At 41.9% G+C, this 72,089-nt stretch overlaps 1 protein-coding gene and 1 long non-coding RNA gene across 2 annotated transcripts; one reads left to right on the forward strand and one right to left on the reverse strand.

Annotated features, from left to right (window-relative positions):
• Positions 1-7,189: 7,189 nt before the first annotated feature.
• Positions 7,190-57,836, forward strand: MRAP2 (melanocortin 2 receptor accessory protein 2). The gene is made up of 4 exons (XM_050788172.1): positions 7,190-7,401; positions 28,524-28,657; positions 35,530-35,629; positions 56,047-57,836. The coding sequence occupies exons 2-4, from the start codon at positions 28,531-28,533 to the stop codon at positions 56,435-56,437; spliced, it is 618 nt and encodes a 205-aa protein (XP_050644129.1). The 5' UTR covers positions 7,190-7,401; positions 28,524-28,530; the 3' UTR covers positions 56,438-57,836.
• On the reverse strand, positions 38,349-52,381 carry LOC126952968 (uncharacterized). Its single transcript, XR_007725084.1, has 3 exons — positions 51,534-52,381; positions 46,725-46,807; positions 38,349-38,531 (listed from the first exon to the last, which is right to left on the reverse strand). It is a non-coding gene; the product is annotated as an uncharacterized LOC126952968 (long non-coding RNA).
• Positions 57,837-72,089: the final 14,253 nt, after the last annotated feature.

Genomic DNA, 72,089 nt, shown 5'->3' on the forward strand with positions numbered 1-72,089 from the left:
GTGTGCAGGCATGTGGGAAAGAGAGGGGGCATGAGTATGTGTGGACTCCACCCACACCGCTGTAACAGTCAATGTATAGGCTCAACGTGTTTCTCTATTTCGGAATAATTCCGTCGTGCCTTATACTGGCTGTGACACAATTGAAGGAATAACAAGGAGCAAGGCACCAGGACAAGCTAGTCTCTCTTTTCCATTTGCTCTGTGAGAGTGGCTGAGCTCCGCGCCAATAAACCAAATCTTCCTCATTATTGTGTGATAGTAAACAAGAAGCCATCAGGCTTTCACTTCAAAATGCACCAATTCAATTTTGAGGGGAAGAAATTTGCTAGTGTTAGAGCCTAGGGTTACACGTGATTGCCATGAGGCTACAGTTTCTCCTCGATGCGCCATCTCTCTCTCTCTCTCTCTCTCTCTCTCTCTCTCTGTGCAAAATGAATTTTAGCTGGCATTTCAGCATGGCTCACAGCTTTGTCTTCTTGATTGAATGCCAAGCATGAACTAAAATATATCAGATGTTTTGTCTGCCTAGTGCCACGTTATGTGGGTGGAAGTCTGTGCAGTTCTACTGGAGGAACAAAACAATAGGATTAGCAGCAAGAGGGAAGCTTTGAGTAAATGATTAAACATTGGAAGGGAAAGAAAAAATGAATATTACCAGGAGGTAGGGGCTGAGGTCCTGTATGTATGTGCCTGCAGGGGTGTGCGGTGCCCTGGCATGTGTTTCCTGGAATAAAAAGGAGTGATTGGCAAGTAAAAGCAGTGCACATATATTCATGAATAATTGTGCTAATTTGAAAAGAACAAGAGTATAAAAGCAAGACAAAGCAAATGAAATCCAATTTATGCCAAAGAGTAAGAAAGTTTATAATATACAATAAACCCTCAAATCACCTAAGAAAGAAATGGGCAGATAATTATTGCCATTAATGAGATGGGAGCAATTAATAATGAGAACATGACCATCTGCAGCATGCCCTCCTCACATCTTGGAAGCCTCTAGGTTTCTGAACACTCACTCTTTTTTATTTTCTGAAACTTAATTGAGGAAAAGGAGGAAACTGTATCCTTGATAGGAGTTGTACTTGCTGCTCCCTGGGATGGCTTTAGCTAGTAGAATTCCTGGGTTCCAGTGTGTGTATGTGGTTTTGCCTTTGATTTGACTGGATGATAGATTATCCTAGTCTCTAAAGGAAACAATCAAGGTAGAGAGGTAACTGTGTCATAGTATGTACTTTAACATCTGAAAACAATGTCAATTTTTCTTTCTCATCAGTTTCTTCAGTTGGTCCTGCCTCGTTGTTGGACTCATTATAAAAAAAAGCCAGGTTTTCCATGCCCAGACACATTAACTATCAGGGATGTGTCCTTCTCTAAGACAAATCCTGATTTTACTGCTTCCTGCTGAGCCTGACTGCTGGCATTGGTCCTAATCAATTGGAAAATACATGAAGTTTCCCAGGTCTTGAGTCAACACTGAGCCCCTGTTTTCCTGATGCTGAGAGCTGCCAGACGGCCAGTTGCCAAGAGACCATGCCAGAGCTCATGTTCCCTTATTTTCTCTCTACTTCCTTTTCCCTATCTCCTCTCCACCTCTGCTGTAATGCCTCCGGGCATTTTCTCAGTTCACTCTGTTTTCAAATCTTTCTTTATTACTCAGACTTCTGGGAATATTCTTGTTGTGTTTCATTGCTGTGTATTTTTTCCATAAAATACTTCTTAACTAGATGGTGTCACCTGGAACAAATGGAAGGGAATATATCTTACGTTTTCTTTTGTATCCACCCTGACCCTCCTACCCTTCAGTACCCCGACCCCAGAAGGGCTCAGGACAATACAAGATACTCATCATTGAGTGACTAAATGATTAAATTTCCTGAAGGATAATTCAGGTTTTTTCCCCCTCCAGAAATTCTCTTGATTTATTCTCTTACTCTTTATTATCTTATTTCATCAATTATTTCCTTTCTCAACTCTTATCTTCAACTTCTCTCTTCCTTTAGGGTCCTTGTTCTCAATCTAGAAACATGTTTATGTCTCTCATCTGAAACAAATGAATAAAGACAAAACAAAGCAAGCACAACCTTTCCCTTGACTCTGCATCCCATTGGTTTATTCAACGTTTGTTTCCTGTGTCTACTATGTGCCACTGTTCTGGGGGCTGCATGGAGGCAGAACAGTTGCTTCTCTCCTGGAGCTAGGGAGATGATTCAGATAAATAAATATATATATATATATATACACACACACACACACATAAGAAAAGCTACAGCTACACCTTTGTTATTCAAGCCTAGGCCATTTGGAGTCTTGGTTAGAAGGCCTTCCACTGGCCCTTCCAGCAGGCTGATTTAGCTTTGGTGACTGGGCATGGGCTGGATATTAGGCCTCCTGACCTCCTGCCTCCCATAAATCTGCACAAGGGCCCTCAGCAGTCCCCTTCTCCTCCTTCCTCCCAAGCCTGCTTAGAAGAGTAGCCTGTAATTGCACTACCTACTCTTTAACCAGCAGCAACCCGGCCCCAATGCCTACCACATGACCTCCATGCTAGGGTCCATGGGGTTTGGTTCTTAATTACAGGTCTTTGGGCCTTAGACATTATTACCCTTTCTCCACTGGGTTCCACCTTCTCTTGTTCACCTCTATGTCCCTAGTTGCTCTTTCTGACATCAGCTATCTTCTCTTCTCACTTTATGTTTCCAAGAAGCAATCTCACCCATCCCCCATCTTTAATCACACCACCTCACTGATGAACCCCAAGTTGTCTTCAGATCTCCATTTCCCAATTCCCAAGGCCTAGCTTCATGGGTATGTGACTGGTGCAGTGGCACAGGACACCATGCTCAGAAGGGCCCCTCCCTGGGGATTTAATGCTCTGTGGTCACCATCTTGGAATTCTTAAAAACGTTATCTTTGAAATTCGAATTGGTATCCTATAAGTCTATCAGTCTGCTCAGGCTGCCATAACCATGTACCACAGACTGGGTGGCTTAACCAATAGAAATTTATTTTCTCACAATTCTGGAAATGAAGGCCAAAAGCAAGGTGCCAGCAGGGTAGGCTTCCTCTGAGGGCCATCAGGAAGGGCTCTGTTCTAGGCCTCTCTCCCTGCCTTGCAGATAGCCACCCCTATGCTGCCTCTTCACATTGGTGTCCTTCTGTCGCCATATGCCCCTTGATGTCTCTCTGTGTGTTCTAGGCCCTTCTTATAACATCAGTCAGATTAGATTAGGGCCCACCCATATGATCTCACTGAACCTAATCACCTTTTTAAAGGCCCGATTGCCAAATACAGTCACATTCTGAAGTACCAAGGCTTAGGATACAGGAATTTTGGGGGACACCATTCAGCCCATCGCAGCAATTGAAGTCAGATGAGGCAATGAAGCATGCATTTAGGGCTTAGAGTCGTGGCTCTCTGTGGTCCTGCTTTCTGCCACCTTCCCAGGACACACTCTTAGGTGCCTCCCTGCCTCTTGGCCTTCTGGCCACCTAGCAATCCCTTCCTTCTACACTTAGAAGGGCACAGGGGTGCAGGTGCTGGGAGGACCAGGGCCCAGCCATCCTTGCCCAGGGATGTCAGTGCCGCTGCATGTTTGGAGGTGATTTGGCAGGGGCAAGTCTTGCACGCACCCCAATCCAGGTATCCAGCATATCCTGGTTGATGTTGCAATTCCCTGGGATTTCCTGTAGTCCATGGACCTATGGAAGGCTGTGGGAAAGGAAAGTGACTTCCCTACTTCCTAGCCCTGGGTCATTCAGCCTCTTTGAGAATCTGACTAAAGTTAGATAACCTCTAGCCTGGAAAGTTGACATACATAGACAGCCATGATTTTTATACATATTAAGGGAGTGATGAACTTCATAAAGCTACTCTGTGTACCTCTTGTGATTTGGCCCTGCTTACCTTTCCAGCCTCATGTCAACTCTGCTCTCACCATGCTGCAGCCCTCTTGAATTGGCATACCCATTCTCAGAATGCATTGTATCCTTCCATGCTTGTGTTTTTGCAGATGCTCTTTCCTCTGTCTACCATATGCTTTTCTTCATTATCATTGTAACAAACTTCAAAATTAAAATTACATTCTATCTTCTTAGAGAATCCTTATTGTCATCTCCTACTTCCCACAACCTAAGTTAAACCAAGTGCTCCCCAAGGACCTCCATCAGTCTAAAAGATTTATAATACTAAGTTTTTATTATTTCCTTACCTTTGTCCTTTCTACACGATTGTGAGCATTTTGAGGACAAGGACTGTGTTTTAATCATTGCTATTTTCCTGGTATCTAGGACAGAGCTGAGCACAGTCAATGTTTGCAAATATCTGTTGAAAGATCAAATGAATGCATTCCTGAATGAACAACTGAAAGAAGAGAAGTATGAGCTTGTGGTGAGCTCATTTTGGAGCCAAACAGTGCTGGGTTTAAATCCTGGCTCTCTTGAAGACTAGTATTGTGACCTAAGGAAAATTACTCTAAAGCCTCAATTTTCTAATCTCAAAATAGGGCAAATGGAATTTATCTCAAGACAAACCATTGTCAACTTATATTGATGAACAACAGCTATAGCTACATATAACTCAGTCCTGTCACTAAATTTCTGTGAGTTATCTTGGAATGAAAAGACAAAAAAGACAATGAAGCTGTATTCTTGCAGATTAATTTATTAACAACAACAGTAAAAATATACTCACTGAATGTCTACTGGGTAGAAGACATTATGCTAGGACCTGTGGAGAAATGAAATGTAAATTAATATTTGGCCTATGGAGAAGTTAAGGAATACAGTATAGGCTAAATTTTAAAATAAAGTAGAAAGTGTCAGGTGCCATAAGAGAGGTATCAGATTTTAGATTAAGAGTTCGTTTGTAGCTGAGACAATGAGGAAGGCTTTCTGGGAGAAATGGTGTTTGAAATGAACCCTGAAGGAAAGGTCAAAAGATTTTTGCTGACAGTGGAGGAAGGAAGATGGGAATGAATGCAACCGTGAGAAGGTGGAAATACCTAGGAGAGAAATGTGGGCTCTGCCATCCTATTATTGTCGTTGTTTCACCAGATGCTGCAGTTTCATCTTCTGAAACTAAGGGTTAGTGACCTGCCTTTTTCACAAAGTACAATGTGCCCTGGTTTTCTGTCTGGAGGCATTGACACTCTGCCCAGAACAAGGCCACCTGATGCCAACAGCTAAGGCAGAAACTGGCCTGTTCACGCCGTAGCCCCTTAGAAGCAGCAGTTCTGTCACTCTGTCTCGCGATGCCCTGAAGACACTTGGCAGAGGCTCTACAGCAGGGGTGAGGAATCACATCCCTGTGAACAGGAATGTGCAACTGAAACTGGTGTGGACACTTGGGGAATGACTAACAAATCTTATCACAGATTGTCAAATTATGTTATTTAGAATCAAACTGCTTGTGAATGAGGCAGAAGATATACACACATGCTGTAAAGATGGTTTCCTCTAATGAGCAGTGGTGATGAGCTTTTTTCCATATGTTTGTTGGCTACATAAATGTCTTCTTTTGAGAAGTATCTGTTCATATCCTCCGCCCACTTTTTGATGGGGTTGTTTCCTTCTTGTAAATTTGTTTAAGTTCCTTATAGATTCTGGATATTAGATCTTTGTCAGATGGATAGATTGCAAACATTTTCTCCCATTCTGCAGGTTGCCTGTTCACTCCAAATGCCCATCAACGATAGACTGGATAAAGAAAATGTGGCACATATACACCATAGAATACTATGCAGCCATAAAAAAGAATGAGTTCATGTCCTTTGCAGGGACATGGATGAAGCTGGAAACCATCATTCTCAGCAAACTAACACAGGAACAGAAAACCAAATGAGCATGTTCTCACTCATAAGTGGGATTTGAACAATGAGAACATGTGGACACAGGGAGGGGAATATCACACACCCAGGCCTGCTGGGGGGTGGGGGTCAAGGGGAGGAAGAGCATTAGGACAAATACCTAATGCAAGTGGGGCTTAAAACCTAGATGACGAGTTGATAACAGCAGCAAACCACCTTGGCACATGTATACCTATGTAACAAATCTGCACGTTCTGCACACGTATCCCAGAGCTTAAAGAAAAAAAAAAAAAAGATGTGTTCAAAATATTTCGTTTTACACGTGGTAATGAAACTGAGCTTAAAAAAAAAAAAAAAAAAAACCAATCAGTGATAGATGTCATTTCCAGGAATCGTTTTCTGGCACCACCAGGTTGAGTTTATCACACTGCCACCAGCCTGCATGGGTGCTGCATTTCCCCTGCTACTGTATAGTGGTGGTTAAACTATGGTTTTGGGGCACCAGGCTTCCTGACCTTGAAGGCAAGCTCCTCTATTGACTAGCATATGACCTTGGGCAGTTCTTTTAGCCTTCCTAAGTTACAGTTTCTCATCAGTAAAATGGAAATGGTGGTAATACCTGCCTAATATGGCCTATGGAGAGTAGTAAAAGAAATGACTAGTGCAGTAAAGAACATCTCAGTGCCTGCCACACAGCAAGTGCTTTCTCTCCAGATACTTCTTTCTGTCTCATTTCTTTTAGATCTTTACTCCGCTGTGAGGCCATCTTTGACCATTCCATTTAAAATGCACCCCCTACCTCCAAACATTATCCCATTTCCTCCCTTCTTTTTTGTCCACCGCACTTCATCACTATCTCACATACTATGTATTTTAGTTATTTGTTATGTTTATGCCTGTCTCTTTAGTAGAACGCAAGCGCCAAGCATCCGTATTCCCAGATCAATGCCTGGCATACAATATGGACTCAAGGGAGAAAAAAAGATGAGCTAGCCCTGCTATGCTGAAACTACTCCCAGCACAGTGCTAGCCCTTTGGGACCCGGTTTGAACGTTTGACTGCCCTTTGACACCTGGACCAGTGGGCAGGAAGAGAAACTAAAATCGAGGTAGTAATTTAAGTAGCACATTATGGGGGACTCTGACCTTATTGAACTTGAACTTAATGCTGCCGATTTTTCATAAATCTCGATTCATGCTACCCCACTCCCTCTCGCTCAGCTAATGAGCTCCTCCTGTTACCCAAAGTTTACCCGAGAGACCCACTGTAGTGCCCGGGATAGCAAAGAATTCTCTGACTCAGGCTCTGATCCGGACTCGGAGAGGCAAAGCGAGCAGGAAAGGGATCTGCAAAGCTCACCTCCTCTTGGCCAAGGCGGCCTCGCGCGGGTGAGGCGGCCCCCGCGCTGCAGACCCGGCTCCAGCGCCCCGCGCCGCCTCCGCGGCGGGTCGGGAGCGCGCGTCTCCGCTGCACCTCGGAGACAGGAGCTACTCGCCCGGTCCTGGGCGTGGGAGACGGCGGCGGCTGCGCTCGCGCACCTCGGAGGAGCCAGGAGCCGGAACCAGGGCCAAGCCTGCGGGCCCGGGCGAGCCAGGCGGTAACCACGGGCGGGACAGGGCGCCCAGGGCCGAGCAAAGCCCGGGCGCTGGGTGCGGGGCGCGTGCAGCCTTGGTCAAGGCAGTAGGGCTTGCTTGGGCTTGGGGGCAGTCTTTAGTTTGGAGGGGCTGGAGAATGGGGTGCGAGGAGGAGAACTGTGATGTGAGGACGCCCAGGGGAAGAGTGTGGAGCCCGCGGAGAGCACCAAGTTTAAAACCTTCCCGGCAGCCCGCTGATGTGCGTGTGGACGCCGCTGGGCGTCCGAAAAGCCTGGAAGCGGCGGCGCTCGGGGCTTGGGTGGGCTTCCTCCTCTCCGCTGGGCCCCAGCGGCAGAGGCACACCCTTTCCCGCCGGTGAGAAAACTTTCCTTGCTGCGGCCCTCCTCCTGCCTTGGTGCCCTGCAACTGAGAGAGCTCCCCTGGACTGGGGAAATGTGCTGGCTCCGGGCCCCGGGCGCGCACCCCATGCATTGGGCAGGGTTCTCAGATGATCCCTGGCTTGACAGTTGTATTCATTTTATTTGAACTGGGGAGCCTGCTCTGCTCGCAGGTCATTTTACTGATTAGAGGGAAATAGGGGTTTCATCCTTTCCCCGCTGCCCCACCCCGCAATCCCCCCACCCTCCCGAGCCCCGTGCCTTCCCATCCTTTGTGTAATTGAGGAAGGCAAAGAGTAGTCTCTGCCGAAACCTGTTTGGAGGCGTTGTGGTTTCCACAGCATGTTAGATGGCACAGAATCTCAGCCACTACTCTGCATTTAGTTTGACAACAATGAAACACTCTGGTGTTTTGAAAGCAAAGGAAGCTTGAATGAATGTGTCCAGGCAGACGAGAGAAGGGAACTCCCATTCATAAATTAATTCTTACGAAAACCCCAAAAGTAAGTAGTGTTTTCAGTTTGCAGGTGGAGAAAATTCGATTGCGATATTAAATACGTTTTCCAAGGTGACTCCCCCAGTTAAGTAATAGTGGGCAGTAGGGGTCTGGAAGCTAGGACTGTGAGTCTAGTGTCCTTTAGGTACATTGCATGGGATACATAGTCAAGAACAGGTGCCAGAGAGTGACATGGGCCTGCAAGGATAAGGTCAGGAAAGCCAGAGGCCACTGTGAGCTGGGGTACCCACAAGGAGTTTTGTTCTTATGAGGAAGACCATCCAGTGATTATGGAAGAATAGATGATATTAACAGGTGATAGGAAAAGGAAGAGTTTCTTCCAGTCTGTATCTTTATTTTCAAAATGGGAAGGCCAGCCTAAACCCTTTAAAGAGGGTCTGGAAGCCCAAAACTGGACTGGATGTTCAAAGCCCGAATGGCAGACGTCCTAGAGTAGTGAAAGCAATTATAGTCATCTTTGTGCAGGTATGAGAGATGAGAACGGACCCAGGAGAATTTTCAAGAGGGAAACATTGAATCCTCAAAAGAGGGAAACATTGAATCCTGGCAAGGTTCTAGAACAAATTCTTTAAGATAGCTCAAAACTACCTAGGGAAGCATTTACAAAGACTTATGCCAAACCAACTCCCTTCCCTTTTCTAGCAATCTCCTGGGCTATAGATCAGGGTATGCTGTATCCATTGTCTTCAAATGGATCAGTTTAGTGAATTGCAAACAGCAGTTTTTAAAACATGAAAACCAAAAGAAAGAAAGATATCAGAGTGCATTGCATGAGCAAGGGCAAGTACTGTTTTTGGAAGCACCGCTGGTGATGCACGTGTCCTGTTCTGCGTTGCTGATCCTGCTGCCTCTGCGTGAGTGTTCATACCCATTGCTGGCTGCCCCCTTTCAGCCTTCTGAGCTAGGCCCACTCTGGTCACAGTGGGGATCATCTTCTTTTACCTTGCAAATTATATGTCATCAACATATTCTGGAAAGGTGTTCGCTTCCTCCTCCCCATTTCTGTCGGTCCCCAGACGCTGAAGTATTTTGTCAGTCAGAATTCATCTCTGAATTATTTATCTGTGAACTTTTTTTGATAGCCACAGTTCATAGATAACTTTTATCAAACATATTAAATTAGTCCAAATTGTATAAAGAGAATATCACATCTGTCCTTTTTAGCTTTCAAGTGAAATGTTTTTGTTATTTGGAGTACAAAAAACCAATATGCTTATGATGTTTGTGTAATATATTTAAGGAACTGTTATTATACCAAGCTATGATATTTGGAAGATTACCAGATAATGCCTCGTTGTGTCATTGATGAGTCAAAAAAAGACTCATCTAGTCTTTTTTTTTTAATTTTTCTTATTTTGGCTTTTTTTCCCCTAAATGAAATATCAAGGTAGATATATGAGAACCTCTCCATAACTCTTGAACCCACTGGTTACTTCAAAAGTATGAGGGTTCATCATGCAAAGGAATATGAAGAAATGTTTAAACAAACAAAACGAAAAATAATATGAGGGCTGAGCAAGGAGGCTTTGTTGAACACATTTACTTCCTTCATCCCAAAGATAGTGATGGGGCCATCTGAGGGTGAGTTGAGCTGTCCATGTGCCTCTTGCATTTGGGGCTCACACAGTGGCCTAGGCGGCTGGATCACTCACTTTCCCAGAGTTTGTTGGGCAAAGGATGTCTGACGATGATCTGGGAGCCAGGTTGGGGCCACATGGGAGGAAGGGCTGGCCTAAGGGCGAGGACATCTGGCAGCAGAAGTAGGAATGAGCAGCCAGCTGAAGGAAGGTGAGTATTACTAACGCACCCATGTGAGGTATGAAGATAGTTAATTCAGTCCTGTCCTCCTGCTTTGATCTTGGAGTGATTTGAAACTGGCCAGCAGTTGAGTGGATGTGAAGAAATAGCAAAGAAGTTTACCTTCCCCCAACCCCAGCAGGAGACCAGCATGCAGCAGGACATTGCTGAAATAGGGCAGATTCATGTTATAATGGGTCAGAGTTTCTTTTGTTTCCAAAGATTAGATATTTTAATTCTTTTAGGTTTTTATATTTCTTATTTATTTATTCATTTGAGACAAAGTCTCATTCTGTCTGTTGCCCAGGCTGGAGTGCAGTGGCATGATCACAGCTCACTGCAGCCTCAACCTCCTGGGCTTAAGTGATCCTCCCATCTCAGTCTCTCAGAGAGCTGGGACTACAGACACACACCACTATGCCCAGCTAATTTAAAAAGGTTTTCTTTTTTTTTTTTTGTAGAGATATGGTTTTGCTATGTTGCCCAGGCTGTTCTTGCATTCCTGGGCTCATATCCTTGCCTCCACATCCCAAAGTGCTGGGATTACAAGTGTGAGCCGCTGTGACTGGCCTCTTTTGGGACTTTGAAGTTGTTGCATGAGCAGAAACATCATGGGATCTACTCAAGTATTTGTTTGAGGGCAGGGAAGATGAATCCTTGAATATATTTTAAGGAGCAATAGAAAACCAAAATACAATTGACATTTGAGCAGGCCCCACAAGTTGTGCTAGCTCAGAGTAGGTAATATATGCTTGGGTTAAAATTAAGTAGAATAGCAATCTGTGTTTATTGTTACATTTACTTTTGACAAAGGAAGACTTAGAGGCAGAAGCAGTTAGAAAAGGAAAGAAAATGTTTACTTCCCCAGAGTGCAAGGGAGTCAGACTTTATAAGACTGGCCCATCAAATAAAATCACAGTAAATACTTGAAAGAAAATATTCCCCCAAATTACCAAAGTTCTCCATGTACATTAGTCTGTTGTTCATGACGGAAAACAATTTTCTCGCACAGTTACCATATTCCTAAAACTTGTGACTTGTTTTCAGACACCAGCATAGCAAAGAATCAAGGGAAAAATGGTTTCTTTAAGGGAGTGAGATGTGTTTGAAATTTTATTTTGGAGACCAACTTTCAGGCAGGGTGATCATATTATTTTTGCTTCATGTCAGGGTACAAAGTGATTTTTTTCTTGACTGCAGTGTGAGAAATACTTAGTACTATTGGAGAAGAGGAAAGTATGCATTTTCCTTGCAAACATGATTCTGCAGTCCCTTATAGTATTGTTGAGATGTGAGGTAAAAAAGCAGAAGTTGAGAATATCTCTATGAGATGCTAAAATTATGTATGTTAAAATCTGAGTTTAATTGTTGCTCATGTTTCTGTTATCAAGACCTGTGTAATTTTTGCCTCACTAGAGAACATTAGTAAAATTTCATAACCCTTCAAGTGAAAATAGTTTGTAAGCTTCAAATAATTCTCCTGCACGGTGCATTTTGTTTTCTTCTTGCATGTCCTTGGTAATAGCAAAAACAACAATCACTGGAAGGCAGAGCAGACTGAGGGAGGCGCTTCTTAAGGATTAGTTTTGAAGTTGCCTGGTTGAACAAGAGAGAAAAATTAGGAGCTGAGTGAGGGAATGTGGTTATAAACGTTTTCTATCTTTCTACAAACCTTTGTATAGATTATTTCAGGAAATATAATTCTATCTTGTGTGGGGAAAAAAAGAAAGAAGAGAGAGAAAGAAACAAAATTAAGATCAACTATATCATATAAAACCTACATCATATTCCTACCAGTGTGATATGGTTTGGCTGTGTCCCCACCTAAATCTCATCTTGAACTGAATTCCCATAATCCCCATGTGTTGTAGGAGGGACCCACTGGGAGGTAGTTGAATCAGGGGGTGGGTTACCTCCATGCTGTTCTGATGGTACTGAGCTTTCAAGAGATCTGATGGTTTCAGAAGAGGCTTTCCCTGTCTCCACTCTGACTTCTCCTTGCTACCGCCATATAAAGAAGGAAGTGTTTGCTTCCCCTTTTGCCATGATTGTAAGTTTCCTGAGGCCTCCCTAGCCCTGCGGAACTGTGAATCAATTAAACCTCTTTCCTTTGTAAATTACTCAGTCTCATGTATGTCTTTATTAGCAGCATGATAATGGACTAACACAGTAAATTGGTACTGAGGTAGTGGGGAACTGCTATTAAAGATACCAGAAAATGTGGAAGCGACTTTGGAACTGGGTAATGGGCAGAGGTTGGAACAGTTTGGAAGGCTCAGAAGACAGGAAAATGTTGGCAAGTTTGGACTTTCCTGGAGATGTAGAGGGCTCAGAAGAAGACAGGAAAATGTGGGAAAGTTTGGAACTTCCTAGAGACTTGCTGAATGGCTTTGACCAAAATACTGATAGTGATATGGACAATGAAGTCCAGGCTGAGGTGGTCTCAGATAGAGATGAGGAATTTGTTGGGAACTGGAGCAAAGGTGACTCTTGCTATGGTTTAGCAAAGAGACTGGTGACATTTTACCCCTGTCCTAGTGATCTGTGGATCATCAGAGAGATGATTTAGGGTATCTGGTAGAAGAAATGCCTAAGCAGCAAAGTGTTCAAGAGGTGACAGAGCATAGAAGTTTTGGAAAATGTGCAACCTGACAATGTGGTAGAAAAGAAAAACCCATTTTCTGGGGAGAAATTCAAGCCAGCGGGTTGCAGAAATCTGCATAAGTAACAAAGAGTCAAATGTTAATTGCCAAGACAATGGGCAAAATGTCTCCAGGGCATGTCAGAGACCTTTGCAAGCAGCTCCTCCTATCACAGACCTGGAGGCCTAGGAAGAAAAAATGGCTTTGTCAGCTGGTTCAGGGCCCCCCTGCTGTTTGCAGTCTAGAGACTTGGTACCCTGCATCCTAGCCATTCCAGCCATGGTTAAAAGGGGCCAAGGTATAGCTCAGGCTGTAGCTTCAAAGGGTTTAAGTCCCAAGCCTTGGCAGCTTCCATTTGGTGTTGAGCCTATGGGTACACAGAGGTCAAGAATTGAATTCTGGGAACCTCCACCTAGATTTCAGAGTATGTATAGAAATGCCTGGATGTCCAGCTAGAAGTATGCTGCAGGGGCAGAGCCCTCATGGAGAACCTCTGTTAGGGCAACATAGAAGGGTAATATGGAGTCAGAGCCCTCACACAAGTCTCCAATGGGGCACTGCCTAGTGGAGGTCTGAGAAGAGGGCCACTGTCCTCCAGTCACCAGAATGGTGGATCCACTGACAGCTTGCCCCATGCACCTGGAAAAGCCACAGACACTCAATGCCAGCTGTGAAGGCAACCAGGAGGGGGGCTGTACCATACAAAGCCACAAGGGTGAAGCTGCCCAAGGCTGTGGGAGCCCACCTCTTGCATCAGCATGACCTGAATGTGAGATATGGAGTCAAAGGAGAATATTTCAGAGCATTAAGATTTAATTACTGCTTTATTGGATTTCAGACTTGCATGGGGCCTGCAGATGTGAGACATAGAGTCAAAGGAGATTATTTCAGAGCTTTAAGATTTAATTACTGCTTTACTGGATTTCAGACTTGCATGGGGCCTGTAGCCCCTTTGTTTTGGCCAATTTCTCCCATTTGGAACAGGTGTGTTTACCCAATGCTTGTACCCCCATGGTATCTAGGAATTAACTAACTTGTTTTGTATTTTATAGGCTGATAGGCAGAGGGACTTGCCTTGTCTCAGGTGAGACTTTGGACTTGAACTTTTGAGTTAATGCTGGAATGAGTTAAGACTTTGGGGAACTGTTGAGAAGGCATGATTGTGTTTTGAAATGTGAGGACATGAGATTTGGGAGGGGCCGAGAGTGTAATGATATGGTTATGCTTTGTGTCTCCACCCATCTCATCTTGAACTGTAGTGCTCATAATCCCCATGTGTCATGGGAGGGACCTGGTGGGAGGTAATTGAATCATGGGGGCAGTTATCCCCATGCTGTTCTCCTGATAGTGAGTTCTCATGAGAGCTGATGGTTTTATAAGGGGCTTTCCCCTTTTTGCTCACACTTCTCCTTGCTGCTGCCATGTGAAGAAGGATGTGTTTGCTTCCCTTTCCACTGTGACTGTAAGTTTCCTGAGGCCTCCTTAGCCATATTGAACTAATGTGAATCAATTTAACCTCTTTTGTTTATAAATTACCCAGTCTCAGGTATGTCTTTATTAGCAGTATGAGAATGGACTAAATCTTCCACTGAATTATCCCAACAGGAGAGGAGAGTTAATCCTTATTTCTAGGATTCTGAAGCAGAGGCCAAAGGTGGCAGGAGCAAACATTTATTTGGTTCTTACAGTTTACTCTGTAACATATCTGCACTTATTTAATATAAAACATAATCCTCCAGGTCCTGTATTATTGATGCTCCAGGAAGATGAACCAGGTATGCCTTGAGACTCTGGGGACTATTTGGGATCCTTAGACCTAGGCAAGCTGAGGGACACTACATTCTTGCCCTCACTTTATAAAGCCCCTCTTTTCTGGCCAGGCCCCTCCCTGAAAGATGAGGAGGCTATGGTGTGCCTTGAGCCTGCACTGCCCTTGCACCCCAAGCTCTGGTTTGCTTATAATTGATTGTACTGAGGTGGCAGTGGGTCCAGTAGGTGGAGAAACTACAAGAGCTACACATCCTAGTTTAAGACCCCAGGCCTCAGAAGATAAGATGTCATTAGAAAGTTCAGCTTTTCTACTGCTCTGCCCTAAGCTCTTAAATAAACCACTGCTCTAGCTTACATTTCCATTTCTGCGGAACAGAGCTGGAAATACCTGGTACCGAAAGGTGACAACACGCTAGCAGCCCTCGCTCTCTGCGCCTCCTCGGCCTTGGAGTCCACTCTGGCGGCGCTTGAGGAGCCCTTCAGCCCCCCCACCCCCACGGCACTGTGGGAACCCCTCTCTGAGCTGGCTAAGGCCAGAGCCGGCTCCCTCTGCTTTTGGGGGGGTGTGGAGGGAGAGGTGTGGGCGGGAACCGGGGCTGCACCCGCAACGCCCGCAACGCTTGCCTGCCAGCGTGAGCTCCGGGTGGGCGTGGGCTCGCAGGCTCAGCACTGGGAGCAGCCGGCCGTCGCCGCCAGCCCCCCGGTAGTGAGGAGCTTGGCACCTGGGCCAGCGGTTGCAGAGGGTGTGCCAGGTCCTGCAGCAGTGCTGGTGTGCCGGCACTGCGCTTGAATTCTCGCTAGGCCTCAGCTGCCTCCCCGCGGGGCAGTGCTTGGAACCTGCAGCCAGCAATGCCCCAGCTTCCTCCCCTCCGACGTGGGCTCCTGCGGCCCCCCGAGCCTCCCTGACAAGCGCAGCCCCCTGCGCCTCGGCACTAGGTCCCATGGACCGCCCAAGGGCTGAGGAGTGTGGGCACACAGCTCGGGACTGGCGGGCAACTCCGCTTGCAGCCCAGGTGCCAGATCCACTAGGTGAAGCCAGCTGGGCTCCTAGGTCTAGTAGGGACTTGGAGAACCTTTATGTCTGGCTAAGGGATTGTAAATACACCAATCAGTACTCTGTATCTAGCTAACCTGGTGGGGACTCGGAGAACTTTTCTAGCGCTGTGTTTAGCTAAAGGATTGTAAACGCACCAATCAGCACTCTGTGTCTAGCTCAGGGATTGTAAACACACCAATCAGCACTCTGTCAAAATGGACCAATCAGTTCTCCATAAAATGGACCAATCAGCAGGATGTGGGTGCGATCAGCTAAGGGAATGAAAGCAGGCTGGAGCCAGCAGTGGCAAATCCCTTGGGTCCCCTTCCACACTTTGGAAGCTTTGTTCTTTTGCTCTTTGCAATATATCTTGCTGCTGCTCACTCTTTGGGTCCACACCGCCTTTATGAGCTGTAACACTCACCACGAAGGTCTGCAGCTTCACTCCTGAAGCCAGCAAGACCATGAACCCACCAGAAGGAAGAAACTCGGAACACCTCTGAACATCAGAAGGAACAAACTCCAGACACACCCTCTTTAAGAACGGTAACACTCACCACGAGGGTCCACGGCTTCATTCTTGAAGTCAGTGAGACCAAGAACCCACCAATTCCGGACACAGTACCTCTCCTTTTCACTCGTTTGCTAAAAGAATGGTTCAGCTCAGAACCGTAACAAATAGTGTGTGATATGGTGTGTGCTGCTTGGAGACAGATACTATGAGCCAAAAATACAAAGTAGTCTTGTTTGGCAAGTCATCCTCACAGTGATTTAAGACACGGCCAGTCTCTCTTATTCTTATTGTGCCAAGTGTTTCAAAAACTCCACTAATTAGAATTTAAAGAGTGGTTGATTCCCTGGTATTCTTAAAATGATCTAATTTGAAAGTTTAAGATCTTTAAAGTTTTAATTCACTTAGCCAGGCTGTTTTAGAATAGCAGCTATGTAAAACACTATGACTCAGTGAGAGGCCAAGTCTAGTCTTTGGGGAGTCTGATGTATACTTTCTTGCTGCTAAAATGAGAGATTCAGATAATCCATGTAATGGGATTTGAGAGAAGAGAGAGATCGTCATGTGGTGAAATAGTTGGAGAGATCTCTTTGGAGGAGGTAATATCTGATCCCTACCCACAAGGGTAGACAGGAATCTGGAGAGAAGGAAGAGGAAGTCCAGCTTGCAGGTGGAACTGAATGGGCAAAAGCTCAGAGGACCATCTTTGAGGGTTTCCCCACCCCAGGTTCCTGTACCATCATGAGCCCTCCCTTTTTTAATGACCCTGTTGTTTCTACTGTCTATGTCTTCAGGCTTTTTTGTTGCCCCTTAACCCGTATGTGTGTGTGTGTGTGTGTGTGTGTGTGTGTGTGTGTGTGTGTGTGTCGGGGTGGGTGTGAGGGGGTGGGTGGGTGTATTTGAAAAAGTGAAGTTCATTGTGTGGGAGAGGATAGTTTGAAATAACAAGCCTGAATGAATTCTTTAAGAGCACAGTCTGCAATCCTTGACTTTTTGACCTCTACTAAATCTTCCATAGTTAAACAACAGTGTTTAGAATATCCTTGTTGATCTGAATGGACTCATAATAATTTTAGCATGTTCAAAACTAGTGCTCTTTCTCCAGGAAGGGCATATTTATGAGAACTTAGTGGACGTGTTTGCTGAAGATGGCATGAACTGGAATAGATTAATGACATTTTGTAAATATTTTCTTTTCAAAAATGTATTTATTTTTTAGTTATAGTAAGAGTGATTGGTATAAAGTAAGTCATTTTTAATGGACTTCCTGGGACAGTTTAATTAGTTCACCAAAGAGAACATTGTTTTCCCCAAATTAGTTTCAGCACTGTTATTAATTTGCTTGGGCTGCCATAACAAAATACTGCAGACTGGGTAGCTTAACCCACAGGAGTTTATTTTCTGTTTTCTTTTTTTGAGACGGAGTTTCGCTCTTGTTGCCCAGGCTGGAGTGCAATGGCAGGATCTCGGCTCACCGCAACCTCCGCCTCCCAGGTTCAAGTGATTCTCCTGCCTCAGCCTCCCAAGTAACTGGGATTAGAGGCATGCGCCACCACGCCCGGCTAATTTTTGTATTTTTAGTAGAGATGGGGTTTCTCCATGTTGGTCAGGGTGGTCTTGAACTCCCGGCCTGAGGTGATCCACCTGCCTCGGCCTCCCAAAGGAATTCATTTTCTCACAGTTCTGGGGACTGGAAGTCCAAGATCAGGGTGCTGGTCACGTAGGTTTACTCCAATGGCCAGAAGGGAAGCTCTGCTCCAGGCCTCCCTCCTTTGGCTTGCAGCCGCTGCCCTCTTGCTGCCTCTTCACATGGTTGTCCCTCTGTGCATGGGCTCCCTTGATGCTTTTCTCTGTGTGTCCTAATCTCCTCTTCTTATGAAGATATTCTTCAGAATGGATGAGGGCCTCATTTTAACTTAATTACCCCTTTAAAGGCCCTATGTCCAAATACAGTCACATTCTGAGATACTGGGTGCTAGGGCTTCAACATATGGATGTTGGGGGTGGGGACACAATTCAGTCCATACAGCACTGTATTCACATTGTAGTACAGTAGGGGCTCCACACCCGTGGGTTCCACATCCGTGGATTTAGCCAATTGTGGATGGAAAATATTTAAACAAGAAAAGGATAGTTAACTAGATTTGAACAAAAAAAAAAAGGATACTGAACATGCACAGACTCTTTTTTTCCTTGTAATTTATTCCCTAAATAATACAGGATAGCAAATATTTACATAGCATTTATATTGTATTAGGTATTATAAGTAATCTAGAGATTATTTAAAGTATACTGGAGGCTGTGCATAGGTTCTATGCAAATACTACACCGTTTTATACTGGGGACTTGAGAATCTCTGGATTTTGGTGTTTGAGAGGTCCTGGAACCAAGCCTGCACAGATGCTAAGGAATGACTGAATATATGTATACACAGTGAATGATGGTAGTGACGCTGGACATGCTGGACATGGGCAGCCAAGATGAACTTGAATAAGGTGTTGGTGGAGCTGTCAGGTGCAGCCGATGAGGCTGCGAGGGCAGAGATCCAGATCTGCATTGAAGCCAGTAAGGCCCTGATGAAGGTCCTGGAGTTGGCAAGCCTGTCCCCGAGACCTATGTGCTCTGTAGCCACCTCCACAAATGACCTGCCCCCACCCCTCACCCTTCCTTAAAGATGAAGAAGCCTGAAAAAAAAAAAAGGTATACACACAGGCTGGGCACAGTGGCTTACACCTGTAATTCTAGCACTTCGGGATGCTGGGGGTGGGCGGATGACTTAAGGCCAGGAGTTTGAGACCAGCCTGGCCAACATGGTGAAACCCTGTCTCTCCTAAAAATACAAAAAGTAGGTGTGGTAGTGCACGTCTGTAATCCCAGCTGCTCAGGAGGCTGAAGCATGAGAATGGCTTGAACACAGGAGGCAGAGGTTGCATTGAGCCGAGATCGTGCCACTGCACTCCAGCCTGTGTGAGGAGCGAAACTCTGTCTCAAAAAAAAAAAAGTATATCTAGACACACACACACAATGTGTATGTTCACATGTGTGTGCTTTCACATGCATGTGAACACATATACACACCCATAATACAAATAGATACAGACCACTGAGTTTGTGATACAAGTGAAAAGCAACTTGATAATTTTGTTAAGTGACAGAATCATAGATCTGGAAGGACTTTCACTACATCCCTTTCAGTTCTTTTCCTTTGTTTATAGGGGGTGAATATTTCAGCCCTAATAGGTAGCTCTCATGTGAATGTAGTAGACAGAGGCAGTGTCATGCGAACCCCCATGGAAGTGTCTGCTTGCTGTGAAAATATTGATGTCAAACTGCTAGTCTTCCTGTCTTGCAGAGGACTGCCTTTATTGTGAAATTACATCTTCTCTACTTGGAGGGTGTTTAAGATAACTGTCTACAAAATGATAATTATTAATGATAGTTGTTTTTAAAATTTTTCCTTACTTTGCAAAATAAAAATGCTGGCAAGTCTGTATTCCAGGTCCATGAAAACTGGCTGGTCTCTAGAAAACATTCCCCAGAGACTGGATGGAACCAGTTTAATGAAATTAAGGTGCTTCCTTTTTGTTGTTGGGAAGCTGCTAATTTTAAATGTAATCCATGAGAAGGGCCTGAAAGCTTTGGAATGATAATCTGTGGTGGACTTCTCCTGAAATGAACTGGGGTAATGACAGGTACAACAGAAGGTAAAGCTTATAATAAGGATAATTTGACCGGGTGCGGTGGCTCATGCCTGTAATCCCAGAACTTTGGGAGGCCAAGGCAGGCAGATCATGAGATCAGGAGATGGAGACAATCCTGGCTAACATGGTGAAACCTCGTCTCTACTAAAAGTAGAAAAAATTAGTCGGGTGTGGTGGCATGCGCCTGTAGTCCCAGCTACTCAGGAGGCTGAGGCAGGAGAGTCACTTGAACCCAGGAGGCGGAGGTTGCAGGGAGCTGAGATCACGCCACTGCATTCCAGCCTGGGCCACAGAGCGAGACTCCATCTCAAAAAAAAAGGAGAATTTGGGAAGTGGCTAGTGTGTTTCCAGGACTGGTCAGGGTGAGAAGACCATGAACTGGCAAAGCACACATATTCTGCCACCTGTCTAAGACTTTCCCAGGGGTTGAAAGGGGTGATTCCTCACAGCTTAGAGGGAGTGTTCCTTTTACTTGAAAGGGAATCCCCACAGGGCTGCTGAAAAGAGCAAAGCTGGATCCTTGAAGGTGGACCAGGGAGGAAGGATCCACACAGGGAGGGGTGCTCAGATGTCTCAGCACCCTCTGTCATCCTCTGGGGTTCTCTTTTGCTTCAGAGAGTTCTCATTACCCTCCCCTCAAGTGCTATGATTGGGAAGCACTGCTTCTTGTTATTTTTTAAAAAATTATTTGTATTATTTAATTAATTTATTTATTTTTGAGACAGCATTTTGCTCTGTCACCCACGCTGGAGTGCAGTGGGGTGATCTCAGCTCACTGCAATCTCTGCCTCTTAGGTTCAAGCAATTCTTGTTCCTCAGCCTCTCAAGTAGCTAGGATTACAGGCATGTACCACTATGCCTGGCTAATTTTTGTATTTTTAGTAGAGATGGAGTTTTGCCATGTTGGCCAGGCTGGTCTTGAACTCCTGGGCTCAAAGCAATCCACCTGCCTTGGCCTCCCAAAGTACTGGGATTACAGGCATGATCCACCAAGCCTGGCCTAAAAAAAAAAAATTATAAACAATATTTAGAACTTTTTTGTATTTTGGTTAAATATGCATAATATAAAATGTACCATTTTTGAATGTACAGTTCAGTGGCATTAAATATATTTACATTGTTGTACAACCATGACAACTATCCATTTTCAGAACTTTTTCATTATCTCAAACTGAAACCCTTTACTGGTAAATAACAATTTCCCATTTCCCCACCCTTAGCTCCTGATAACGACCATTCTGCTAGGTTGGTGCAAAAATAATTGTGAATTTTGCCATTAAAAGTATTTGCAAAAACCACGATTACGTTTGCACCAACCCAATACTTGCTGTCTTTAAGAATCTGGCTATTCTAGGTACCTCATATATGTAGAATCATGCAATATTTGTCCGTTTGTAACTGGCTTATTTCATTTAGCATAATGTTTTCAAGGTTCATCAAAGTTGTGGCATGTTTCAGAACTTCATTGCTTTTTAAGGCTTAATATTGCATTGTACATACAATATTTGGTTTATGATTCATCTGTGATTGGACACTTGGGTTGTTTTGACCTTTTGGCTATTGTAAATAATACTGTTATGAACTTAGGTGTGCATAAATATCTGTTCAAGTCTCTGCTTTCAGTTCTTTTGTGTATATATCCAGAATTAGAATTGCTGTATCATATGGTTATTCCATGTTTAAATTTTTGAGAAACTGCTATACTGTCTTCCACAGTGACTGTACCTTTTTACCTTCCTACCAGCAGTGCACAAGCGTTCCAGTTTCTCTATACCCTCACCAATACTTATTTTCTGATTTTTGATAATTACCATGTTAATAGGGTGTGAAGTGGTATCTCATTATGAAGATTTCTTTTTGATAGTTGGTTCTTTGACTTGACACTAGTAATTTAAAGCGTGCTTTCCCTAACAGTTTAGAGATAGAGCAAAAATAAAGTAGTCATGGGAACTCAGAAAACCTAACTGTAATAAAAGTGACTGACTTGGTATTCTATTGGTCCTCTCAACTAGCCTAGAATTTTTTGAAGGACAGACCAAGAAAAGCAAGGTCTAGAAAAGGCTAGAGTTAAGCCTATGCCTTTCCTGTGATTGGGGAAGCCAGCTCCACCATGATAGCATGTTATGGTGGCAACAGGACGTTGACATTGGAATACAGGACGGCAGTCTAACACGTAGACACACATGTAGTGGGATGGAGCATTACGGTTCTGTTTTGTCATATTATTACAACTCCCTTGTCCTGATTCTACTTTCACCAGCTAATCTTCTGATCTGAAATTTTTATTCAACAAATGGATATGCTCGTTATAAATCATTCTGCTATGCTTGATTAGCATGACTGAGTCCATAAGGGCTTTCTCATCTCTGGAAAACTGAAAATTCAGTTCCCTGAATCTGTAGAGCCAGGGGCAGAGGTGCAGTCGTATCTCAGGGCCATGCCTCTTCTCTTCTCTGGAAATTTTCTCCAGATGGAGACTTTACAGCTTCTTTCCTGGGTGTGTAACATGAAATTCTTCTTGATGTCCAGCTGAAGTCTATTAGAATGGGACTAACCTGTGGAGCACTACAGAGCCAGGAAACACTCACTTTAAAAATTACTTCTGGCCGGGTACAGTGGCTCATGCCTGTAATCCCAGCACTTTGGGAGGCAGAGGCAGGCGGATCACCTCAGGTCAGGCGTTTGAGACCAGCCTGGCCAACATGGTGAACCCTTTCTTTACTAAAAGCACAAAATCTAGCCAGGCATGGTGGTGCATACCTGTAATCCCAGCTACTAGGGAGGCTGAGGCAGGAGAATCGCTCGAACCCAGGAGGCAGAGGTTGCAGTGAGCTGAGATTACACCACTGCACTTAAGCCTGGGCGACAGAGGGAGACTCCATCTCAAAACAAAACAAAACAAAACATAAACTTCCTAGCCTGTTTACTACCATATAGGTGGCCAGGCATAACAGGAAGAGGTAGATTTATGAATACAAACTGCTTGTCCCCTTTGAGACACCAGCTGGTGAAAGAAGGGTGCCCACTTCTTAATTAAGCAATTCTTTATTTCAGGTGGTGACTAAATATCAGTGTAAAATATTAAGTCCCATTTCTGTTTTTGGAAGTTATTCTTCTATTGGCATTGATTTTTCTGTTAAGATGGAAGAAGTCTTCAGGCTTGGGAACACTTTTTGTTCGCTGCCTTGCTGCTGGAAACAAGTTGCTGAGTGCACAGGAGAAGCAGGGATAGGCAGGAAATAGATACATCCTGAATTCTCTGTCAGCTGTCAGTCACCATTTTTTGAGGACTGCTGGGTAATTGAGTACTTTCTAGGAAACACTAGAGAATGGCATAAAACTTAGCAGTGTAGAGAAATTTGGGAAGTATGTCCATTTGAAAAGAAAGAGCCCAGCATGCGTACGTTTGTGTGTGTGTGTGTGTGTGTGTGTGTACGTGCGTGTAACATCTCTAGACTGAATTGAGTGGCCAGAGCATCAGACTTCAAAAGAGTCATACTCGAGTCAAAATAGTAGTAAGGAGGAGAAGACTACAAAGTCCTGGAAGCATGATCTTTTTTATTTAATTGGAGGAAAGAAAAATCCACGCCCCATGAAAGACACCACTGACTTGAAATGGATTCACAGAAAAAGAATCAGCAGACCTGGGAATTAAGTGGGAAGTGCCAGTAGAAGATGGTGGTTTACGCAGACTCTATAAAAAGGAGAAGTAAACTGGAGAATAACACCATGTTACTGTTTTTAAAGCACTGCCCTGGGAGGACACTGTGGCAGCTTTGATTGAGAGGGTCAAGCATGATCCCTTGCTGGGAGGTGCTGCCTTATAGAGATGCTTTAAGAAGATCCAGCTGGCTCGGAGTGTGATTCATAACGTTGAAGTCTCTCATTTTCTATATGACCTTACCCACTTAGACATGGGTAAGCTGGGTGCACCATTGTTCTGTGCAAGGAGGAAATTAAGCTTCTAAAGTTGCAATTCTGAAGTTCCCACTTTGGGCTCATCAGCCGCCAAAGTGCAGCGTGGCTGAGCTTTATCTTTGGTTTCTCAAGTCTCTTTGCTGGAAGAGAGAGAGGGTTATGAGTCACAAGGGTGACTTCTCTATGTTGTGTGGGGGACAGTCATTCCTGGAAGTAAGAGGAAGAAGGATAAGAAGAGGTAACTAACAAGACCTTCCTGGCATGGGCCAGAACAGAGGTTGGTGGTCCTGGGTGGCATGCCTACTTTTGGAGTTTGAGGATTGAAGAGGAAGGTGAGAGAGTCATTGCAGTTGGGAATTTTGATCATCTGACTGGCCATTAGGTCTTCCCCTGTACAAACTGGTCAGCATAGGTCTTTGGATTTGTGGCATTGGCTGGCAGTTTCTTGGAATGCCTTAGTAGCTGCGCTGTCAGTTGTGTGCATGTTTGTGTGGGGGCATGCTCATTTTTCAGGGTTTCTGGCACCTTTTGGATTCTTCTTAATGTGCTAGTCCTGTGCCTGGGTTAGTGGTCACTTGAAAAACTCATCTGCTGATGTTGACCCCTTAACATGGAAAAAAAGTGTCTAACTCCAAAGAAGCAGCCCCCTTGCTGTGCATACCATCGTAATCCACTAAGGATATTGACACAAAGCCATTTATTCATAGAATAATGGCTTTATGATTAGAATAGAATTTATTCATAGAACTACTTTGGGAAGTTCTATGTCTGAGTACATCTCCTCAAATTCAGGGAGGTGGAGAGAATTGCTTGATCCATTTTTAAGAAGGTAGAGAGGGCTGGGCACGGTGACTCACGCCTATAATTCCAGCACTTTGGGAGGCCCAGGCAGGCAGATCACCTGAGGTCAGGAGTTTGTAGACCAGCCTGGCCAACATGGCGAAACCCTGTCTCTACCAAAAACACAAAAATTAGCTGCATCTGGTGATATGTTCCTGTAGTCCCAATTTCTTGGGAGGCTGAGGCAGGAGAATCACTTGAACTCAGGAGGCAGAGGTTGCAGTGAGCCGAGATCTCACCACTGCACTCCAGCCTGGGTGACAGAGGGAGACTCCCCTCAAAATAAAAGAAGGAAAAGAGGCCAGGTGTGGTGGCTCATGCATGTAATCCCAGCACTTTGGGAGGCCAAAGCAGGAGGATCGTTTCAGCCAGGGAGGTCAATGCTGCAGTGAACTATGATTGTACCATTGCACTCCCACCTGGGCAATAGAGTAAGACCTTGTCTCAAAAAAAGAGGGACGGGGAGGAAAAGAGAGTGCCCAGGAGTGGTATAGGAACCTGGGTTGGAGCGGGAAAGATTGGATAGTCCGAAGAAGGGATGAAAGTGATGGGAATGTGGGTTGGAGAAGAGGTGATGGTTTAGTGAGAGGTGTCTGGGCCTGCTCACCACGCTTTCTCTGTTTGGGTTTGTGATCTTCCCTCTTCCCCGACAATGGGCTGGCATGGGCTACACTACCCTGTGCACACCTGGAAAAGGTAAGCTTCCTTTCAGGGCTAGCTTTGGGATGCAGTCCTAATCTTCATTTTTGCTTTGGTTGGCAATGATGCTTTCAGCTGCTCAAAAGAGCAATTTAGTCTCTCTGATGTGGAAGCTTGTTTAGGATATGTTTCTGTCAAAGAAGTTATTTTTCATGACTCTAATATCATAAAGAAATCTGACATTAAGAAAATCTCAGGGTGGGGAGGGTGGTTCTCAGGAGTGGTAGCCACACAGACAGCAGCTGCCCGTGGAGCTGCCGCTTCCTGCTGTTGTGTTCAAGACAGAGCAGCTACCGGCCTGTCAGCACCCCAGGGAGTGAGGCTCAGTGCCAGGCTGCCTCCCTTACTGCGTGGATGGCCCAGATCATGCACACTGTGGTGGAATAGCAGACTCAGGGGGCTGCTGCTTGGACATGCTGGCAGTTCCCAGCTTATGTTTCAGCAAAGCTTGGAGAGTCACTGCGGGCTTGGTAATGGGGATGACGCAGAACACTTCCCTAGCACTGCCTTATGTTTGTTGTTGGTCCTTGTGCATCTGATGGCCTAAGCTGGTTAATTTGAGACTTGCATGAAAAAATAATGCCTCGTCGACTTTTTCAAGGGCACTAGGTGACTGCTTTAAAGAAGAGGTCAGAGGTTCTGTCCTCCAAAGCTATCTTTGGGATTCAAGAAGTGAGAGGAAAGAGCCAGTGGAGACAAATGCCTCTCCTTTTGTTTGAAGGCTACTCAGGCAACTGGTGGCTGCTTGGGGAGAGCTGGTGTCACATTTCATTCTGCAGAATGAGAACCTCCTGTAGGCTGGCTCTGTTATTCAGTCATTCTTGTCTGTCAGTGTTGGTCAGAACTTCACTCCTCTCTTCCCACCTTCAGGACTTTTGCACATATAACTTATATTACCCTTTGGTAATGCCCTTTAGTAATCAATCCCTAAATAGTTCATTTAGATGAAAGGGGATAGTGTAAGGGGGAGAAAAAGAAGGCATGTCTCTATTGTAGGGTGGGTGGTTGATATTCCTTACAGTTCACTCTTACACAGACACATTTTATTGACTAGTTCCTGACCAGCCCTATGAGGGTGATGTTACTGCTGCTTTCTGACTGGTCCTGTGGACCCTGGCAGCCACAGATGAGGGTCCCCACTGTGTGCTGACTTTGAGAACAGCTCTCAGTTCTGTGGTGCTCTGAATACACACCCTCCATCTTTATTTTCTTCATTCCTTTAAGTACTTTTCACTATTTTTCTGTTCCAGATGAAGTTGAGTGCCTCCCTCCGCTCTGCTGTTATAGTAGTTGTAATGTTGATTTCTACTAAAAATGATATGATCAAACCACACTTCATCTTATTTTCCTTAATAAAGAAAAAAAGGAGAGAAATACTATTTTATTTTTGAGTTGGTAGAACAGCATGAATCCCAGGATGTAAATGTTGATCATTTTAACTTTCAAATGATCTAAACACCTGTAAGTAATTTTTGGTCATAGTTTTATTTATTTGTCTGGGCACCGTGGCTCACAGCTGTAATCCCAACACTCTGGAGGGTGAGGCAGGTAGATTGCTTGAATCAATCAGTTAACACTTGGTGCATTTGGTAAGAATTGGCTGGCCAGGGAGTTGGGTGTGTCTGAAGAACAAAGCGAGGCTTTTCTATTCAAGATCAGCATTTCTAATTAATAGTTGTGCGGCCTGCTAATATTTGTCTTAATTTTTCATGCAACATCACATTTAATTTTTATAGCAACTCCATGAAGTGGGTACCATAATCATCTTCATGTTACTAGTGGGAAAACTGAAGCTCAGATTTTTTTTTTCATGGCTCTATAGCAGGGATTGGCAAACTTTTTCTATAATATAAGACCAGAAAGTAAATATTTTAGGCTTTTTGGGCCCATCCTTTGAACAGTATGATGACATGGGGTTAGAGTCCTTTTCTGTGGAGTCATGTCTGGGATGGGAAAGAAGGGGTGAGGGAAAGGGGAGAGTGATGCAGAAGTGTGGCAGAAGGGTGGTGGTGGTGATTTTGCCCCAGCTTCCCTGAGGATTGTGCCCTGGAGGCAGTGGGGAGGGGTGCGGGCTAAAGAAACCTCAGAAAGCTCTTGAAGCGGGCGCAGTGGTAGTGACTGCTCAGTGAATCTTCGTTTCCGCTGGTATTTCATTCAAATTTTCCCTTATGTTACTGCTATCTGTCGCTTTGTCTCCCTTTCTCCATTGTAAGGGAAGGCCTGTGGAGTACTGATCTGTCTCAGGCATCTCTGCCCACCCCACAGTGTGCAGTGTCTTGCACACCGTAGGTGCTCAAGCACAGTTATTGACCACAGGCTGCATTGACTTATCACCTTCAGCATCCATGCTGCGCAGTGCAATCATCTTCTCCCAAAGAAGTCAGGATTTTTTGGTCTAAAATAGTCACAGTTAACAAAGATACTCGGGACATCCTGAAAATATGATAAATTTCAGGAATAAGCAGTTGGACAAGTTGTGGACTTCTGTTGAGGATCTTCTGCAAGATCCACTATGCAACTTTTGTTGCCTGTTTTTCTTTATTCACTCCTTTTTATTAAACTTAGTTTCCTCTAACCCCACTGGAAGCAAGAAAAGCAAACAAACAAACAAAACCTTAGGTTGCTTATCTCCATTGTTGCATAGTAGGTGTTCAATGGATACATACTGAGCTAGTTCATTTCTGATACTAATTTGATTACTTCTCCTAAACATTCTTTCTTCTTACAAAATTCTCTGTCCTCTACCTCCCAAATCCCACAAAACTTCTCACCTCCACACATAGGCTGATTACTCGGGAATGGTACAGGAGGCCCTTGGTGATTCTAATTGATGAAAGACTAAAAAATTCCCTTATAGGAGAACTGAAATCAATGTCAATCTGAGATTGAGTAATACATCAAGTTAGTATCAGAAATGAACTAGCTTCAGCAGACTCTTTGCATACTCTTGCAGGTATAGGTGCTGAGGCTGAAGCTGTAAGCTCAGAGATTTTGACATACTCTTTCCCTCCTTTCCTTCTTTCCTTCATCAATTACTGAACATTGGTTATGTGCCAGGCATTGGGTTAAGTTCACAAAAAAATACAGTGTCTGGTTTCAAATACATTTATTCCAGTCTAGTGGCGAGATAAAAGGAAGTAGTGGCCATATGACATGAGGTGTGGGCAGCTGGTAAGAACCTCTCCTGGCCTAGGGGGTAAGACCTCCTCAAGGGGTTTGCTGCCAAACTCCTGAATGTGATCAAGAGTAATTAAGGTAACTGTGCAGCTCTGGATGAATTAACATGTTCTGCGCTTGACTTTCTCTATTTGTACAGGTTGAAGATGTCTGCCCAGAGGTTAATTTCTAACAGAACTTCCCAGCAATCGGCATCTAATTCTGATTACACCTGGGAATATGAATATTATGAGATTGGACCAGTTTCCTTTGAAGGACTAAAGGCTCATAAATGTAAGTTTTATACAATTCCTCATTGTAAGCACAAATTGTATTTCTCTTAACCTGTGAAATCCCCAAGGATTATTTCTCCTGAACATTCTGTCTTCTTACAGAACTCTCTGTCCTCTGCCTCCCAAATGCCACAAAACATCTCGCCTCCATACATAGGCTGATTGCTCGGAAATGGTACAGGAGGGCCTTGGTGATTCTAACTGATGAAAGACTAAAAAATTCCTGTAGTAGGAGAACATGAATCAATGTCAAGCTGAGATTGAGAATTTTAAAAAAGCATTTGCTATTTTAACTCCTTCAAACTGTGAATGTTTGAACTATCAAAAATATGTATAAAAATAGGATCTGGAACTGTTGTTTGAAGAACTTTCTTTTGTAACACAGCAGCATCTTTTCATCCCAGTTGGTTTTCTAGAGCTGTGGAGAGCAGTGTATCCATGTGTGTTCATAATGATGGGCCAGAATAGCCTGTGATCATTTCTAACTCTGTGTTCTAGGCATGAATTGTGTTTCATGCTATTGGAGTAATTAAGGGTCTAGCACAGAGCAAGGAAATGTAATTCTGTGAGATGTTGCTATTCAACTCGAGTCATAAGTGAATGCTGACTGGCCAGCATGAGACATCCTTGCTTCACTAAGTAGAGTTAACAGTTAACATGGTAGGCAGGAACTGCTGCCCAGTCTCAGGTCCTGTCTTGGTAACCCTGTAAACATCCCTGAAATGTTCGCTTTTGTCAGAGTGAATTATCCACAGCACTGTAAAATTTTTATGTTCTTAACTGGTCCAGGTTAGTGGGACACATTAGGAAATATAAGAGGACCTGGAGACACAAATGTAGCAAAGAAAGCGTTTTCATTCCTTTAATTATTTCCTGGCTGCTTCTATCCTGACCTGTCTTGGCATTCATGATCTCTTGCACCAGCTTGGTGCTCTTTTGCAAGAACGGCTTTCTATTTTTGTTCCTTTAGCAAAAATCATTAACTAAACCATATGTTCTTTACCCCTTAAGTGAGTGGTAATAATTAAATACTTTCACTCATTCCTTTATTGACATCTACTCAGTATTTCTTTGCGGAAAAAAAGCATATGGCATTCATTAAGGTATGCTGTCATTGATTATCTGATAGAAGGCTGTTGGGTGTGAAATCACCCTCCTTAATTTACTTAAATTCTTTAATATGTTGTTTTTCTAGGATAACTTTTATGTAAGGACAATTGCTTGTTCTGAATTATAGTGGAAATCAAAATGACTGGGAAAATTGCCACATATTTTCTTGAAATGTGGGCTTTTACAGCTTGGTGACATCAACTTTATTTTTGTGTCAGCTTGCTCCTGTCTCTTTTCCTTAGTATAAGAGGCACAGAAGACAGGCCTACTGCTATAATTTTGGTTGGTACATTTCCAGAGACAATTGAATAAAATCTTTTGTAAGGATATTTCATTCTAGAAATAATTATAGCTGGAAAACTTCCTGAGAAACATAGGCAGAGGTGTGACTCACTCACTCCTTACTTACACTACCTACTATACCATTAATAACAACTGCTTTTGTTAATTTTAATATTCACATCAAGATAAAACAAAAATACCTGAATACTTACTGTTCTGATATAAGAGAGCTGATAAGTAGAAGCCCTTAGCTTCAGGAACCTGACAATATGTGAGACACATTGATAACAAAAAACAAACAAACACAAAACTCCAGATATACAGGAAAGTGAAAAGATCAAGTCAACTGTTGAAATGTGTGCTTTGGTACAGTCTCTTTCATTTAAAAATGCTGTGATTCTGACCTTCAAGTATGACTTCTTGTTTTGCTGGGGAAAATACAAAGCCAATTAGATGCAGATTCAAAAGAACAGAAGCAGGACATTTCAAGGGGAAGCCCTCATTGAGGACAGGAATGACCATAACAGTTATCTTTATTTGCCTTACCTGTAATGGATCATACTTGGCAACAATAGCTCCATCTTTAGACTAAGTTCCTCTGCTGAAATTAAGATTCCTACCTTCAAAGCGTGTTTCATCTGAGGAACAACCTCAGATGGTCATTGATAATTCTTATGCCATTGGTTTTGAATCCCATATTAAACCTTATCATGTATCAGAAGTGGACATGTATCTTATACAAATTTGGCACCAACAGAGTGGAAATTTATTTATTCATTTATTCAATATCTATTTATTGAGCACCTGTATGTGCAGTACTATTTTAAGCACTGGAGAGACAACAGTGAACTGAAAAGACAAAAATGTTTCCTCCTATAGAGCTTGCATTCTAGTGGGAGAGACAGACAATAAATAGTTAAATAGATAATGTCAGATGGCAATATAAAAGGATAAATAGAGTGGGGGCAAAGAAATGTGGAGTGTAGAGGTGACAGTATAGATAGAGTGGCCATGGAAAGCCTTACTGAGAAGGAGAGATTTGATAAAAGACCTGAAGGAAGTGAGAGATTGAGCTATAATATATCTCAGGGAAAAACATTCCAGCAAAGGATCCTTGGCGGGAGTGAACTGGATCATGCAAGGAACAAGGAGGCCAGCGTGATACCAAGGGAGTGATAAGAGGCAGAACAGCAGGAAATGAAGTCAGAGAGGCTGTGGGGACATGGACATGGTGGGGGCGCTCAGAGGTCATGCTAAGGACTTTGCTTGGCCTTTTACTCTGAGCAGTTACTTGAGGGTCTAGAGCAGAGGAGTGCCATCTGGCTTAGGTTTCAATGCATCACTGCAACTGGGGAGTGAAAGGCATGAAATTAGAAGCAGAGACCATTCACGTGGCCTTTGCCATAGTCCAGGCAGCTGATGATGGTGGCTTGGAGCCAGGTAGGGAGAGTGAAGTGGTGAGAAAGGCATACATTCTGGATGTTTTTAAAAGATGGATCTGGCAAGATTTCTCAATGGATTGGCGGTGTGTGTAAGAGAAAGAAGAGTCAAGAATGATTTGAAGATTTGTGACCTGAGTAACTGGCAGGATGGAATTACCTTTAACAAATGGGGAAGAGTATGGGAGAAGGAGGTTTCAGAGAGGAATGCCAGGAGCTCTGTTTTGGACTTGTTAAATTGAGACACCTATCACATATCCAGGAGGACAAGGGAGGAGAGGGTGAGGGGAAGCTGTAGACTTGAGGGTCATCAGCATGTAAATAGTATGCGTTCAAAGCCAAGAGGCTGGATAAGTGAGTGTAGATAGAAAACTGAAGAGTCCAAAGCTGAGCCCTGGGCACGCTTGTGTTTCGAAGTTGGAGGGTTGCATAGCAGTATAGGTGCCTGAGAGGAATGTACAGAAAGTAGGAAGAAAACTGGGCAATTTTTGTTTTCTGGATGCCAACTGAAAAAAGGGTTGCAAAGACAGTCTGTGTCAAATGCTGCTATTAGGTCAAGTTAATTGAAGACTGAGATTTGACCATTGGATTTATAATGTAGAAGTTACTGGCAATGGTTTGAAAAGCAGTTTTAGTGGGGTGCTGGGGATAAAAGGTTGATGGAATTGGTTCAAGAAAAAATGAGAGAAGAGAAATTGGGGACAGCATGTACAGACAAATCTCTCAAGTGTCTTGCTGTAAAGGGAAGGAGAGGAATGGGTCATCTATGAAGGGCGTGGCTGGGTAAGACAAGGTGTTCTTAAAGCAGCAGAAGCAAAAGCTGATGAGTCAATGAGTGGACAATCACATTTTAGCAGGACCACTCTGACCACTGTGTTGAGAAAAAACTGAAGAAATATCCTCTTAATATGAGGTATCAGTGGTGGCCAAATCCATGCTTTTTTATGTGCTGCCTGGCGGATATCAGACCTATGCATGGATGAGTCAGCAAGAAGCCAGGTCATTAGGATGAGAAACAGAGCTAGAACTTGTAAAGCTTGGAGTAAGACAGTAGAGATAAGTGTGGGAACATCACTGTTGGCTCTTTGCCAGGAATTCATATCACAGAATTGACCCTAGTGCCTTAGGAACCAAAAGTGGTGTGAGGACAGTGTCATGAACCCTCTCTTTCAAGTGAAGTATTAACCCTTGTTTTTCATATAACCACGAAATGGGAAGTTCACCATTTATTCTCAAGAGGTGGAGAGGAGGGCGAGTTGGATGGAGTAGTTAACCTAGTCCTCCCCTAGAATGGGAAGGAAAAAAATCATGTCAGCTTTCAGCTCTCTTGTTCCATTCCGTTCACTAAAGGTTAGGTTAAGGGGAGTTACTTTATTATGACACATTCCATTTGCAATTCCCCTGGGCAATTGTTCTACCCCCTTACAATAGTAGTCTCCAAGTAGCTCAGTGTCTAGACAGGACAGACTGTGGTAGCTTGGCTGTGGTGGAAACTCCTTTGGAAGGCTTCTTTTGACTTTCTTAACCATCTAGCCACATTGGAGCTTTGCTCTGTATAAAACTTTATTCTGACTTCTTCCCAGAAAAGGATGCTTTTGGGAAGACAAGGGGTTCCACTTTTCCCATCTTACTGTAGTGCCTATGCCCATGAAACTTAACATGTGAATAAAACTTCAGGAGAGTTTGGATATTTCTGGGATGAGATGGGGATCTCTGACGTTTCTTGTGAGAGGCTCAGGGTGAGAAAGTCCCCTGGGGATGGGTCATAGGGCAGAAGATGAGATTGGGGGAAATTAGTGGAAATAACTTGAGGAAGCTACATTTTGTTCAAAGTGGAATGTGAATAAGCAGAGCTACTTAAAGCATATTGCCGTGGAAAACATAGATGCCGCATTATTAAAGAAATGTTTGGTAAATGCTGTTGGATCATGAGGATTCTCAGATTCTACCCACAGCCTGCCTCTCCCCAACATTGTCGCCGCCTGACTTCTCTGAAGGCTGTAGCCCTCCCATGCTTCACATTATTGCTGCTTTTTGATTAGCTCCCTGGGGCACTTAGAAGGGCAGAGGGAAGGGGGACTGGGCTGGGTTGAGGGCACACTTTCCTCTGCCTCCAGGAGTCAGTCCACCATTTGCAGTGTGAAAGCTGTCCTTAGGAGAACACCTTCCTAGTACACAGATTTGAAAAACGTCAATCAACATGATTCAATTCTAAACCGAAGATTTAAATATAGCATTGGTGTATAATTTTAGAATTTGCTTTTGCTATGCAGGCAGTTGATAAAGTACAGTGCAGGGAACTGTTATTTAACTGTACAATGTTTCTTCATAGTCCACACCTAGATAGTTGAGATTTTATTGTTTCATGTTAGTTGTACCTCAGTACATGTGGTGTTTGGTATTTGTCCTTGTCTTTTTTTACGCCTCATTTCTACTATATTAAAACGCAAAGTATACAATTTCTATTTCTTTGGCACTTAAGGTTAGACACATTAGTTTTTCAGAGTGCTGAATACACATTGTTAACCTCTAGGCAATAGTACGTGGAGGATGAAAGTATGAATTATGCAGAGTAAATTCTTAATCTGATTTCTTCACTTTGGAAAAAGTGCTACACATACATAATTTAATTAGAATAAAGCTTTGCGTTTAAACACATTTGATATTTAAACTCCAATCACTTATTTTTAGAAAATTGCTAAGCATCCTTAGTGTATTTCCACATAGATAAGCTTCTTAGTATAGGATGGATACACTTTCATTAGCTCCAGGCTGGGAAAAGTTGTTCCAGGCAGGTAGTGGTCAGAGCCCTGGTAAGGTGTGGCTGTGAGGAAGCCATGGCTAAGGTTACGGTAAATACAGGGACACAATGTCCCCTAGTATGATTGGAAACACATGGTTTTTAAAGTGAGGTAAATTGGGAGAAAATGACAATTCTAATGACAGTAGCCAGCACCTGTGGTGTACTGTTTTCTCACCTGTCAGACATTGTATAAAGTGCTTTACATATGGAATCTCTTTTAATCTGGAAAAGTGGGTCAGTTCTGTTTTTGTTGGAGAGCTTTTCACGAAAGAGCAATATCATCAGGGCTGTGATTAAAGCAGATTTGTACAGAAATAAAGCACAGGGAAAGGCAGAAGGCAGAGAGAGCACTCAAGAGGCCATCTGTATGTTCTCTGCAAGAAGTAATGACAGCCTGAATTATTCCATGGTGAACATAAGTGAGAATGCAAAGTTGCTACCTAATTGAGCTGCTAACCAATAGAGTTTCTGAACTAAAATTTGGCCCAAGAAGGCCTCCATATTTGCATACTTGCATTCTTAGGTATGAGCTGTGACCTAGCTTACTAGGTAAGCAAACTGAAAACCCAGCGAATGCTTCCATAACAATAGCTGAGTCTCAGCTAATCACACAGCTACACTTCAGGCACTCACAGGCAGACAGCTGTTCAAATGGTGTTCAAATCCAGCTGTTTCCATACCTCGTTTCTTTTTCCTGTACATCATTTTCCTTTTTCTGTCCCTAAATCTTAACCAACCATGAGGCAGCCCAGAGTCTCTCTGAATCTGTTCTGATTCTGGGAGCTTCCCGGTTCAAGAATTTTGTTTTCCTTGCACAGTTAATATCTGTTAAATTTAATTTGTCCAAAGTTTTTCTTTTAACAGTAGGAATCCAAATACACTTAAAACTTGAGTTGGTAGTCTGCTAAACATTTTATTTTCTAACTCAACACACGAGTGGAATCTTGAGGCCCAAGATAACCTATGCTGTGGCCTAGGTTCCTTCCTTGAGATACGGAAACCATGAGTCAATGAGGCCTAAATCCCTTCGTGCTATCTGAGACAGAAACCTGGAGGCGGAGCAGACTCTTCCCTCCCCGTCATCCTTTCCATCTTATCAATCTCCAGCCAACTGCGGATCAGACTGTTGATTTCCTTTCATGTTTCATGTACCAAAGCCTCTCCAAGAAGCTCTGATTCTTGAATGTTCAAGTTTTAAACTACTGTGAAATACTAATTGCAGTATTAACTGTCTTGCAGATTCCATTGTGATTGGATTTTGGGTTGGTCTTGCAGTCTTCGTGATTTTTATGTTTTTTGTGCTGACCTTGCTGACCAAGACAGGAGCCCCACACCAAGAGTAAGTTTGGGCGGTTCCTAAATGTCTCTTAAGCCTCACAGGAGACTGAGGAAATGGAAACTACTACCCAGGGCTGGAGGTGCTTCCAGTGGATGAAGAGAAGGGGGTGGTTATGGATTTGCTGTCTGAACCCAGATGCCTGTGGATTGGATCCAACTATTCTCCTGGCTTTTTGTTTCTTGCGTCTTGGGCTTATTTTCAAGTGGACTTTTATGAAATTGGGTTTCTTGGTCCTTTCCTACAGTCTTAATGATGATGTGGGGCCTGATTTTTACATTGAAATGTTTATTAATTACAATGTATTTTATCCATATTCCCAAAAGGATTTAGATGATTCACCATATTAAAAACAGTGGAAAAGACAATAGCAAAATAGGATGAAAACTAGTTTTAAAAATTATTTCGAGAAGCAGAGTAATAGTTGTTCCTGGATACTCAATTAACTATTGACAATGATTAATAAATTTAACAGAGTTTTCTTGAAACTAGGATACAAAGGCCAACACTGTGGTTTACATAATTCTCATAACATGGTAGGACTTGTGACGATGCTGCACTTTGGACTGAAGTATTACATGACTGCTTAAAGAACACTGAGAAACATCAAAAAGCATTTGTTCACTAATGGCTTGTAAAAAATTCAGAAATATCTTAAAGGATTTATGTGTTTTATACCAAATTTTTAATAAAAGGGAAAACAGAGAACATTCAATACCTTATTAGTCAGCACCAGGAGGCAATAGTAATTAAAAGAGTTTTTGGCTGGTACGGTGGCTCCAGCCTGTAATCCCAGCACTTTGGGAGACCGAGGCAGGCAGATCAGTTGAGTCCAGGAGTTCAAGACCAGCCTGGCTACGGTGAAACCCCGTCTCTATTAAAAATACAAAAAATTAGCCTGGTTTGGTGGAGGGTACCTGTAATCCTAGCTACCTGGGAGGCTGAGGCACAAGAATCACTTGAACCCGGGAGGCTGCAGTGAGCCAAGGTCGTGCCACCGCACTACAGCCTGGGCAACAGAGCCAGACTCTGTCTAAAAAAAAAAAAAAAAGTTTTTGATAAAGGGGCTGTTCAGAAGTTATGGGCAGGGAAGAGGGCAACTACACAGGTTCATGCAGGACAGCAAGGCTGGCAACACTGAGGAGCAGCCATCCTAGATCCCAGGAAGCAAGGGGTGGGGCCACAACTGGAACCCGCAAGTCTGCTGAGAGTAGCTGTGACTTTGGGCTGAGGGACACAGCTAGTGCAGTGTGACCTCTCAGGGAAGGAGCCTCAAAGTGAAGACCAATACCTCAGTCTTCTCCCTCCTTCCCATTTCTCATCATTGCTCCCCACTGGCTGAACACAGCCAGCAGCCAGAGGCTGCATCAAAGGCCATTTTCCCATGCACAGAGCAGGACAGGGGAGGGTGGGAGAGACCTGGGAGAGTGAATAGAAGAAGTTTCACAGGATTTCAAAGATTTCAAAAAATCCTTGCATTTTTATATTCAGTATCTTATTTTTGCTTCACAGCCTGGGAGCAGCTCTCTTTCATGGTTGTGTCTCATCACAGCCTCCAGCATCTGTTGTTCACTCTTCAGCCTGCACTTCAACTATGACAAATGCCTGTACAAAGGGAACAGTTCTTGCCATCACTCAGCTATTTGTAGATATCAGGGGCTAGAAAGAAAAATGTAAACACAGCCAGGTGTGGTGGCTCATGCCTGTAATCCCAACACTTTGGGAGGTGGAATTGAGAGGATTGCTTGAGCTCAGGAGTTTGAGACCAGCCTGGGCAACATGGCAAAACCCTGTCTCTACAAAAAATAGAAAAATCAGCCGGGCATGGTGGTGCACACCTGTAGTCCCAGCTACTCGGGAGGCTAAGGTGGGAGGATCACTTGAACCCAGGAAGTTAAGGCTGCAGTGAGCTGTGATTGTGCTGCTGCACTACAGCCTGGATGACAGAGTAAGATCCTGTCTCAAAAAAAAAAAAAAAAAAAAACACAAAGATTTTAAATGAAAGGAAAACATTTTTATTGAAGCATTTGGAGACATATGGCTGAGAATCTATTTAACAGCCCCTAAAAAGACACGAGCTTTCCTTTTTCTCTCTTCATGTCATTGTAAATATTCGCACATGCTTCACTTCTATTATATTGGCCTGGGGAATTTGAAAATATGGTGTGGGTTACAAGAGGGGTAAGAAAAGCCTAGAATAAACTCAGATTAAGGCACAACTCATAGAGTGGTCAGGGATTAATAATACCCTGTTATCTTCCTTTTTCTCAGAGGAACCAATGGATTTTTGTGGGTTATTGAGATAGATGTGTGTGATGTAGAAGGCAGGAGATTTTAGGACTAGGAACACTAGCACAAAATAGAATGTGACATTCTGTGATGGTTAATTTTATGTGTTAACAATTCTAGATGTTTCTGTGAAGGTATTTCTTAGTTGAGGATACCATTTATCAGTACTCTTTGGGTTAAGCAGATTACCCTCCATGCTATGAGTGGGGCTTATCCAGTCAGCTGAAGGCCTTAGGAGAACAAAGACTGACTTCCTCAAGCCAAAAGGGATTCTACCAGGACACTGCCTTTGGACTGTCCCCACCCTGCCAGCCTACTCTGCAGATTTTGGACTTGCTGGCCCCCCAAGTTGCATGAGGCAATTCCTTAAAATAAAACTCTATCTTTATACATACACACACACACACACACACACACACACACACTGTGTTGGTTCTGTTTTCTCTGGAGATCCCTGACTAATCATCACTTCCGTGTGGTGTCATGGCAACCCTGGGTAGTTGAGACTTGCCTTGTAGCCTTCCAGTTGGCAGTTCACTTTTGCTGCTAGACGGTCTCTCTTTGATGGTTGTTCTGAACAATGCTCAATCACAGAACAGAGGTCATTAGAATGCTTCTAACAAGGTAAAGGAAAAATCACTTTTTTTAACATTTAAGAAAATAATGGATCTTCCCTCAGGACCACATTTTGAATGCTTCTGTACACAGTCTGACACAGCATAAGATATGGCATTTGGTTGCAGTATTTAATAATAGAAAAGTGAAAGAATCAGACATGTGGAAAAACATTGAAATAAATCTGTTATAAAGGCTTTTAGGTCTTAACAAACTTGTTATTTGTTTGGCAGGAATTTTTTTCTTAAGTGGACGTTGTTTTTTTCCATATAGCCAATATTAGTAGAAAACAACTAATTTTAAGTTTGCTTGTGATAATGAGGGTGTGGGGGGAAGGACAAGACAACATTGAAAATAATAAGAGCCATTTTTTTTTGATGCCAGGGTCAACTAATTACTTTATATCTCACGAAGTCCTCACAGGAAGACGAAGTAAATTCCATGTTACCACATTACAGATAAGAAACATAAGGCTGAGACACTTGTCTAAGGCTTCATAGGTTAAAGAAAAAATGTGGAGTCAAACCTCAAACTAAAGTCTCTTCGGTGCTGAAGTTCCTGTCATTAACCACTACACTATCTCAGATTGGCAATTTTTAATCTCTTCCTTCTATTGACTGAAGATGTTAGCAAGCAACCAGATTTGTTATTTTTTCCATAAGTTACTGGGGTACAGGTGGTATTTGGTTAGATAAGGAAGTTCCTTAGTGGTGATTTGTGAAATATTGGTGCACCCATCACCCGAGCAGTATATACTAAACCATATTGGTAGTCTTTTATCCCTCACCCCCTCCCACTTTTCCCAAGTCCCCACAGTCCATTGTTTCATTCTTATGCCTTTGTATCCTCATAGCTCCCACATATCAGTGAGAACGTACAATGTTTCCTTTTCAATTCCTGAGTTACTTCACTTAGAATAACAGTCTCCAATCTCATCCAGGTTGCTGCAAATACTGTTAATTCATTCCTTTTTATGGTTGAGTAGTATCCCACCATATATACATATATATGTATATACATATATATGCAATATATATACAAAATATATACATATACCAACAATATGTGTATTTTTTTGTTCAATATGAATTTTAGAATTATTTTTGCTAATTCTGTGAAGAATGATGGTGGTATTTTGATGGAGATTGCATTGAATTTGTAGATTGCATTTGGCAGCATAGTCATTTTCACGATATTGATTCTATCCATCCATGAGCATGGGATGTGTTTTCATGTGTTTGTTTTATCTGTGATTTCTTTTGATGTATATATCACAGTTTCTTTATCCACTTGTCGATTAATGGGCATTTGGGTTGGTTTCATGATTTTGCAGTTGTGAATTGTGCTGCTATAAGCATGTGTCTGCAAGTATCTTTTTCATACAATGACTTCTTTTCCTCTGGGTAGATACCTGGTAGTGGGATTGCTGTATCAATGGTAGATCTACTTTTAGTTCTTTCAGGAATCTCCATACTATTTCCCATAGTGGCTGTACTAGTTTACATTCCCATCAGCAGTGTAGAAGTGTTCCCTGATCACTGCATCCATGCCAACATCTACTGATTTTTGATTTTTTGATTATGGCCATTCTTGCAGGAGTAAAGTGATAATGCACTGTGGCTTTGATTTGCATTTTCCCTGATCACTAGTGATGTTAAGCATTTTTTCATATATCTTTTGGCCATTTGTGTATCTTCTTCTGAGAATTGTGTATTCATGTTTTTAGCCCACTTTTTAGCCCGCACCACCATGCCTGGCTAATTTTTTGTGTTTTAGTAGAGACGGGGTTTCACTGTGTTGCCCAGGCTGGTCTCAAACTCCTGAGCTCAGGCAATTCACCCGCCTCAACCTCCCAAAGTGCTAGGATTACAGGCATGAGCCACTGCGCCTGGCCTGCTGAATTCTTTTATCAGTTCTAGGAGCTTTCTGGAGGAGTCTTTAGGGTTTCCTGATGATCATATCGTCAGCAAACAGTGACAGTGTGACTTTCTCTTTACCGATTTGGATGCCCTTTCTTTCTTTCTCTTGTCTGATTGCTCTGTCTAGGACTTCCAATACTATGTTGAAGAGGAGTGGTGAGAATAGGCATCCTTGTCTTTTTCCAGTTCTCGGAGGGAACTTTTCAACTTTCCCCCACTAAGTATTATGTTGGCTGTGGGTTTGTCATAGATGGCTTTTGTTACATTGTATGTCCCTTTTATGCCGATCTTGCTGAGTTTTAATCATAAAGAGATGCTGGATTTTATCAAATGAGCTTTCTGCATCTATTGAGATGATCATGTGTTTTTGTTTTTTAGTCTGTTAATGTGGTGTATCACATTTGTTGACTTGCATATGTTAAACCATCCCTGCATCCCTGGTATGAAACCCACTTGATCATGGTGGATTATCTTTTTGATATGTTGTTGGACTCAGTTAGCTAGTATTTTGTTAAGGATTTTAGCATCTCTGTTCTTCAAGGATATCAGTCTGTAGTTTTTTTTTTTTTTTTTTTTTTTTTTTTGGTTATGTCCTTTCCTGGTTTTAGTATTGGGATAATGCTGGCTTCATAGAATAAATTAAGGAGGGTTCCTTCTTTTTCTATCTTGTGGAATAGTGTCAAAAGGATTGGTATCAATTCTTCTTTGAATGTCTGGTAGAATTCTGCTATGAATCTGTCTGGTCCTGGACCTTTTTTGTTGGTAATTTTTAAATTACCATTTTAATCTCGCTGCTTGTTATTGGTCTGCTCAGGATATCTAATTCTTCCTGATTTAAGCTAGGAGGGTTGTATTTTTCCAGGAATTTATCCATCTCTTCTAGGTTTTCTAGTTTATGTGCGTAAAATTGTCTTTCATAATAGCCTTGAATGATCTTTTGTATTTCAGTGGTGTCAGTTGTAATAACTTCTGTTTCATTTTTTAATGAGGTTATTTGGATTTTCTCTCTTCTTTTCTTGGTTAATCTTGCTAATGGTTTATCAATTTTATTTATCTTTTCAAAGAGCCAGGTTTATATTTCATTTATCTTTTCTATTTTTTTTGTTTTGTCAATTTCATTTAGTTCTGCTCTGATGATCTTGGTTATTACCTTTCTTCTGCTGGATTTGGGTTTGGTTTGTTCTTTTTTCTTTAGTTCCTTAAGATGTGACCTTAGAATGTCAGTTTGTGCTCTTTCAGTCTTTTCGATGTAGGCGTTTAGGGTTATGAACTTTTCTCTTAGCACTGCCTTTGCTGTATCCCAGAAGTTTTGATAGGTTGTGTCATTATTGTTTTTAGTTGGAAGAATTTTTAAATTTCCATCTTTATTTCATTTTTGACCCAATGCTCATTCAAGAGCAGGTTATTTAATTTCCGTGTATTTGCATGGTTTTGAAGGCTCCTTTTTGAGTTGATTTCTAGTTCTATTCTACTGTGATTTGAGAGAGTGCCTGATGTAATTTCACTTTTGTTAAATTTATTGAGGCCTGTTTCATGGTCTATCATAAGGTCTATCTTGGAGAAGGTTACATCCGCTGTTGAATAGAATGTGTATTCTGTGGTTGTTGGATGAAATGTTCTGAATATATCTGTAAAGTTCATTTGTTTGAATCCATTGTTTCTTTGTTGGCTTTCTGTCTGATGACCTGCCTAGTGCTCCCCATGGAGGATTGAAATCCCCCACTTAGGTCTATAAGTAATTGTTTTATAAATTTGGGATCTCCAGTGTTAGGTGCATATATGTTTAGGATTGTGATATTTTCCTGTTGGACAAAGCCTTTACCATTACATAATATCCCTCTTTGTCTCTTTTAACTGCTGTTGCTTTAAAGTTTGTTTTGTCTGATTCAAGAATAGCTACCCCTGCTTACTTTTGGTGTCCATTTGCATGAAATGCCTTTTTCCACCCCTTTACTTTAAGTTTATGTGAGTCCTTACATGTTAGGTGAGTCTCCTAAAGACAGCAGGTAGTTGGTTGGTGGGTTCTTATCCATTCTTTGGTTCTGTATCTTTCAAGTGGAGTATTTAGGCCATTTACATTCCATGTTAGTATTGAGATGAGAGGTACCATTGCATTCATCGTGCTCTTTGTTGCCTGTATACTTTGGTTTTTTTGTTTTGGCTTTTTAAGTTGTATTTTTGTTGCGTAAGTCATGTGTGATTTATGCTTTAAGGTTCTGTTTTGATGTGTTTCCAGGATTTGTTTCAAGACTTAGAGCTCCTTTTAGCAGTTCTTGTAGTGGTGGCTTAGTAGTGGTGAATTCTCTCAGCATTTGTTTGTCTGAAAAAGGCTGTATCTTTCCTTCATATATGATGTTTAGTTTCATTGGATATATAATTCTTGGCTGATAATTGGTTTGAGGCGGCTGAAGATAGGGCCCCAATCCCTTCTAGCTTGTAGGTTTTCTGCTGAGGAATCTGCTGTTAATCTGATAGATTTTCCCTTATAGGTTACCTGATGCTTCTGTCTCACAGCTCTTAAGATTCTTTCCTTTGTCTTAACTTTGGATAACCTGATGACAGTGTGTCTAGACAATGATCTTTTTGCGATAAATTTCCTAGGTGTTCTTTGTGCTTCTTGTATTTGGATGTCTAGGTCTCTAGCAAGGCCGGGGAAGTTTTCCTTGATTATTTCCCCAAATATGTTTTCCAAGCTTTTAGAATTCTCTTCTTCCCAGGAACACCAATTATCCTTAGGTTTGGTTGTTTAACATAATCCCAGACTTCTTGGAGGCTTCTTTCATATTTTCTTATTGTTTCACTATGTCTTTGTTGGATTGGGTTAATTTGAAGACCTTGTTTTCGAGCTCTGAATTTCTTTCTTCTACTTGTTCAATTCTATTGCTGAGACGTTCAGAGCATTTTGCATTTCTATAAGTGTGTCCAGTGTTTCCTGAAGTTTTCATTGTTCTTTCTTTAAGCTATCTATTTCCTTGAATATTTCTTTCTTTACTTCTTGTATCGATTTTTAGATTTCTAGTATTGGGCTTTGCCTTTCTTTGGTGTCTTCCTGATAAGCTTAATAACTAACCTCCTGAATTATTTTTCAGGTAAATCAGGAATTTCTTCTTGGTTTGCATCCATTGCTGGTGAACTAGTATGATTCTTAGGAGGTGTTAAAGAGCCTTCTTTTGTCATATTGCCAGAGTTAGTTTTCTGGTTTCTTCTCATTTGGGTAGGCTCTGTCAGAGGGAAGGTCTAGCACTGAAGGCTGTTGTTCATATACTTTTGTCCTATGGAGTGTTCCCTTGATGTAGTACTCTCCCCCTTTCCCTATGGATGTGGCTTCCTGTGAGCTGAACTGCAGTGATTGTTGTCTCTGTTCTGGGTCTAGCCACCCGGCAAGTCTACTTGGCTCTGGGCTGGTACTGAGGGTTGTCTGCACAGAGTCCTGTGATGTGAATCGTGTTTGGGTCTCTCGGCTGTGGATACCAGTGCCTGTTCCAGTGGAGGTGGTAGCAGGGGTGCAAATGAATTCCGTGAAGGTTTTTAGCTTTGGTGGCTTAATGTTCTATTTTTGTGCTGGTTGGCCTCCTGCCAGGACATGGTGCTTTCCAGAGAGCATCAGCTGTGGTTTTTTGGGAAGGAACAGGCGGTGGACAGGGCCCTAGAACTCCCAGGAGTGTATGTCCTTTGTCTTTAGCTACCAGGGTGGATAGGGAAGCACCATTGGGTTGGGGCAAGGCTAGGCGTGTCTGAGCTCAGACTCTCCTTGGGTGGGTCTTGCTACAGCTGCTGTGGGAGATGGGGGTGAGGCTCCCAGATCAATGGAATTATGTACCTAGGAGGATTATGGCTGCCTGCTGAGTCATGCAGATTGTCAGGGAAGTGGAGAAAAGCCAGCAGTCACAGGCCTCACCCAGCTCCCATACAAATCGAGGGGCCAGTCTCATTCCCACCATGTCCCCACTAACAGCCCCTAATCTGTTTCCTGGTAATGGGCAGCCGGACCTGAGAACTTGCCCCAGGTTACCCTCCTCCCAGCTGCAAAATAAAAGGGCTTGTTTCATCCCCCACCTGTGGAGTCTGCACACTAGATTGTGTCCTTCCCCGAGTTCTGGCCAGGAGGCTTCTTGTCCCATTCAAATTGTTACAAAGTTCAGCTGGAGATTTCCTTCTCCCTGTGGTGTTTCTCCCCACCAGCCCCCGGCTTCTCTGGCCGCCCTGCCGATAGATTCCTATGGTGCCAGGCAGGAATGGCCTGCTTGTGGACCCAGCGAGCTCCCAGGACCTTTCTGCTGCTTCCTCTGCCCGTGTATTTCACTCGGCCCTCTAAATTGACTCAGCTCCAGGTATGGTCAGAAACTTCTCCCAAAAATAGACCTTCAGTTTCTCTAGTGGGGACGTGTGTTCAGGAGAGGAGGCTTTCCCTTTCCCACTTCTGCAGTTGGGGCACCCACAGTATTTGGGGTATTTCCTGGGTCCTGCAGGAGCAGTCTGCTTCCTTCAGAGGGTCTGTGGCTCCTCGTGGAATTGCTGGTTTGTTCTTGCAGTCGATCTGGAGCTAAAATTCACAATGCGAGCCTCTGCACACTGCTCTGTCCATCCAAGTTGGAGTTGCAGTCTAATCCTGCCTCCCATCCGCCATGATGATTACTTTTGTTCTTTTGTTTTTGTCACATACCGTGCCAAGCACGGGGCTCTGAAATCAAGCATTTCCAGGTTTACTTATTGAGACTTTGGCCTGGATTCTTAACTTCTCTGTGCTTGAGACTCCTTGTATATAAATAAGGAAGTGTCTGCCTCCTGAGTTTATTGTAAACCAAGCTTGTCCAACCTGCGGCCCAGGATAACTTTGAATGCAGCCCAACCCAAATTCATAAATTCGCTTAAAACATTATGAGATTTTTTTTTTTTTTTTTTTTTTTTTTTTTTTTTTTTTTTTTTTGCTCATCAGCTATCATTAGTATTAGTGTATTTTTTGTGTGGCCCAAGACAATTATTCTTCTTCCACTGCGGTCCAGGGAAGCCAAAATATTGGACATCCCTGTTGTAAACAGTGAGCAGACTGTGGAGCTTCTTGCAAAAGCTGGGCTCGGTGCATCCCTTAGTAAAGATGAGTCACTGTGTGAGCTGCAGGGTCTAGGTAAAGAGTAGGAGGGAGAAGAAAAAGGAACCCATTCTCCCATGGGATAGCCAGACCCTAAGCATTATATCTGCACTGTTCGAAATGTTGCCTCATCTATCCCAGCTTAACCTTGGTTGTGTCTCCAAGTGAAACAGTAAGATGAATCTAGAATAGCAGCTAGGTAGAGAATCCTGGTGATGAGTCAGAAGGATCAACACCTTTGAATTCTGATTGCTTTACATATCTGGCTCTCTGGGTGGTTTGTCACTAAGACAGTTACTTCCTAAAGTAGGACATCAACAGCATCCTTTTGGAACATGATTCCAACAGCATAGTTAAGATATCTGAGTAAGTCTGGAAGCTCAGAATGGACTGGTGCTAGATCTACCAATGAATTTAATATTTTTCTCCATGGAGGCATCTTAGGCCAGGGCCAAATGGCTCCCTAGGATCTCATCATTGCTGACACATGGAAGTGTGTGAGCTTCCCTTTGATAGTAGTAAGACACAGGATGACAGATAACACCACCTGTGCCCTGACTCCCTGTGCCCGTGCCCTCAACAGACATCAGCAATGGACTGCATCATCTTCCCCACATAGCCAAGACTTTTGCCTGAGAATCATTTTCAAAACAGATCTCCAGGCAGCCACCAGGAACCAATCACAGTTTACCTGAGAGAGAATGTTTATCTGCCATCCCTGGCTGGACTTTCCTTTAACGTACCGGATGGCAGGAGTTGAGATCCATTTAACTGCACAGGGCCAATCACACCGCAATAAAATGGATATTTTTTCCCCTGAATTTTTTGACCTGGGATCATGCTAGAATGAAAACTTCTGGAATCACTAACTACTTATAGCTTCTGTTAAGGGGGGAAATATGTGCTAGGCTAGGCTGTCAGACAGTAAGAAGCTAATCCTCAAATCTTGATATAACACAACAAAGGTTTATTTCTTGCTTAAACTCCATGTCTGCTAAGGTTGGCAACGGGCAGACAGAAACATCTCTACTTGCAGCTGCCCTTTCTCCACCACGCGGCCTCCTAGGTTGCTGTGACAGGGTAAGAAAACACTTGGAGATCTCAAGGCTGCCCCTCCATTCTTCAGCCAGAAGCAGCGCACATCCCTTCCTCCCACAACTCGTTAGTCAGAACTAGCCACACCCACCTGACTGCCCGGGGCTGGGAAGGGTAGTCTTCTGTGTATCCAGAAGGTAAGAGGCAGGTATTGGTGAGCACTGAGAAGGTGGACTGCAGAGGAAGAAAGACTGTTATAAAGCTGACATCACCCTTCTTAAAAGCTTTTAGGCCTAAGAAGTAGCTTTGATGGGGATTATTTTTTCCATGGAATACTTGCTTTTTTATGGTGGGGCAGGCAGGGGATCTCTTATCTGGATTTTTTAAGGACAGTGAAGATAAAAGAAGCATTTCCTCCTGCTTTCTGAGCTCAGGAGTCATTTACCCTGCATGCTGTCTTGTTTAAAGCATTATGGCCCCATCATCATAAATCTGCCAGATAGAGAGCAATGGGAAAAGCTTGGGTCACATTTTTATGTAGAATACTTTGGACTTCTTGAAAAATTGTCAAACTCCAGACATTACGTGCCTCGCATACCCTCCTTCTGTAGCCTTTGTTAAGTACACCTCATCTGGGTGGGCCTGTTCTTCACTTAGGGGCCAGTGCAAGATTGCTCAGGACCTTGTAAAAATGGGAATTATATTCTACCTTGAATAGCAATTTACCTGAATATGGCACTCATTAAAGAATGGGTACATGAAACTAAAAACTAATAGCAGGAAAATGTCATTGTTCTAAATTTTTGATATTGACCATGGCCATAGGAACTAGATGGCAAAGTGCAGATGTAGTGAGTGATTCCTGAGGAAGCCCTGTCATTCTGAGGTATCTACCGCTATGAATGGATAGAAAATCTATTTTATGTGTCTGGTTCAGTCTGTAACTTTTGTTCAGGAGTTATTATTTTTTTTCTTTTGAGATGGGGTCTCACTCTGTCACCCAGGTGGGAGTGCAGTGGCGCGATCTCAGCTCACAGCAAGCCTCGACTCCCCAGGCTCAGGTGATCCTCCCACTTCAACCTCCTGAGTAACTGGGACTGCAGGTGTGTGCCACCACACCCAGCTAATTTTTTTTTTTTTTTTTTTTTTTTGAGACAGAGTCTCACTCATCTCAAATTGTAATCTCCATGTGTCATGGGAGGAACCTGGCAGGAGGTGACTGGATCATGGGGGCAGTTTTCCCTATGCTATTCTTGTGATAGTGAGTTTTCACAAGATCTGATGGCTTAAAAGTATGTGGTGATTCCTTGGTCGGGCACAGTGGCTCATGCCTGTAATCCCAGCACTTTGGGAGGCTGAGGTGGGTGGATCACTTGAGGTCAGAAGTTCAAGGCCAGCATGGCCAACATGGTGAAATCCTGTCTCTACTAAAAATACAAAAATTAGCCGAGGGTGGTGGTGCATGCTTGTAGTCCTAGTTACTTGGGAGGCTGAGGCAGGAGGATCACTTAAACCTGGGAGGCAGAGTTTCCAGTGAGCCAAGATCAAGCCACTGCACTGCAGCTTGGTTGACATAACAAGACTCCATCTCAAAAATAAATAAATGAATGAATAAATAAGTAAATAAAAGCATGTGGTGGATTCCCCTCTCTTGCCGCCATGTAAGATGTGCCTTGCTTTCACTCTGCCTTCCACTATAATTGTAATTTTCCTGAGACCTCCCTAGCCATGCAGAACTATGTGTCAATTAAACCTCTTTTCTTTATAAATTACCCAGACTCAGGCAGTTCTTTATAGCAGTGTGAAAACAGATTAATACAGGTGCTTTGGTGAACATTAGACTTGTCCGTTAAAATTCACCAAGTTTAAGGTTATAGGGCTTCAGAAAGAGAACAGTTTGCATTTTTAGTAATTCCATGGTAGAGAGTTGGATTGAAAGAATCTAGAATAATTCAGGATCCAGTCTATTCTATAGGCAGATACCAAGAACTTGAAAATAATGCACAAGGCTAAAAACCTAATAAAAAGAGTGTTGTAGTTTTTCTCTAGAAATATGACTTTTTCTCTCTTGTATTAGTGTACTTTTAATATTAAAGCTCACTCTTTAGCAAGGCTTATAGATAATTTCCTTCTAATTATAGCCTTCTTGAACCTTTCATGACCTGCTCAAATCTTCAGTAATATGCTTAAGCCTTTAGTTTTGTCCCATTCTTCCTCTTTCGTAAATAACCGTTTTACTTTAGCACAAAAATTTACTAGACAGATTCTTTCTTATACAAAATTGTTCTGTTTTCTTTTTAACCTTCCTTACCGAAAGTTCATCTTCTTTCTTATAACTTTCTCCATGTGTCTCTCTCCTGCTTACCAGTAGAGATGGACTTTTGCCATGTTGTCCAGGCTGTTCGAAGCTCAAACAATTCTCCTGCCTTGGCCTTCCACAGTGCTGAGATCACAGATGTGAGCCACTGTGAGATATGACGAGATTTCTCTTCACATAGCCTGATCAATCCTTTATTCTTTAATTCATAGTACCCACCCCCTCGCCCCTTTTTCCTTTTTCTCTTTTTTTCCTTTCTGCCTTTGTTACATGCCCGAACATGCCACAGTACCAGGCTTATCAGTACGAGCTCACATTCCTTTCCTTATTTAAAAAAAAGACTAGCCCTCTAGCTCATTACAGACACCTCTTCCCCTTTTCCCCTCTCTCCCTTACATGCCCACCTTATCTAAAAAAAGTTCAAATGTCTAACCAACCGAGATTAGTTCAGATTGTGCAACCCAACCCCGGCCAATAGAAACAGAGTACAGGGACAGGACTTGCATCAGAAATACAGGCTTTCATGCCCCTTTGTTCAAGTGTGCTCTCGTGGCAACTGGCCAAAAAACAAACAAACAAACAAAATCCCTCAACACAAAAGTAAAATTGCTTTACTAAAAATCCTTTGTTTGAGTGTTCAAGCTCTTTAAGATTTTGAGGGTTATTCCCAACAGCCACCATACCTGGCCTGTTTACTTTTAACAATTACACCTGGATTCTCATAGAAACTGAGATATTAGACAAAGCTAGTCATCATTTTAAGTTATTTCCCGTTAATCATTTTTATAGCCTGTGAATATCAGGTGTTCACCTAAGTAAGAACCTTAAAGTTAAATATCTGGGTATTTTGTCAATAACTCAGAAGATACAGCTGCTTTTATTAAGCCAACAATATGAAATTAGTCTTACATACCAAAGAGTTTCAGAAACAAATTTATTCTGTTTTTAGAGTGAGTTTGTAATTTCATCACCTTAAAACATCTAGTACAATCTTGATGAACAGTTACCCCGGCAAAAATGTATGCTGACAATTTTGAAGACCTCTCTATTTTTATTTTATCAACAAACTTAAAACCAGCTTATTTATCAAAAATTTACTTAAGTAATGTGAACTAAAAACACTTGGGTTAGTTACTATATTTTTGTTACAGTACTCAATTTAAGTGCTTTTGTTCCTTTTAAATTTATTAATCAGATCTCTTTAATATATTTTAGTAGAAAAATATTATATACACACAACATTAAAACATACAGACAACACAAATACATAGAAACAGATTCTCTAGCTTTCATTTGGATATTTTAGTCATGAGACAATGTAACATAGTAATACAAACTCAGTTTATAGAAGGACAGTTGAACTCAAATTATATTTCTGACAAAATGGGACCTGTTCATATGGCTAATGTTTATTTGCCCCAATATATAATCTTATTAAGGCTGTGAACTAAAATTTTGGATAAGGAAATTTTCATAGCAGTTTGATAATCATAATAAACCTTTATTATTATCCTTCATTTCAGTTTCAAATGAGTTTAGGGTATATTTTTAATATTTATGTTTTAGCCAGGACTGGCTAAATTGTATAAGAAAAATAAAATCTTCAAGTGGTCTTGAATTTTTAGTAACAAATTTATCTTTTGTTTGCTAGTCTGGTTTGCTTGACTAGTCAATGTGGGTGAGGAAGCATTTTAACAGGGTTTTTTTTTTTTTTTTCCGGCTTTTTCTAGTCCCTCCGTAGTACATAAAGCAATTTTTATGCCAGACAAAGATATAATACCTCTGAGCTCAAGATTTTGACTTGTTTGATGTGAGAAACTAACTTTTATAAACATTTATGTAGTTATTTGCTTTTAGAATACCAATCCTTTAGTGTTCCATTACACAAAGTACTTTTTAGTCAGACAAACCTAGATTTACATTTCCAAAGGTGTCTAAATTGTTGGTTTTCATGAACCTGTTGTAATCTCTAAAGCTGTTAAGTTTTTTGCATTTTGACTGGAATGCTATAAGCAGTGAGTTTGTCTTAACACTAGCAGAAAAGTCAGCAGATTCAAAATAGGCAGAAAAAAAAATAGAGAAATAGAGAGCCTAAAAGCCTTTGTGTATTAACTCTGTAGTTGCAGTTTCTATTTCAGCTCTAAGAAAAACAGGCTTGGGGAGTTTGAATGATCTCCATGATGCCCATTGAGTTTGTGTGCACCAGGAAAAGCCATGTAGCCAGCTGGAGTCCCAGAAGACCTGGCATGCCTTCGTGTTTGAGAATCTCATTTCATTTCTTATTAATGTCTTAAAAGCAAAGAAAATCCCATAAATCGTGTCAGGGGAACGTCAGGAGTTTGTACTGGTGTGCAAAGAAAATTCATTAAATCTTGTCAGGAAAATGTCAGGAGTTTAGACTGGTGTCTTACACAGTGGCATCCGACATAGTGGTTTTTAATTAGCCATCCTGCATCCACCATTTAGGATGTTCATTTTTGCTCTTGGAAGATTTTCAGAAACAAGCAAGGGGGAAGGGCCAAATCATTTACACACATGCATAACCAAACCCAAATCAGAGTGTTCACAGAAATTTTAACCCAGGCATGCAGATCAAACAAAATATTAAACTAGGCATGCAGAAAGAACCAAAAATGAACTCACCAGAAAAGACATGCCTCTAAGGCAGATTGTAAATTCTGTAGAAACTGGAGTACTCTCCACAAGGACGCTTCTCAGGAAGGGCTTGCCAAAAAAAGAATTTTATAGTTCCAAGAGAGATGCAGCATTCTTCATTGAAGGTAGGCTTATAACCAAACCAAATCTCAGATAAAGTCAAAAAGCCTCTCTCAGGAAGAAGGAGCTTAGCCTGAGTGAAAGCTTGCCAGGGCAAAACAGGTGAGCCATGGAAGCAGAGAGCTCAAAGGGCTCAAGGTGAGCACAGCCCACAGGTTCCAAGAATCACTGATTCCTTCCAAAAGTGATCTTGCTTCAGGTTCCACTTCTGGAAACCATTTATGTCAACCTAAAAAACAAACACTGAGAGGTTCTCTAAAAGAAAATGATGTTTACATGGTAATGGGTCATTGCAGTGGGAATACTCATGCCATATGACCTATGTGCATATTCTGGGAAGTAAAAGAAGACAAAGGTTTTTAGAGGAAAAGTGAGGAGGATTACATGGTTGTTTGGAGAGAGTGATCCTTAGCTACAAGGAACAATATGGGTGGTGCCAGTTCCAGGTTGGACAGGCAGTTGCTGGGCAGATGTCCTTATAGTATTTTTTTGTACAAGGTTATGGTTTTTGCAGTCTTTCGTGATGGTTTTTGTTATCAGACATTTGTGAGTGAGAATTCCTGCTTCACGGCCTTCCCCAGCTCTATTCATCAGGATTTTTTTTTTTTATATAACATTAAGTGACTCCAGATTTATTCTGACAACTTCCACAACTTTTGTTTATCAGTCAAGGAAAGAAGAGACAAATAAAAGTCCAGTGTATTGAGTGTTTAATATTTACTGGACTCTAAGAGTACAAAGATGAACTTTTTGCTCTTCTCAGGAAGGGAAAATCAGACACATTGTACTGTTGCCATACCAAGGGATCATCAGGAGGAAGCTAGAGGGGAGGGGGTAGCCATGGGAGCACAGGGTAGCCTCAGGGGGCAGGAAAGGCACCTTAGAGGGGCTTTAATGTATACTACCTTAGCACTGTCCTGGGGAGGGACAAAATTCTCTTGGTCTCTTGTGCCTTAGTTCTCCAACAAAGGTAATTAATGGACTTTAATTCCAGGAAACATAGCTGTGTTATGGAAGAGCAGCCACACACAGTTGGGCTTCTGGGTCTGCTCTCACACTCAGCTGGTGCCACAAGTAGGCAGAAAAGCTATTTCTCAGAGCTTCTTAGCCTTGGAATTGAGGAATGGTGTGGGCCCCAGCAATCTTAATTATGCTTTCTCCAAATGCTTTGTGAACCCCCAAAATCTGAGACAGGTCTCAGTTAATTTAGAAAGTTTATTTTGCCAAGGCTGAGGACACGCACCCATGATTCAGCCTCAGGAGGTCCTGAAGACATGCACCCAAGTTGGTTAGAGCAGTGTGGTTTTATCCATTTTAGGGAGACATTGGTTCATGTTGGGGGAACCAGCCCCCACTATTTCAACATAGGTTCTTTTCTATTTTCCCTAAGTGTTGGCCAGTCTGAGAAATAAAGAGAAAGAGTACAAAAGAGAGAAATTTTACAGCTGGGCCTCCGGGAGTGTCATCACATGTCAGGTTCTGTGATGCCCACTGAACCTCAGAACCAGCAAGTTTTTATTGGGATTTCAAAAGGGGAGGGGGGTACAAACAGGGAGTGTCATCACATGTCAGCAGGTTCTGTGATGCCCACTGAACCTCAGAACCAGCAAGTTTTTATTAGGGATTTCAAAAGGGGAGGGGGATACAAGCAGGGAGTAAATCACAAAGATCACAAGCTTCAAGGAGCAATAAAATATCACAAGGCAAATGACAGAGCAAGATCACAAGGCCAGGGTGAAATTAGAATTACTGATGAGGTTCCATCCCGCTGGGCACACATTGTCATTGATAAGTATCTTAACAGGAAACAGGGTTCAAGAGCAAAGAACCAGTCTGACTAGAATTTGCTAGGCTGGAATTTCCTAATCCTAGCAAGCCTGAGAGCTCTGCAGGAGACTAGGGCGTATATCATCCCTTATCTTCAACTGCATAAGACAGACACTTCCAGAGCGGCCATTTTAGAGACCACCCCCTGGGAATGCATCCTTTTCCCAGGGCTATTCCTTGCTGAGAAAAGAATTCAGCGATATTTCTCCTATTCGCTCTCTGCAAGAAGAGAAATATGACTCTATTCTGCCCAGCCCCTTAGGCAGTCAGACCTTATGGTTATCTCCCTTGTTCCCTGAACATCGCTGTTATCCTGTTCTTTTTCAGGGTGGCCAGATTTCATATTGTTCAAACACACATGCTTTACAGACAATTTGTGCAGATAATGCAATCATCACAGGGTCCTGAGACGACATACATCCTCAGCTTATGAAGATGACAGGATTAATGTAACATAACAAGATTAAAGACTGGCACAGGAAATTATAAGAGTATTGATTAGGGCAGTGATAAATGTCCATGAAATCTTCACAATTTATGTTCAGAGATTACAGTAAAGACAGGTGTAAGAAATTATAAAAGTATAAAAGTATTAATTTGGGGAACTAATAAATGCTCATGAAATCTTCACAATTTATATTCTTCTGCCATGGCTTCAGCCGGTCCCTCCATTTGGGGTCCCTGACTTCCTGCAACAGGTTCAGTCTGGAAAGGCGGGACAACTTGAAGCAGGGAGGGGGCTTCCAGGTCGTAAGTAGAGATAAGAGACAAATGGTTGCATTCTTTTGAGCTTCTCATTGGCCTCTCCAAAGGAGGCAATCAGATATACATTTATCTCAGTCAGCAGAAGGGTGACTGAATAGAATAGGAGGCAGGTTTGCCCTAAGCAGCTCCCAGCTTGACTTTTCCCTTTAGCTTAGTGATTTGGGGGGGTCCAAGATACTTTCCTTTCACAGCTTTAAGCCAGTCTTTTTCCTAGGTGACATTTTAGTTTATCAGGTTGCAGGTTGCTGGCACACTCATCCCTTTTCTCAAATATCTTTTATACCTGAGTGAAATGACAATTGAGGGAAACTCATTTACAGAAAGACAAAGAAGACCATGTAAATTTGCACTAAAGCATAAATCTTCAGTCTCTCTAAAATGATTTTCTCTGAATTCTGAATACCTGACATAGTAGAATATTGGATTCTTGCATAAAGCCTTGACCTTCACAACATGTTTGTGTAGTGGGCAATGAAAATTGTTAACCAGGCTTATTACTAAAAGGAAAAATGCAGGTTTCTGAGAGGATTTCTTGCCTGATGTCACCCAGGTAACCATGCTAGGAGATAGATCTGATATTAAAATTCCTTCAGCTAGCTGGATTACAAACCTTCTAGGGTTGCTGACCTCTGAAATCCAGGTGATTTTGATAATTTGGAATTTAGTGATATATGAGCAGGTTTTCCAGACTTGTGGTTTTTTTTTTTTTTTTCTCCTCTGCCCAGATTCTTATAGAATTTGGTCATAAGTGCTTTTTCCCTGAGTGATAGGATGGGAAGGAAGAGATTTAAGAACTGGAAACACTGAGAGGATTACAAATCTGTTGAGCACAAACTCCAGAGCCTGATTTTTGGCAGGTTCTGTTCTGGACTTGAAAACACGTTCAGTAATGATTTGTGCCCTTAAGGAGTCACTACCTGTGCACGGGCAATTCTTATTTAAGAATTGCCTGGAAAGGATGGTGATGAAAGTAGATGGAGTATCAGGTTCTCAGCTTATCTGGGCTCTTTCATGCACTTGTGGGACTAATTGAGAATTGTTTTATTCACTCATTGACTCATTTATTCCCCTTGAACTGCTTATTTGTTCCACATTAAAGGAAACAAGGAATTAGGAATCTTAGATTTATTCCCACTCATATCACAAACTGATTGTGTGACTAAGTGGGCAATTTGACTGTTCCTTACCTTAGTTCATACGTTTGTAAAATGCATATCATAATTCTTGCCCTAAGTGACTGTTTTGGTTACTTTAGAGAATGAAGTGAGAAAAATTGTTATTATAGCATTTTGACAAATATTTAATGTACCCCTATGAGATAGTATTATTATTTTTAGGCCAGTGGTTCTAAACTTCGGTATGAGTAATGATCCTTAGAGAATATATGAAAATGCATATTACTGAACCTACATTCACAGATTCTGAGGGTCTGTGACCAAGGAATCTGCATTTTAAGAAGCACTTCAAGTAAGTGTGATGCGAATGGTCCAAGAATTCCACTGAAAAATACTAGTGTGTCTGCAGAATACTGGGGAATTCCTCAGCAAGGTGTCTTTTTTCAGGATGATCTGGGGGCCCTCATCTTGAACCCTTTTCCTTGGGTTTATTTGTACATGTTCAGAAGGGATTTCTCTTATTTCTTATGTTTGTCTGCATGCCATGCAAGGGGCTTACAATCAATAGGTGCTTAGTGGAAATGTGCTGGCCTGCCCTACATGCAGAAAACCATGATTCTGCAGGTGAATGGGCTGGAGTGTAAGCAATCTTTTGTTTTCTTTTTTTAAAATAGCAATGCAGAGTCCTCAGAGAAGAGATTCAGAATGAACAGCTTTGTGTCAGACTTTGGAAGACCTCTGGAGCCAGATAAGGTATTTTCTCGCCAAGGCAACGAGGAGTCCAGGTCTCTCTTTCACTGCTACATCAATGAGGTGGAACGCTTGGACAGAGCCAAAACTTGTCACCAGACCACAGCCCTTGACAGTGATGTTCAACTCCAGGAAGCCATCAGAAGCAATGGGCAGCCAGAGGAGGAGCTGAACAGGCTCATGAAGTTTGACATCCCCAACTTTGTGAACACAGACCAGAACTCCTTTGGGGAGGATGATCTTCTGATTTCTGAACCACCTATTGTTCTGGAAACTAAGCCACTTTCCCAGACCTCACATAAAGACCTAGATTGAGAAACATGCTCTGTAAAGGGTCTTCCTGAAGATGTGGATTCTATCTTTATATGGCAAGAAATCTACACCCACCAAAATTGTGTGTGTTTGGGGGAGAGAGAGGCACAGAGATAGAGAGACAGAGAAGAGACCCCTTTAGAAGAGAGCTGAGCTGATTAAGCTGAATGGTTTTTTGTTTTGCTTTGCTTTTGCTTTTTAATACATTTGGAGCTTTGGTGGTATTAAAGTATTTACAACAAGCTTGTCCAACCCATGGCATGTGTCCCAGGACAGCTTTGAATGTGGCCCAACACAAATTTTAAACTTTCTTAAAACATTATGAGATTTAATTTTTTTTTTTTTCCTATTTTTTTAAAGCTCATCAGCTATCATTAGTGTTAGTGTATTTTATGTGTGGTCCAAGACAACTTTTCTTCCAATGTGGCCCAGGGAAGCCAAAAGACTGGACACCTCTGATTTATACTAGCTCATCTTCCTTGTTCAAAAATTTGGCCAAATAGTTATTGTCAGCATTCTTGGGTGAGGATTAGCCTACCACGTTCTAATCTGGCCCTGCCACTACCATGCTCTACCTTTAGCAAGTTGGTTTACCTCTCTGGGCTGCCCCATTTTTAACTGTAGGTTGACATGTCTGGAGTGATCCATCCCACCTCTAATATTTTGTGAATTTATGACTTTGCCTTCAGATGAGGCTAAGCTATACACAAAATAGTATAAACTAGGGTACTGCCTCATACCTCTCGTAGGCTCTCCCAAATCTCTGTACCTTCCACTCAACCCTTAATTGAACCAAGCTTTAGTCAGGGGGTCTGAGTATCTACCAGAATGTCAGGAGACTCATCTTGCACAGTCACGATGGCCAGTGTTTCTGGTGGGTTGTGCTGAAACAGCTCTTCTGAGAACTTCCAACCACCCATGCTCTAACCTGGGGACAGCCATCCCGTGCCTCAGAATAAGTACCAATTCATAGGTCATGCATGGTACTCTTGTCCCCAAGAAAAGTTAGGAAGGTTGTCAGCTGAGTGAGGGGAGGTGCCTTCTGGGTATCTCTGTGTTGGTGTATCTGTGCCATTGACTACAGAACAAGAAAAATACTATTTGCCATGCTATTACCTTGGCAGATGTATGGGTGATAGTCATCTGTATTTGAGTTGAGATGGTCAGTGGGTTGTAAATTCCCCACTAGCAGATATTCAGGGTGGCCTGAGTTACGTAAACTTGTGAGCAACACAGAGTTCATTTATGGAGGAATCAAAGCTGCAGACTGGTGTTAAAACAACTTGGTTTTGTGCACGCAGTTGCATGCATGGCAAGCTGTTAATCTCTGGGTGGCATTTTCATTATGAATTTGTTCACCACCTGTCTTGCTTAAGCTATAAAATAAATGCATTTGACTGCACAGAAATTTTCTCTGGTTCTTTATTTTCACACATCCAATTTTTTATTTCCCAAAAAGTTGTACCATGTTTATAATGTCTCTTGGAGTAGGCAGTGCTGACTCTTCCTTAATCTCTGGGATTCTGGTGATCTGAGTCATGCATGAGATTTCATTTAGGGATTATTTCGCTAAAACAAATCCTTTTTCTATGACGTATTTTAAAGAAAATATCATTCTTTAAGACTATAACACTAAACAGTAAAACAAAGCATGGAATTTTTTTTTTTTTGTAATTAAAGTGACTAACATTTTTACAAATAGATGCTATTTTCATGAATTTTTTATGCAAGAGAGCAAGAGTATTAAAGAATGCTGAGTTTGTTAACTTTTTTTTTTTTCTTTTTTTGAGAGATGGAGTCTTGCTCTGTCACTCAGGCTGGATGGCTCACTGCAACCTCCACCTCCTGGGTTCAAGTGATTCTCCTGCCTCAGCTTCCCAAGTAGCTGGGACTACAGGCACGTGCCACCGCACCTAGCTAATTTTTGTATTTTTTAGTAGAGACGAGGTTTCACTATATGTTGGCCATGCTGGTCTCGAACTCCTGACCTCAAGTGGTCTACCTGCCTTGCCTCCCAAAGTGCTGGGATTACAGGTGTGAGCCACCGCGCCTGGCCAGAGTTTAACTTCTGAGTATGAATATTCGTAATTTATTTAATGAGATATAAATCATGGGCTATTATTAAAGTTCACAGCTACTTAGTGGTATCTTATTTAGAAGTAGATTTATTGATCAGAAGATCGAAAGATATTTAAAAGTTAGACAAATACCCATGACTATATTATCATTTTTATGAACAAAATATTAAGAACTGTGAATAGTCTAAGATTTTGCCCCTCCTGCAAGTTAGCTTGCCATAGTCTCGTGGATGCTGCCAGAAGACACAAGAGTCTTGGGTCAGAGACAAAAACTTCATTACAGCACAGCAGACCACATATGCTTCATACTCATCTTGGTTCCTGAGTTTGTTTCCTATTGCTGTTGTAAAGAATTACCACAAATTTAGTGACTTAGAGCAACACAAATTTATTCTCTTACAGTTGTAGAGTAGAGAAGTCTAAAATCAGTTTCAGTGGGCTAAAATCAAGTTGTCAGCACAGCAGCATTCCATCTGGAGGCTCTCAGGATTAATCAGTTTTCTTGCCTTTTCTGTCTTCCAGCGGTTGCTCCCACTCTCTGGCTCCTCTTCTTCCACTTTACATCTCTGTCTTTAACCATCCTGCTTCTCTCTTATAAGGACCTTTGTGATGACACTGGGTTACCTAAGATATATTCTCATCTTGAGATCCTTCACTTAATCACATCTGTAAAGTCCCTTTTGCCACATAAGGCAACATATTGACAGGTTTCAGGGATTAGGATGTAGACATGTTTCGGGAGCCATTACCCTACTAGTCTTCCCTTTGTCCCCAAAGGTTTATATCCATTCTATATGCACAATACATACACCCCATCCCAATATACTCCACAGTCTCAATTCACTATAGAATCAATTCAAAGTCAGGTATATTACCTAAATCTTATCAGCTTAAAAGTCCCAGATCTTATCTTAACCACCTGAGTTTGGTGTTAGTGACATCCTGGGTATGATTCATGCTGGGGAAAAACTCTCCATCTGTGGACCCATAAAACTAGAAAATAAGTTATTTTCTCCCAAAATACAATGATGTGACCAACATAAGATACTAGTTACAAATATAGTTGTCTTTCAGTATATGCAAGGCACTGGATCCAGGCCCCCTGTGTACACCAAAATCCTAGCATACTTAAGTCCCGCAGTAGGTCCTGCAGAATCTGTGTATATGAAAAGTTAGCCTTCCATATATGTGGGTTTTACATCCCAAGAATACTGGATTTTCAATCCCCATTTGGTGAAAAACATCTGCATACAAGTGGACACGTGCAGTTCAACCCTATAAAAGGAGAGAATGGAAGGAAAAATGAATCATCAGTCCAGAGGAAGGGGTAACTATGAGTTGAAGTTTAAATCTAAGTATGCATATGGGGCCTCAGGGAAGCCCCTAATCCCCGAAAGCAGGAACTTGTGGTTAACAACTTCTTGGATCTTTTATTGCTGATTGGCTGGAAGTTAGGTAAGCTACAACTTGAGTAAGGAGCTTTTGTTTTTTTTCTCTAAACCACTCCAAAACAGGAAACCAACCAGCCTGCCTGTCTCAAAGTTGGCAGTGTTTCTGCTGGTATAACATTTTCAAGAACTAGGGTGTCTCCTGGATATATCACAGAAACTTACTACATTAGGCAAGAAGTTCCTGTGTGGATCACTCCTGAATAACCCTATCTCTATTCCTAGCTTGTACTTAAATGGATAACATGATCCATGAGTCATACTACTAATTTTTTCAAAGAGAGCCCCTCTGTGTGATTTAATACTCTTTTTGTTTCTTTTGAGACAATAGCAAAGGTTGCCTAGTCATGTTCTTGGCTTTCTCTCCAGAGCATGCTTTCCTGCTGGTGAATCTTCTAATTTTAGTGTTTTTGCAATGTAATTGGCTGAGAATTTCCCAAATCATCAATCCTGATTCCCCTTCACTTAAAGTTCTTCCCTCAATTTATCTTTCCTCTTGCATTTTACTATCAGCAGCAAGAAGAAACCAGGCCTCATCTTTAACATTTTGCTTGGAAATCCTCTCAGCTAAATATTCAACTTTATTATTTACAGATTTTGCTTTCTACATAATTGTAGGGCACAATTCACCTAAGCTTTCTGCTGCTATGTAACAAGGATCTCCTTTTCTCCACTTTCCAATAACATGTTCCTCATTTCCATTTTAACTTTCATCTGCAGTACCTTTAATGTCCATAGTTCCACCAATAGTCTGTTCATGATGATTTAGGTAGTTCATAAGTTTTTTTTTGTTGTTTTTTTGTTTTTGAGATGGAGTCTCTCTCTGTTGCCAGGCTAGAGTGCAGTGGCACGATCTCGGCTCACTGCAACCTCCGCCTCCCGGGTTCAAACGATTCTCCTGCCCCAGCCTCCTGAGTAGCTGGGACTACAGGTGTGCACCACCACGCCCGGATAATTTTTGTATTTTTAGTAGAGATGGGGTTTCATCTGTTGGCCAGGATGGTCTCGATCTCTTGACCTTGTGATCCGCCTGCCTCGGCCTCCCAAAGTGCTGGGATTACAGGTGTGAGACACTATGCCCGCCAGATAGTTTTTTTTCTATCATGCTCAGCACTTCCCTCTGAGTCCCCACTTACAGTTGTTCACATCCATATTTCTACTAACAGTCTACTCAAGGCAATCTAGTCAGTTTATATCATGTTCTTCAATATTCTACCAGCCACTGCCCATTGCCAACTCCACATTTTTAGTTGTGTTTTGTTTTTTGACAACAGCAACAGAAATTAATATAGTTCCTCTTGTCTTTAGGTCTCACAGTGTGGAGATGCAAGGACTCAGGGAGATGCTGTGCACACAGTGGGTTGGCGTCACGGCTATGGAACCCTGAGCTTAGGGGAACCCTGTGTTTTGACAATGGGTTGCAAGCAAACCTGCCTGGCCTTTACCTCAGAAGGAGATACTATCTTCATTATGCTGGCTAGTCAATAAACCTGCTCTGTGCTCCAGAGGGAGACACTATCTCCATCTTCCAAGGCTGTTCACTTTGCAAACATTGTTGAATAGACAGCTGAGACAAAGGTGTCAGTGCCCCTGCTCACTATACATGCAGAAACCTGGCAGGCCTTTGGAAACTGTGTCCCAAACCAAAAATGATCAAAGAGTATATGGTATAAGTCACTGGGGATTTTTGAGAAAGAAACAACTTTAAAGAAATTGTGAAAAGAATGAAGGTGACTTTTTAAATGCCTGAATTTCTCTTTTAGAGATGTACAACCACCTCAGGTTAAATTCAATGAATATTTTTCCCTTCTGAAAACTGCCAAGACTTTGCCAAAATATATATAGTATATGTGAGCTATTTATTGCCTACTGAAAAATTGTCTATTATTGGTAGAACAATAATCCATCCTGTCACCCAGAAATGACGTATAGTAGAAATAGAAAGTCTTTATGTCTAGGCCAGGCTTTTAGACATATTGAGAGAGGCGACTTCAGGCAGCCTATGATCAGAGGTGGTGAGTTGTTAGCTTGTGCTGATTCTTGAGACAGATGTGTGTGAGTGGCACAGAGAAAATATTCTTGTTTTTCTATGGAGTTGGAGTTTTTGAATAAATTTTGCAGAAAACTTGGGATCCTCAGCTAAGAACAACCCTTGGGAAGTTCATTTACTGTATAGCTAGTGAGAGGTCTCCAGAGAAATACGCTTGCCTTCGGAAGAATGTGTGTACATTTTAAGGAAAAATACTTCATAAAATCCAGAGATACTGGAGAGAGATGTATATACATTTCTAGGATCCTTTCCATCCGTTCTCTGTGGAGCAAAGTTTTTTCTTCCTCATGTTTTGCTTCTTTCTCCTGTATATAAACAGAAGAACTCTTTTTTTCTCCATCCCTCATCTAGGATACAGCTGTTGTATGTATAGGAAATTTTAACCTAGTTTTCAGTGTTACTTCAGGGGTAGAATTGGGATGTGAGGGACCATGTGGTTATGGATGGCTTTTAAAATGAATAATGAGAATCTGAACTGACCCAGATAACCTGGGGTATACATTTATGATAAAATTAATAAAAACAAATGTTAAAAATTTAACACAAATGGTGTTAGACTTCATTCCAAAAACGCCTCATTAGAGAGCAGAATAGTGTCAAGTGTAAGTGTAGGAGAGTTTGTACACACAAGTCGCTCCGTATAGTACCCACGGACCCTATGAGCTGCCAGTGTGAGTTTGAAAGCACCAGCCTTTGGCTTCAAGTGAAATGTATGCGAACAACTTGCATTAAAGAAATAATCAATTCAGAGGTAATTATGATAACAACAGTGTCATAGGCTGTGTTCCATAAAAGCCCGAAAAGATTTATTGTAGGTGAGCTATAAGAAGGGGAATGATTGAAGCAGTTAGAACAGGGGAAAAGCCACCAAGAATGTCATCTCAGCTGCAGACTGGCCACATTCTGATCTCACAGGAAGTTCTGGGGCACAAATGGTACTACAGAATCAGTCCCACCGTGAGGCAGGGGCATGATCTTTTGTTGCCCCAAGCCAATCAGGGTAAGATGGCTTCTGCTTTGATCAAGGGTAATTTTTGAGAGAAGAGGGTGCTGGTTAACATCTCTAGCAGCTGAGAACAGGCACTGGCTAGTAAAGGACCCTGTGTGGGCACTAGCAGCATGCATTACAAACAATAACAGGTGACATTTATTAGGCACTAAGCTGCCCCTGTCCTGAGTTAATTTTTGTAAGCCTACTATGAGGACTCTCAACAGAGAGGTCTAAGTGATCCTTTAAATATCATGTCACGTTACTTCTCTGTTCAAAATCCTTCGATGGCTTCCTATTTCATGCAGTGAAGAAGCCACAGTCCTTATGATGACCTGAAAGCTCTGCGTGATCTATGTTCCCCTCCCCTGCCTATCACAGAAGCAGCCCTTCCAATAACTTTTATGTGTGTGTGTGGCGGGGTAGGGCAGGTGGTCTTAGTAAGCCAAGAGTCGTTACATCTGGGATGAGCCCTTTTCCTGCATAGATCTGAGCCTACTCCCCTTAGGGCACTGCGTTGTCAGCTCACAAGCTTACGATCGTGACTTTAAGTTTCCTCTTTATTTTTGTCACCTGGAAAATTCACCCTCTTTCATGCTTAGCTCTATATTACTTTTGTTGTATTTTATACAACATTACTAAAAGTTTTATTTAAGAGGTATTCAAATTAGCTCAGTTCACTGTGTTTCCAGAACTGGAAACGTGTTATTTATTCAGTTTTAGAATACCTGTTGGATTCTCCTTAAAAATATATTTAGTCTATTTCTCAGGTGAAAATCTCTGCCTTTTCATCTATTTTGTCCATCATTTCCTCTATGCTCTTAAAATATTGCAATTAATTATGGTTTTTATAAAAAGACTCTACTAACTCTAACGCCTAAGTAATCTGTGGATTTGCATCTATTGTTTAGTGTTTCTTATTCTCGTACTACTAATCATATGGTCTTGACATTTTGCATGTCTAGATATTTTTTATTATTTGGCAGACATTGTATATGAAAAATCCATTGATACAACATGGGAAGTTATCTTACATGAGAGATGTATTCCTCTTTCCTTTGTTAAGCAGATAGGGCGAGAGGCTGATTATCTCACTTGAATCAGGCATTGAAGTGGGTCAGGACTGGACTGCATTTTTAAAATATCTTTGAGGTATAACTGACAAAATAATTTTTACATATTTGAAGTGCACAATGTAATACATTTTGACACAGTATACACTCAAGAAATCATCACCACAATCAAGATAATAAACATGTCCATCATCCATAAAAATTATGATGCCCTTTTATAATCCCTCCCTCCCATCCCTTTCTCCGAAACTACAGATCTGCTATCCATTATGATATATCAGTCCATATTTTCATGGTATTTATATAAGTGAAATCATGCAGTATATACTCTGTTTTGCCTGGCTTCTTTCATTCAGCATAATTATTTTGAGATTCATCCATGTTGCTGTGTGTGTCAATAGTTCATTCCTTTTCATTGCTGAGTAGTGTTTCATTGTGTGGCTATACATACCATAATTTGTTTATCTACGTATTTGTTGATGGATGGTTGGGTTACTTATAATTTTGGCTATTGCAAATAAATATTTTCTATGAATATTTGCTGTAAATATTCACTTATAAGTCTTTGTATGAACATGTGCTTCTGTTTGTTTAAGTTCCTAGAAGAGGAATGTCTGGGTCATATAGTAGATAGGCATTTGTCTTTTTAAGAAACTGCTAAACAGTTTTCCAAAATGGTTGTACAATTTTAACTTTCTCACAGTGTATATGAATTCTGGTTGCTCCGCTTCCTATCCAACATATTGTAATATCAGTCTTTTAAATTTTATCCATGCTAATATGCACTTGTAGTAGTATCTCATTTTTCAATTGCATTTCTCTAATGGTATTCAGCATTTTTTCATATGCTTATTTTTCATCAGTATATCTTTAGTGAAGTGCCTTTTCAAGTCTTTGTCCCATTGTTTTATTAGGGAATTTGTTTTATTATTGTTTTGAGAGTTCTTTATATTCTGGAAAAGTAAGTTATCTATCAGATACAGGATCTGCAAATAGTTTCTCTCAGTTTGTGGGTTGTCTTTTCATATCCTTAACAGTGTCTTCAAAGGACAGAAATTCTTCATTTTGGTGAACCTAGTCCATAATTTTTTTTTAAATATATCATGCTTTTCATGTCATATGAAATAAATCTTTGCCAAACCCAAGGTCATAAAGGTATAACCCTATGCTTTTTTTTCCTAGAAGTTTCATTGTTTCAGATTTTCATTAAGGTTTATGATTCATTTTGAGGTTTTTTCTTTTTTTCTTTTCTTTTTTTTTTTTTTTTTGCTTATGGATATCTATACGTTCCAGCACAGTTTGGTGAAAAGATCCTTTCTCCAGTGTATTGCCTCTGCAACTTTACTGAAAATCAGTTGTCTATATATGTGTTGGGTTTTTTTGTTTTTCTTTTTACAATTCTGGACATTCTATTTACCTATTTGACACTCATTCCACACTTCTTGATTATTATAGCTTTAGAAGTCTTGAAATCAGGTAGTAATATAGTTTGGATATTTGCCCCCTCCAAATATCATGTTGAAATGTAACCTCCAATGTTGGAGGTGGGCCTAGTGGAAGGTGTTTGGGTCATCAGGGCAGATTCCTCATGAATGGCTGTCTTCACAGTAATGAGTAAGTTCTCTAAGAGTCCACACGAGAGTTGGTTATTTAAAGGAGCCTCACACTTCCTCTCCTTCTTGCTCCCTCTCTCACCATGTGATGCACCTGCTCCCCCTGTGCTTTCCCCATGAGTGAAAGCTCCCTGAGGCCTCACCAGAAGCTGAGCAGATGCTGGTGCCACACTTGTGCAGCCTGAATAACTGTGAGCCAAATAAACCTCTTTTCTTTATAAATTACCTACTCTCAGGTATTCCTTTGTACTAATGCAAATGGATTAATACAGACAGTGTATGTTTCTTCTTCTTCTCCTTTTTTTTTTTTTTTTGTTTGTTTGTTTTTTTGAGACAGATTCTTGCTTTGTTGCCCAGGCTGGAGTACAGTGGTGGGATCTTGGCTCCTTGCAACCTCCACCTCCCGGGTTCAAGTGATTCTCATGCCTCAGCCTTCTGAGTAGCTGAGATTACAGGTGCATGCCCTCATGCCCACCAAATTTTTATATTTTTAGTAGGGATGGGCTTTTGCCATGTTGGCCAGGCTGATCTCAAACTCCTGGTCCCAAGTGATCCAGTTGCCTTGGCTTCCCAAAGTGCTGGGATTACAGGCATGAGCCACCACACCCGGCCAAGTCTTCTAATGTTGTTCTTCCTGTTTATTGTTGTTTTGACTATTTGGCATCCTTTGCATTTCCATATGAATTTTAGAATCATTTTTTAATTTTAATTTTTATTTATTTGTTTTCTGAGACAGGGTCTCACTCTGTCACCCAGGCTGGAGTGCAGTGGCACAATCATGGCTCACTGCAGCCTCAACCTCCCCAGGCTCAAGCCATCCTCCCACCTCGGCCTCCCAGATTGCTGAGACTGCAGGCACATGCCACCACACCTACCTAATTTTTTTCTTGTATTTTGTAGAGATAGCATTTCGTCATCCTGTCCAGGATGGTATTGAACTCATGGGCTCAAGCAGTCCACCTGCTTCAGCCTCCTAAAGTGCTGAAATTACAGGTGTGAGCCACCACGCCTGGCCAGAATCAGTTTTCATATTCCCTTTCTTACATCCTATTCTCCCTAAATTCCACTCATTTCTTAAGATACAACTTGAAAGCTGTATTTTTCAAAAAATGTGCCCCAGATCCCTGGTGAAAGAAATTTGTACCTTCTCTGTGCTCTCTTCACACTTCATAACATTTTTATTTCATATATTCACATTTGGTTATATGTACATGTCTGATCTTTTCTGCCACACAGTAAACTTTTCAAGATCAGCAATCTTGGTGTGTTCCCTCTGTCTGCTTGAAAAACTAGTTTGATACTTTGCAGGAGTGAGCCCTGTGTTGAGAGACCTGTGGAAGACATGTAGCTCATTTCCTGCATATTGTCAAGGCATCCAAGAGATTTACAATTGTTTATTCTATTGTTTGATGTCTCCAAGATCTCTCAGTCTTTATTATTTCTATTGACACTAATGTACTTTCAAAGAATAATGGGATTATTATTTTCCAAATATCCAAACATACTCGAATTGACTTGTGATGGTAATAAATGCAGCTGCATCTTAATCTATTAATTGTTCACATCCTTCTTCATCCTTGAACTCTTGGAGGAATGTCACATCGTTAAAGATATTGATATCTTTGGCCAGCAGTGCAGTAGTACATAAACTCAGACCTACTGAATATACACCGGCCCTCTATCTTATTATTCTCAGGAAGATTATTTTCATGGAGTTTAATTATGTCCTTCTTAGGGAAGAAATTCAGCTTAGAGATCTGGCAGCATGGGAATACGTGTAGTCTGCTTTCTGTAGGGCCTAAATTGTTTCATATTTATTAGGGACAAATACAATACAGAAATTGTTTTAGCATCTAACACATTAGCAGCATAACTACATGAGTAGGGAAATCAATTTTCCCATCCCACTCAGGCATTATGCCACTGTGACACTCACCCTAGGTAATGGTTTCCTCTGTGAGCAGTTTAAGGCTCCAGGACAGTTATGAATTTGACTTTGTGTTTTTCTTCCTTAGTCTTTCCACATTTATTACACCTGGTGAGATTATATGAATCCTGTTTATTTGCAGCACAGCACTAATCTTTATTAAAGCATCATGTGTTTAAAAGCTAGTAGACAATTTGTTAGAAAACAGAAATGCTCTCAGATTTTGTCCTAAAGTATAATCTTGATTAGTGGTTAAAGAAAATTTATGTTAAAAATTTAAATACAGATATATTAAAACAAAAAATGATTATTAGTTGATTCCATTAAATACTATAGCAGTCATTTGCCTTTAAGCCTATTTCTATGGAAGCTTTGCAATGATTCTCCCTTAAAGTCCATCAAAGGCCTGTGTCATTATCATCATCATCTTCATCGTCGTGGAATTAATTGCTCTGGAGTATCCCAGGGAAATAAAGAGCTAAACACACTGGGGATGTGTGCATGTCAGTGTGTGTGCATGTATACAAGGAGAATAATAATAAGACATTAGATCTTGGATATATATTCCACTGAGAGAAGGATGTGATCAGAAAAACCTGGTGTGGTGAAAAAATAAAGTGGTAGGAGATGGTCAAATGGAAAGAAGTCATAGCAAAGGTGGTAGTAGAGTGGCATGGTTAGAAAATTCATAGAGCGGTTTGAAGGAAGGCGAGTGTTGTAGACAAAATAATGCTACCCACCACTCACCCTCCTATGTCTGCTTGTGAATATGTTATGTGTTTGGCAAAAGGGCCTTTGCAGATTAAGGACCTTGAGATGAGTCTGGAAAATGAGCCTGCATTATCCAGGTGGGCCCAATCTAATCACATGAGTGGGGCATAAAATCAGAGAAGCTGAGTTAGAGCTGGAGGGAGATGTGACCACGGAAGAACGCTCAGAGAGATGTAAAGTTGCTGGCTATGAAGATGGAGGAAGGCAGGCACAAGCCAAGGAATGTGAGTGGTTTCCACAAGCTGGAAAAGGCAAGAAAATAGATTCTTTTCTAGAGAATTCAGAAAAGAGCAGTCTTGCTGATACCTTGATTTTAGCCCAACAAGAACTGTGTTGGACATTTGACCTACAGAACTGTAAGACGATAAACTTGTGTTGTTTTAAGTCATTGGGTTTGCTATAACTTGTTACAACAGCAATAGAAAACTAATAGAGAGGATTTATGTAAGACATTAGAGGTCTGTTATGGAGTGTGGATAGGAAGACTGGGATCAGAGCGAGGAGGACCTCGGTGATTAGGGCAAGGATTCTAATGTTTACAACTTAAAAAAAAAAAAAAAAATAGTGTGAAGTGGGCAGGTGGAATGTGTCAAGCAATTTTTTAGGAATAACTACCTGTCAATGCCGTTGTAGACTATTTGGAGTGAGGGCAGCATTGGAGTAGAGGAATCAGTTAAGCTCCTAATAGAAAAATCAAGAAGTAAAATGCTGACAGGGCTTCAGTAATGGTGGTAGCTATGAAAATGTAGACAGACAAATATGTGCATTATTTTGAAGAAAGTGTCTACAAGTTTGATGACTCCATCTTGGAGAAGATAAGTAAAGGATGCTTCAAAGTTTAAAACTGGCTGAATAGAGATGATGAAACATAGCGAGTAGGCAGCTGAGTTTAATGGGGACAGATTCTGGAAGAGATTGGAAACAGATGTTGGCATTCAGGAGCAAGGGGAGAGGAAGGGTAGAAACGTAGATCCAATGTTATCTTGTTATCCCACTAGTAGTGGTATTTGTGCCATTATGTTACAAAAATCTCTGGGGATTTGAAGGGAAGGAGTGCTTTATTTGTGGAAGGAGATCAAGGAACGACAAAAGTGATTGATTTCCTGAGCCCCTACTTTGTGTGTGAGGCGGGGCTGCTGTAAAGGCTCAGATCCCAAACAAGGGGAGTGAGCACCTGTCCTTTTTTGCTATGGTTTCATTCACTCATTCCTGATAATGAGCAAAATAGGTAAGAAGTCATGAGGTTGCAAAGGTATGATTCCTTACCCTGACAGCCCAGAGCTCACCAGTGAAAGACCAAGATGCTTTATTGCACCCAGTTTTCTCCGGTAAGCAGGCTCAATTTCACCCTTTATAAATAACTCAAACTCTTTCCTTCATGAATTCATTTGTGTGTACCTCACAAATCCTTTTCAGAAAACCATTCCAGAATTTTCTCCAAGAAGTTTCATAAACCTTGTGTAGCTCTATTTCTACTCTTTGTCCTCTGTATCTGCATAAGGGTTTTGTTATTGTAATAGGAATACCGTTAGATAGGAACCATTGGTAGCATGACCAGAAGGGGTTTAAGTGCAGGATATGCTTTACTGAGACTAAATACAGTTGGTCAGGCTCCTGATGTGTTCTTGACTTCATTTTTGTGCTCCAAGAATGCACAACTTGTATAATTACCCTCTCCATTTGTTTGGTCTGCTCCTCTATAGTCTGTTCCATTTTTGTTTGACTTGAATTTACAACTCATTTTATTCTACTAAGGAAACCTGATGCCTCTTCTCCTATAGATTTCCCCTCCAATTAATACTGTACTTCAACAAACTTAATCCTTCCAACAATCTTATAAAGTAGGAATAGGTGGGAAAGAAAAGGATTTCCCCCAATTTGCATTATTTGGGTAGCTGTGCCAAGGCTTGGGGCTTACAACCTCTGAAGTCACATCCTGAGCTGTACATCGGACACTTTCTGCCATGGCTGGAGTGGCTGGAATGCAGGGCACCAAGTCCCTAGGCTGCACACAGCATGGGAACCCTGGTTTTTCCTCCTAGGCCTCTGGGCCTGGGATGGAAGGGGCTGTCATGAAGACCTCTAACACTCTCTGGAGACATTTTCTCCATTATCTTGGGGATAAATATTTGGCTCCTCATTAATTATGCAAATCTCTACAGCTGGCTTGAATTTCTCCTCAGAAAATGAGATTTTCTTTTCTATCGCATTGTTAGGCTGCACATTTTTAGAACTTTTATGCTCTGTTTCCCTTTTAAAATTGAATAACTTTAACAGTACCCAAGTCACCTCTTGAATGCTTTGCTGCTTAGAAATTTCTTCCATCAGATACCCTAAATCATCTCTCTCAAGTTCAAAGTTCCACCAGTCTCTAGGGCAGGGGCAAAATGCCACCAGTCTTTTTGCTAAAACGTAACAAGAGTCACCTTTGCTCCAGTTCCCAACAAGTTCATCTCCATGTGAGACCACCTCAGCCTGGATTTCATTGTCCATATCATTATCAGAATTTTGGTCAAAGCCATTCAACAAGTCTCTAGGAAGTCCCAAGCTTTCCCACATTTTCCTGTCTTTTTCTGAGTCCTCCAAACTGTTCCAACCTCTGCTTGTTACCCAGTTCTAAAGTAGTTTCCACATTTTTGGTATCTTTTTGGCAGTGCCCCACTCTACGGGTACTAATTTACTGTATTAGTCTATTTTCATGCTGCTGATAAAGACATGCCTGAGACCGGGCAATTTACAAAAGAAACAGGTTTAATTGGACTTACAGTTCCATGTGGCTGGGGAAGCCTCACAATCATGGCAGAAGGCAAGGAGGAGCAAGTCACATCTTACATGGATGGCAGCAGGCAGAGAGAGAGCTTATACAGCGGAATTCTTTTCGAAATCATCAGATCTCATGAAACTTATTCACTATCATGAGAACAGCATGGGAAAGACTTGCCCCCATGATTCACTTACCTCCCACTGGGTCCCTCCTATAACATGTGGGAATTCAAGATGAGATTTGGGTGGGGACACAGCAAAACCATATCAGCATTGTAGTACTAAGAGACACCCTAAGGGATCTTCTGTATTCCAGAGGTACTGTTCCCTACCTCCATTTTGGAGTAGTAGTCCAATTTCCCCTTGGCAGTGTGGATCAGTCAACCTAGGCAATACCATAACTTCCTTCTTGGTCTGTTGACTCAGAGGCATGAGGAGCCCAAAGTAGCTGAATTGCAATCTTAACCTTCAGGTCAATGAAATCATTGTTGTATCTCCTGGTGGAAGTATCCTGCCTTCTGGAACTAAGACCTCTAAGTCAACGGAGCATAAAGTCACAGGAACAGAAAGTAAAAATTTTGCTAGTGGGTCACTAAGGGTAATGTGGAGTGGTGCCATTCCCATTTCTACCCTTTGATTCCTAGACCTATAAATTTTGCCAATAAGAGAAACTATCACTGATTCAGAACATCTATACCCTTCTTGAGAACCTTGCCCCAGCCCTGCAAGATACTGTCACTTAGCTGTCACTGTAACTGTATCTTCAAATGACCATCCCACCATTCTATCAAGCCAGTTGCTTCAAGATGTTGAAGAACATGGCAAGACCAGTGAATTCTATGAACATTAGCCCACTGACATACTTCTTTGGCTTGTGAAATGATTTTCTTGGTCAGTAGCAGTGCTGTGTGGAATACCATGACTATGGATAAGGCATTCTACAA

The sequence above is a fragment of the Macaca thibetana genome, chromosome 4 (assembly GCF_024542745.1).
Source record: "Macaca thibetana thibetana isolate TM-01 chromosome 4, ASM2454274v1, whole genome shotgun sequence".
Classification (NCBI taxonomy): domain Eukaryota; kingdom Metazoa; phylum Chordata; class Mammalia; order Primates; family Cercopithecidae; genus Macaca; species Macaca thibetana.

Bases quoted from the DNA above. Each gene is read 5' to 3' on its own strand.
- MRAP2 (XM_050788172.1), top strand. From the start codon at position 28,531: ATGTCTGCCCAGAGGTTAATTTCTAACAGAACTTCCCAGCAATCGGCA. The intron at 28,658-35,529 runs GTAAGTTTTATA...ACTGTCTTGCAG, and splicing joins AGGACTAAAGGCTCATAAAT to ATTCCATTGTGATTGGATTT. The intron at 35,630-56,046 runs GTAAGTTTGGGC...TTTTTAAAATAG, and splicing joins ACAGGAGCCCCACACCAAGA to CAATGCAGAGTCCTCAGAGA.